The sequence below is a fragment of the Anolis sagrei genome, chromosome 4 (assembly GCF_037176765.1).
Source record: "Anolis sagrei isolate rAnoSag1 chromosome 4, rAnoSag1.mat, whole genome shotgun sequence".
In the NCBI taxonomy this organism is placed as follows: domain Eukaryota; kingdom Metazoa; phylum Chordata; class Lepidosauria; order Squamata; family Dactyloidae; genus Anolis; species Anolis sagrei.
Genome location: NC_090024.1, coordinates 222,304,074 through 222,376,162, shown reverse-complemented (window position 1 = coordinate 222,376,162; position 72,089 = coordinate 222,304,074). Strand labels below are relative to the sequence as shown.

Sequence of the window (72,089 nt, the reverse complement as noted above, 5' to 3'; positions counted from 1 at the left end):
CATCTAGCATGCCCACTAATGCACCCTCCTCCAAAGTCTTAAATTGGATATTTGCATTGCCACATATGCCATATAGATTCCTTCATGGGAGGTTTTTAATTGACAGAGAGTTGGACTTGATGACACTTAGGATCCCTTCCAGCCCTTCAATTCTAATTAAAAAGCTATTAGTATAATTTCAGTTGCCAATAATGTATCTCTGCTGTAGTGATAAAGACTAGGTGGCTCTGTTTCTGCTCCACCGGGTGTAGACTACGAGGACTACCCTCTGCAAAGTAGGCTGCCCTTCCTCATTGGTTCAGAGAGCCTGGGGAAAGTGGCTGCACAGTAATAAAGTGCTTAGTATTTTAAGAATATCCCTGAAGGAATGTGGCCTGTAGTTTCTCAAGCACTTTGAAGCATTACTGTAAGGGTAGGAAACCTAGTGGGTTGTGATGAAGGGATGGAGATGTGTGCTTATCTGCAACCTACTGGATGATGCTTACTTCAGTTCTTAACTAATGTCAACATCTCCAGAGATCAAAGACAATGGGAATGGTGCTCTGATAACAGGAGGAAGTCTACCAATTGGTTATGCCTAGTACATTCTGTTTTAGTGAAATTGGTGGTGGTGGGAGGGATTATCTCGAGGACTTGGGAAGCACTGACTGCTCACCTCTGATGTAAAGAAGATATGAGTTCTGGCTCACAGACAGAAAATAACAGAAATGTGCGTCAAGTGGCTAATGACACTGCTGTTCAAACTTTGACTCTGTGTGATGTTTGAAAAGGCTGCTGTGGTCAGAGGGGAAGACAGCTGACCATGAGAGGTGATAAGCAGTGTAAACAAAGTCCCTTTGCCTTGGGAACATCATATATTGCATGTTACTTTAACAGTTTTGAGATATGCAGCAATGATTTGGACAAATCCTGGGGATTATTTTCCCATCTGTAAAACAGTCGAAGCAGCAAATGAGTGAACCCTTACTGCACATCATGACTTGGAAAAGTTAGATTATTTGTACAAAACCTGGGGTCCCCCAATCATTATGGGTACTAAATGTTCTGGAAGTTGTAACACATAATTCCACTCCTCAAGTTTTACTTCAAATGTTACCATCTTTTTTTTTTGGGGGGGGGGATTATACTGGAACAGGAATCCTAGAAATCTGTAGAAATATATTGAATTAATTTTGTTTAGAAACCTGTCTTAACCTTAGTCCATATGGATTTTTTAAAAAATGTACTGAGTGATTTCCGAGATATTGTGTGACCAAATAAGAATTCCAGTGTATTTCAGAGGATAAAAATGCCCCACATTGTTGGAAGTATTTATGGGTATTATGGGGGTATTCCACAGAACTCAAATGTCTAGAGTCAGAAAATACATGCTCACAAGGGACAGAACATTCATTCTAAGTAACTGACAGACCTCCTTTACTTGGAAAAAATATATAGAACCAATATAATTTTGGTGTCCAAAAAGCACTGTTGCTTCCAATCGAAAACAGGCATGTATCTCAGACAAGCTTTGGGTAGTAACCTTGTTTTGTAATCTAATTTTTATTGAACACTATTCCAAATATAAGAAAAATTACAAATGATGAAACAAGAAATGGAAACAAGAGAAAAGAACAAGGAGAAGAAAGAAAATGCAGATATATCCCCAAAAATGGTTTCAGAGTTTTTCTTCAGCAGTTATAAGTAATGTAAAGGTTTCCCCTTGACATTAAGTGTAGTCATGTCCAATTCTGGGGTTGGTGCTCATCTCCATTTCTAAGCTAAAGAGCAGTGTTGTCTGTAGAAGCCCCCAAGGTCATATGGTCAGCATAACTGCATGGAGTGCCATTACCTTCCTGCCAGAAGAGTATCTATTGATATACTCACATTTGCATGTTTTTGAACTGCTAGGTTGGCAGAAGTTGGGGCTAACAGTGGGAGCTCATTCCGCTCCTCAGATCCGCACTGCCAACTCTCTAAAACTACATCATTCACTTTGTCCTATAATTAAGTCTTACTCATTTTTTTGCAAAGTCTATAAAGGGTTACCAACTTTTCTGAAATAACACTACTGATGTTTTTCCCCAATCTGCCAATTTTTAATAAATCAATTTCAACAACCATTCTTTCCTAATAGGTGATGTTGAATACTTCCATTTTTCTGCATACAATAGTCTTGCTACTATGGTCATACCACAATCTTCATTGTCTCTTTTCCAACTGTGGTGTTTTAATCTTGTTCAGTTTTGTTCACTGACGTTCTTTGTTCATCAGCAGGAGAGAAGGCTAGGAAGGTAGAGTTACAGTGACCATCAGGATACCTTATTTTGGTCCAGATATTCTATCCCATAGTTTCAGGGTTTGAATGTGTGTATCTGAAGGAGGATAGCCAAGATAGATCAGATTAATATATCAGTAACCCTGCATATCAACATGGTATCAACATGAAATTCTGTTTCATATATTCATATATTGCACTTTGGTGGAGCACTAGGGCTGTTTAGCTGGGTATCCTATATGACCATCCCTAAACTTCAAATCCCAGGATTCCATAGGATGTTGGCAAAGTAGCTAAAGTGCAATTATAGTAATATAATTAGATGGTTTTAAAGGACTCTTAGTGGTAATTCTGATGTTTTGCATGCAAAAGATCTCAGGTTGGAACCTTGTGATCTCCTGGTAGGGTAATAATGCTTTCTGCCTGAAGGAGTATAAAGATGCTGCCAGTCTGTAAAGGAGTGCTGAGGTAGATGGACATGTACTTTGGTTCACTATAAGGCAGATTCCTATGTTTCCAGGGTTGCTTCCTCTTTGATGGTACAATGGGACATTTGTGCTTGACGTACCAGTTTTAGGCATAGGGTGGGATCCAAAAAAATAAATAAGTCAGGTGCCTTGCAACCTGAGACCAATGACTGTTTGGGATCGACTCCAAGTTTGTATACCACATTAAATTACTCTCTTGCACAGGAATATGCTGTACATTCAATTCTTTAGATTTTCACATGAAATGCTTAAGGCTCCCCTTTTATCTCAGGGCACTTTGCAGGTGTGTGGTCTTCATCTTGCAAGGAAAAGAAGTTGCCAGAGGAAAGGAAGATTTGGAGGATAGAAAGCCAATATTTAGAATTGGAAACAGCAAGAAGCCTTCCTTTGAGTATAGCAGATGTGAAAGAACAATAGGTGAAAGGCAGTTTTAATAGTATACTAATCCAATTATTCATTCTTCACCATGGAGGATTAATAATCTGTAATATTTTCCCTGTGTTCATGCATTACCAGCAGAAATTGTCCTATCAACAAAAATGTGCTTAAAATTAGACACAAGCCCTGCCATTGTTAGCTAAATATATATAAAAACATAGTTGAAAGGTATAGACAAGAATTGCAGGAGAAAGAGAGAGAGATTAAGCTTTGTCCATGCAAGTTGGTGTTATTAGAAACTTTATTCCTGGTGCAAATAGCATCTGGGAAAGTGATTTTTATTGTACCAAGACAAAGCAAATAAGGATTAAACCCTTCCTTTCCACCTCCTGTGGCCCTGATTCATGCTCAAACCCTTTTGCTATTTACATAATTTGTATGTAACTTCCATTCATTCGGCTAATATTTGGTATAAATTGGCCCCAATATAATTTAATTAATTTTATAATGTTACAACCTCTATCCTGATTGGTAAATGCTGGAAATTTCAGAGTATACACATGTAGTAATATGTATGCTGTCCTACTGCTAAAGAGCTGTTCTTAAATCAAAGGCAAAGCTCTGTGAAAACGGAAACAGGATTCTTACTGTATTTGAGAAGAAGACAGGATGCCTCGTCCTTCCATAGTCTGCCCATAATAATCCTAAAGTAATGCTTACTAGAATTTCTTCACCATTATATCCAAAGATATGGCAAGTTGCTTCTTCCAAGCCAGGCTAGTGCTGACTGGGAGTTGGAAGGAGATTTAAAATGGACTCTAGAAAGTTCAACATGTTTTGTTTATTTATACAAGACTTATATGAAGTGATTACTTCATTTCACATGTGCATACGGTTAGTTCTGAATAAAAAGTTTGTTGTTCATTATGTTTGCTGAGGTGGTGTTGGAGGAAAGTTCTGAGAGTGCCTTGGACTGCCAGAAGATCCAACCAGTCCATACTTCAGGAAATAAAGCCCGACTGCTCATTGGAGAGAAGGATAGTAGAGGCAAAGATGAAGTACTTTGGCCACATCATGAGAAGAAAGGAAAGCTTAGAGAAGACAATGATGTGGGGAAAATGGGAGGAAAAAGAAAGTGGGGCCGACCAAGGACAAGATGGATGGATGGCATCCTTGAAGTGATTGGATTGATCTTGAAGGAGCTGGGGGTGGTGATTGTTGACAGGGAGCTCTGGCGTGGACTGGTCCAGGAGGTCACGAAGAGTTGGAAACGACTGAACGAATGAACAACAATGTTTGCTGAAACATTCTGAACCACACTTTTTATGATATGGGACCCAATCCTTATTTTTCCCATCTTATTTGTACTCCTTGCACAAAATTTTCTGCTAAAAAGTAATGCCTACATTAATTATTGCATTCCTGTATGGAAACCCAAAGATGAAGTTTAACTGAAACACCAGACCTTGTGTGATGTTCAAATCAAGTTTATATTTATCATATAGAGATAGAGTGATATGGTGGCTAGATAAATGTTTCTCCAAATTCTCACTGCCATATAAAATCCAGATTATTTGCTTTTTCCCAAGATCTTTGGAAGGCGTCAAGTTAGAGAGTGCCGTTTTCTTCAAATTTTATTTATTTGAACTGGATTATATGGCAGTGTAGATTTATATAATCCAGTTCAAAGCAGATAGTGTGGATTAACTGCTTTGATAATCCAGATTATATGGCAGTGCAGAAGGGGTCTCAGTCATTATCTTTGGTCTTGTTTACCTTATAAGGTTTTTGGGAGGCTCAAGAGAGTATGAATGAAAGATGTGTTGTGTAAGGCAGTATGGTTCTCATATCCATGGAGCGATATGTTTCTGGACTGCATAGACATCAAGAAGGGGGTGTAACTTGTACAGGAGGCCCTACACAAATAAGTAAAATGTTTAGGACTTGAAAGGTCAGAACCAGCACCTTGGGCTTGGAAACAAATTGGCAACTAGTGCAGGTGATGTAGCAGAGGGGTTGTCCATTCTCTGGGTCCAGCATCTGTAAGTAACCTGGCTGCAGCTCTTTGGGCTAATTGAAGTTTCTGGGCACTCTTCAGGGGCAGTCTCACATACAGCCCATTACAGTAATCTAAGTGGGATGTAACCAAGGCGTGGACCACCATGGCCAAGTCTGTCTTCTCGAGGTATGGGTGCAATTGGTCACCGCTGCCACCTGGGCTCCAGGCTTAGCGATGAGTCCAGAAGGACCCCTAAACTGTGGACTTGAGTCTTCAGGGTGTGTGTAATCCTGTCCTACATGAATAAGTGAAACCATGGATAAGTGAAACCACATACATATGGTTCTGAAGATATGGGGGGTCATGCTGTGCCTATATGATGTCCTGAATAACTTGGACTGAGAAAAGAGACAAAATACATAAGTAGTAATTAAAATTTGGGAAACTTTTAATGACTACTATCTCAAATCCTTTGGAAGGGGGATATAAATGGAAGAGATAAGAAAAATAAAAAATAGCTACATGGAAACTATTGCTACATCCTTGTTTTAAGAGTACAGGAAAATTAGCAAGGTTTCTGTCATTTGTGTTTTAGTCTCATTCAAGCAAAGCTGATTTAAAGTTCCACTGCAAGCTCCACAAAAGATATTTGGCAACCTTGCTGAGGAAATGGGTCAGGCTGCAGCTGAACTTAGAGACAGAATTTCCATATGTTGAAAGATTCTCCGTTTGAGGAATAATTTATGGTTGCATGGAGGAAATGGCAATTAAACGACCGTGCAATGCCCGGACAGGAACATCTCTTCCACAGTTCATAATTATGCATGTGAGAGGGGAAGCAATGTTTCTGAATCAAATCAAAGATGTCCTCTTATCTGAACATTTCCATTTGGGAGTATGGAGAAAGAATCCAAGTTCTCATTCCACGTTATCTTTTTCACCTCATGAATTTAGCAGGAAGACAACACAGTTTTGGAACAAGTTAAGTCATACATTGAATTTTTATTTTTAGAAAAGCTTATCTTGCACATGTATGATAAATGAATTGCTCTATTAGTTAATTCCATCATTGACCTATGCTCACTAATCCCAATACCACACTTGAAGGCTCTTTCAGTAGAGAAGTTATATTAATTTCATACTGCTTTGTTATAGCTCCATTCAAAGGAGTCCCAAGCATCCTTGGATTTTTTCTTCTTCACACAAAACTACTAATCCATGGCAGTTATGTAATCATCCATAAATACTTTCATGGACTTTGTGTGGACATGGAAAACCAGAGATTAAGGACCTTTAGCCCCAAAATACTATATAGCTACATTGGAGGAGCTAGAAAATGTCTAGGGAGGCTAAATGAACTCATGGATACCATTCCTTGATTTGGGGGTTGTATTGTATTGCCAAAACCATCCCTTTTAAAAGGAAAAGAAAATAAGGTGCAGATGGTATGATTTTTATATAGTCTGATTTATATATAGGTATAAATTCAGAAATAATTGCTTCTATTTCTTTTCAAATATGTATGTGGATTATCTGCTCAGCCTGCAGTTCAGGTGCTACCACTTGAAGCAACCTCAAGACACTCTACACTCTCTTCTTATGATATTCACCATTAAACTGGATTTTGACTGAAACATTCTTCAAGTAAACGGTGGCTTCAAACGATTTTTAATTAGCCCTCAATTGTGTCCAATTCAAGAGAGATATTGACAAGCTGGAATGTGTCCAGAGGAGGGCGACTAAAATGATCAAGGGTCTGGAGAACAAGCCCTATGAGGAGCGGCTTAGGGAACTGGGCATGTTTAGCCTGAAGAAGAGAAGGCTGAGAGGAGATATGATAGCCATGTATAAATATGTGAGAGGAAGCCACAGGGAGGAGGGAGCAAGCTTGTTTTCTGCTTCCTTGGAGACTAGGACGCGGAACAATGGCTTCAAACTACAAGAGAGGAGATTCCACCTGAACATTAGGAAGAACTTCCTGACTGTGAGAGCCGTTCAGCAGTGGAACTCTCTGCCCCGGAGTGTGGTGGAGGCTCCTTCTTTGGAAGCTTTTAAGCAGAGGCTGGATGGCCATCTGTCGGGGGTGATTTGAATGCAATATTCCTGCTTCTTGGCAGGGGGTTGGACTGGATGGCCCATGAGGTCTCCTCCAACTCTTTGATTCTATGATTCTATGATTCAATGCCTTAGAGCAGGGGTCCTCAAACTTTTTAAACAGAAGGCTAGGTTACAGTTCCTCAAACTGCTGGAGGGCCGGATTATAATTTGAGGGGGAAAAACATGAATAAATTCCTATGCACACTGCACATATCTTATTTGTAGTGCAAGAAACACTTAAAAACAATACAATAATTAAAATAAAGGCCAATTTAACAAATATAAACTTCTTAATATTTCAATGGGAAGTGTGGACCTGCTTTTGAGATAGGATTGTTGTTGTTGCTGTGTGCTTTCAAATCATTTCAGACTTAGGTTGACCCTGAGTGAGGGCTGGGTAAATGACCTTGGAGGGCCATATCTGGGCCCTGGGCCTTAGCTTGAGGACCCCTGCCTTAGAGTATCATATTCTGCTAGAATATGGTGTGTAGTGAACTACTGTTGTGACATCATGGTGATAATTCCTTCCTCTTTCTACTTCTAGCAAGCTTCCAGGGGTTTACTGGAACTGGACTCATCAGTGAGGACCTCCGTGTCAATGCCACAGGATCTCACTGATGTTCTTTCAACCTCACTCTCCAGCTTGCATTAGATTTCAAATGTCATAGTAATCCCCCTTTTTAAAAAAAGGCCAAATGTAGTAAAATAGATGAAGGGAAGTAGAGAAACTAGTTCTCAAAAGTTCTCATTAAATTCTTTTTTAATTTATTTTATTTATTTATCATATCAGGAGTGAACCAAAAAGTTGTATTATATTTTGAAAAAGAAACAGAAAAAATCCCTCAAAGTTTGAAAACTTGGCATTCTATTAAATGTCATTTGACCAGTAGCTGCTGGTGTTGTTTTGGGAAGGTCCTTCATTGTGAATATGGCAGGGCTCAGGCTGCATCGCAATAGGTGGTTTGCTCTTCTCCACACTTGCATGTCATGGACTCTGCTTTGTGGACTCATTTCTTAAGGTTGCTTCTGCATCTCGTCGTGCCAGAGCACAGTCTGTTCAGCACCTTCCAAGTTACCCAGTTTCCCATGTGCCCATTGAATCCTTTAAAAATACTGGAATTTGGGCTCCATGACCGAGTTTTTAAAAATTGTAATTGAGGAACACTTTTCTGCAAAGAATTGATATTGAGATATAAATGGAGGTACTAGAGAACTGTACTATATGGTTATGTTGTCCATCAATACCCTTCCTTATAAGCATAATATGGACTCACAATTAAATTTTTCTTCCACAGAAGTCATTGTTATGCTAAAATTCAAGTCTGCACTAGTTAAATTCAGCATATTTATTGCTTCCTGTTAAATGTGGCTGGGTGCCCCAATCAACACGGAGCAATAAAATGAGCTGACATTGCAAAGAGGAGAAGTGACTATTTAAACAAGCTTTTGAGAATGCCTAGTCTGTAATTGTTCTGCGTAACAGTCATGCAGCCTGCACTTTATCCCATGCTCTCTCTCCATTGTTACAGCTCGGCACTTATCCCATTCTCTTGTCCTATTGTATACAGCCTGGGCACATTTACAACAGCTTACCGCCATTGGTTGATGAGGGCAGTTTTATTGAGTTTTGGTTAGTGTTTTATATGCGTATGTGTTTCATTTATTGTATTTTATACTGCATTTATTTTATGTTCTGTTTTTAGGTACCTTATACTGTGTGTAAGCCGCCCTGAGTCCCTTCAGGGGGATATAAGAATAAAGTTATTATTATTATTATTATTATTATTATTATTATTATATTAATTGAAATGTGCAGGGCGTCTGGAAAGCCTGCAAACAGTGCCTTGTAAAGGTATACATTGCAAATGCATTTGTCTCTTGTGCACACAAAAATCACTATAAATCTGATATGTAAAAAAGACTCTGGGGAGTAATCAGAAAACACTATAGTAGAATGTGTAACAGTGATTTGATGTGGGTGCCAAATGGATATTTATTAATTACTTTTTGTACTCTGCCTTTCACCGAAAAACAGTGAAGCTAACAACATTCAGTAAACTAACTTCAGCATGTTACATCCTCCACCACTATCACAAAAACAATTCATCAAAACAGTTTAAAAGATCAGTTTGAAATCTTTGCATCTTTTCTAAAATGAGCAACAATGGCTATTGATTACAACTTTGAGAAGTGAGAATAATGGAGGAAAGAGCCCTATATTGTGATTCCATCTATCATTTTGAAAATGTATTCAGTTCAAGAAAATTATTAGAATTGCATAAACAAAACACCAAAAATGATATGGAATATAGTAATGATAAATAATGCAAATAATGTTGACAGCCAATGTAAATAACTAATGAACATGAATACAAAAATGGAGAACTAAATGGAATACAACTTACAATCCTACTATTAATTAATTTTTTTTCATGTCAGGAGCGACTTGAGAAACTGCAAATCACTTCTGGTGTGAGAGAATTGGCCATCTGCAAGGGCGTTGTCCAGGAGATGCCTGGATGTTTTACCATCCTGTTGGAGGCTTCTCTCATGTCCCTGCATGGGAAGCTGGGCCTGACAGATGGGAGCTAACCCTGCTCCCCGGATTCAAACCAATTACTTTTTGGTCAGCAGTCCTGCCGGCACAAGTGTTTAATCCATTGCAGCACCAGGAGCGCCAATTAATTAATTAATTAATTAAATGAGGTATCGAACAATTTGCAGAGATATAAAGATTTTCTTGTTTCTTCTTAAAATCCTTTTGATGTGGTGGCATTTAAATTGTTTTGTAAGTGTTGTTGATTTTTAAAGCTGGTTTAATTGATTAGGAACCACTTTAGATCCCATTAGGAGAAGGCAGCATACAAATAAAAGATATAAAATAAAATCAAGTAAAGTTCTCTTAGATTAAGAACCTAATCTTTCACGAGGAGTGAAAAAAACCTGAACCTGAGTATCCATGGTTTGCAGGTTTAAGAACAACAACATGCTTTTTTGTTGAAGAAGGGAATATTTGTTTTTCCTTTTGAAAATCATCTTGGTGAAGAAAAAGCCGATCCTCCAACTTAATTTAAAAAATCACATTTTATTATTAATGACAAATTTATTACAATAGCTGTCTTGCATATAATATTGTATTCTCCTGTGACCTATGTGACTGATCAGAAGGAGATAGAAAATACCTTCTTTTATGCAGCTGCCAAATATCATTAATTTATAGTCTTTTAGGAAGGAAAAAAAAAACCAGAAGGGACAAAATTACTTGTTACTAACTGAATTTTTCCACTACAAAAACATATGCTTTGGGGTGTTTGCTCAGAAAAGAAACAGGACAATAAATCTTCTCTTCCAAAGAGTCTTCTATGCACGTCACACATTTACTTTACAGGAATGACGCCTTTAGATGAGTTCAGAACACTAGTAAAAGTAAGATGAGTAGTTCTTGAATCCAATTAATGTTCAGGTGAGTGCTACAAAACTATTTATTTACTCTATTTATACCCCACCTTTGTCTACCCCAAAGGGGACACAAGGCGGCTTACATAGAGGCAATTATTCAATGCCTTAAAACACATACAATTAAAAAAATAGATTAAAATTACAAACATATTAAACATTTAAAATTATTACATTCCATATTAAAATCATGCCATCCATAGTCGTTAAACCACAGGACAGTTTGGAATTAACACATTCTGGCTATTTTGTGTTCTTTCCTTTTCCAAAGTTCTCTTTGATATAGATTAAGTTAAGATTCTCTTGATTTTATATTTTTAGTCCAGTGGCTGGATTTCTAGTGCTATCTTGACAGATTTTGGAAATGTGAAGTGAATTCATTCTCCTTTTGTTTGTGGGTTGATGTGATTTGAAAATTTGCATTTATCTTTACACGGTGCCAAAATGAACTTGGAAGGAAGGTATAGGGAAGCAGGGATAAAAGCTTTCCGATGGTCTCTGATTTCCAAACCAAGAATGATTTTTGTCACTTTATTGCTTTTTTCAAGCTCTTGAAATGGAAATGCTGGCATCTTCAAGTTGTTATGACGTTGAGATGAAGGAAATGTATATGGCAAAGAACAAGGTGAAAATGCTTAAAGCTTTCTTTCCCAGAGCAGTTACATCTGTTTGAATTCCAAGGCAACAAGCAACATCTTGATCAAACTGTAAGACAAATGGAGTACTGTGTCCAAGAAAAACATCTGGATTCAAGTGTTGGTGCCAGCATGCAGTTCCTTATAAACTCACTATTTGAGTACATGGAGTTATAGGAACACAATGGGTCAAAAGGTACATAGAGCCTTTGCTCCAAAGCTCAATCCTTCATCCATACACAATAATAATAATAATTTGTTTATAAGCTTTCCTTTCTTCCCAAAGGGACTCAGGGCAGTTTACAGACAAAGGAAGCAAAATGGCCCAAATGAACAAACAACAACAAATCAACTGGTGTGGCCTGGAGGATGAAAATGGTGAGGTCCTCCTGGGCCTGTTGGTGCCATGGCGGCCTGAAAGAAGGCAATGGCGAGATTCTCCTGAGTCTGTTGGTGTCGTGGCGGCCTAGAGGAGGGTGATGGTGAGGCCCTTTTGGGTCTGTTAGTGCCACGGTGACCTGGAGGAGGGCAATGGTGAGGCCCTCCTGCATCCATTGGTGATGTTGTGGCCTGGAGGAGGGCGATGACGGAGCCTTCCTTGGCCTGTTGGTACTGCAGTTGCCTGGATGAGGGCAATGGTGAGGCCATTCAATGACGATGGCAAGGCCAACATTATAGAGCTTGAAAAAGTTACTCTTTTTACTATAGCTCCCAGAAACCCTTAGCTAGCATGGTCAACACTCATGCTAGCTAGGGGATTCTTGGAGCTCTCATTCAAAAAGTAACTTTTCCAAGCTTTTGTGCTGTACTGCCCAAAAACCCCCAGTTAAAACAAAAAATGTGTCTTAAAAATGCTGAACTTTGTTACTATAATTTCAGTACAGAATTAGTATATGATTGTTTCATCTACTTTGATGTGATTGCTTAATTTTCATTTGAGAAAACAGGTTAGGGGAAATCAAGTGCTCGGCCATTCCTAGTTAGTCTATTGCTTCTGCATTTGTAGCAGATATTGTACACAGACAATTAATACTATCTGTGCCCTGTCTTTCTGGGAATTGGAAAGAACAAGAGGACTATCTCTTATTATGATAAATGGAAGGCAAGATTATCTGGCAGCGAAGGTGGAGGAGGAGGTGACTAAGTGCAAAGTTATGGTTTCAGCAGAATACTTTTTTGGAAGTGGACAACATTGTGTAAGGCTCCAACATTCTACGAATGTTCTTGTAGGCACACTCATTCATGTGCAAACATACTAAACTTGTGAAAACATTAGTAATTGGGAATACTTTTTTCACGATTCATAATGATTTTATTATGGCTGCAAAAGCAACCCAATGCTGGGAACACAAAACAGGCTCTTGTGATTTTGTTTATTTGGCCTAATTAATTATCAGAAATTGAAGAACATAACAACAACAACAACAACAACAACCACCCTATCTCCCTCAGGGGACTCAGGACAGATTCCAACATAACAATGGCAAACATTCAATGCCTACATAAAACACATGATATTTATTTACCGTATCAGGAGTGAACCAAGGGTACAGTTGTAATATATTTTAAAAACACGAAGTTGAAAACTTTAAATTATTTTATTAAATGTCCTTTGACCCGTAGCTGGCCACTTGGAATGCCTCTGGTGTTGCTATAAGAATGTCCTCCGTTGTACATGTGGCGGGACTCAGATTGCATTGTAATAGGTGGTCTGTGGTTTGCTCTTCTCCGCACTTACATGCTGTGGACTCCACTTTGTGACTCCATTTCTTAAGGTTGGCTCTGCATTTTGTAGTGCCAGAGAGCAGTCTGTTCAGTACCTTTCAAGTCGCCCCATCTTCTGTGATAAACACACGATACTAACATAAATCCCAGAAAAACCCCCCACATATAAAAGTAACATTGAAACCTAACATCAAATTAAAAGACATTCGTTAGCTATGCACAGATCTCAGGATTTACCAGAATTTGCTTGAACAAAGCAGTATTCCACCTGTTTGTCCAGTGTTCTTCTACACAGAAAGGCTTCACTCAGATGCTCACAACAAGCTAGATGGGAAACTGATACCTGTTGCTTAGCCTTTGGCTTTCAGCATAATGAGAGCTCTGACTGTAGAGGTTTTATTTAACATAAAGATAGGAACTCTCTGGTCTTTAGATTGGTTCACTTGGGATACCCACAAAGCCTTACACCCAGGTTTTTGACCAACAATGTGGAGCTTGGGACAATGTCCACACTTTTACAGCACTATAATTTCAGCTCTATAATAAACTCTTTTTGGGGTGGGGGTGGGGGGCTTCCCCACCTTGAAATGGCCAACATGCCAGAAAGTTAGCTGGAAGTATTTAATAACTACTTCCAATCTCGCAGACAAAAGGGAGCCATCCAAAATCTATATTACAAGAATTGCTGAGCTGACCCTGCTGGTAAAGGTACATTTCTATGATCTGAGTTGAAGGAGTGAATCTACACTCCCTTGGTTCTCATGGGATGGCATAACCCAACATTATATATCTATCAATTTCCCATTATCATCAATAGTGTAGTTTGACCTTTGATGGCTTGTTCCCACATACAAGTTACCACTTGATGGTGCAAACATCAAACAGTAAACATATAGGTAGGAATCAGCATTTTTATACTTGCTTAGCTGGGAACATACCATATTGGCTGCACTTGTTGAAGATCACAAGCCCCGACGCTAAAATAGCAGAGCAAACTAATGAAGTGTTGACAGAACGTGCTGAGTCAGCATTGCCTGTTAGTAAGAGCTGTTACCATGAGATATGGTTCAGCAATATTGTATAAAGTCTCGTATAGAATAGAACCAAGCAATGACATCTAGAAATGTGTGCAACTGGCCTGAGACATTTTACTGCCTGGGCCAAGCAGCAAATGGAATTCCTTGCTCATCTAGGTCATAATGTATCCTACCCAAAGATAGCTAAGTTATTTTGGCAAATGTTTTGCCCACCCTTAACAATAATAAGATTGAAACAAATGTACAGGTATGTGTTCTTTTCCAGGACTCTGAAATCCAGAATATTCCAAAATTGTCCAATTTAATGATGGACTAAGATAGTGACAGTTCTGCTTTTTGATGACTCAACATACACAAGTGTTGTTTCATGATCAAAATTATTAAAAAATATTGTATAAAATTCAGGCTATGTGTACAATACACCCACACACACATGTGCGCGAAACCTAAATTAATTTTGTGTTTAGACTTGGCTCTCATCTCCAAGAAATCTCATTATAAGTTTATGCGATGGGGTATCAAATTAATTTGCAACAAACCAGGGAAAATTGAATTAATCCGATTTTACCAGGGGTGTTGTTTGGATGCCTCCAGTAAAACCAAGGCAGGTCCCAGGATATGGGCCTGTCTGGATGGCCCCTCAGCTTGTAGTGATTTTCAGCTCTTGTGTGACATTCTTGATCTGCTGTATGATGGACTTGCCTCATTCTTTCTAATGAGGAGTCCATGGTTGAAGCAAGTATGGGAATCCCTGGCACAAGTCACCTGTTGGAGAAAGCTTCTATAATGGGAAACATTCCATCCAGCAGGCAGCATGGACATTGTAGACTCTGAATGCTGCCTAAGCAAGCACAACACTAATCACCTTTGAGTTCTTCTGTTAATGCCCTGTTTTAGAAGGGATCAGGACTAATTGCATTGTGTGATGCAGGGTGAAACAGAAGGACTAATACTTTTAAACAAAGGGTGTGTGGCATATTTTGCCTGAAGCACTGCTCTCATGTATACAAGATTATAGTTTTTCTTGTTTTGCGACATTTTTTGTTCAGAAAGGTTACTTTCAGATATTAAGAAATGAAGGCTCTGATCATCCCATCAATCCTGGCAATAGCCAGCCACACATTTCCCTCTGGTGAACTCTTCAGTGTGAGGAGGTGCTTCACATTTCAAACCCTTCACCCTGTTTTTAGTCACACGACCATGACTGCTCTACTTCTTCCCATGAATGCAATTTTTTCTGCTGTTCTCACCAGGGCTCAAAAGAACTTTTGCCATCTTATTCAGGTGTGCATGGGCTGCTACTGATATGCACATGTGCACGTTATTAGAAAGAAAAACGTTGAACACACAGGCAGATTTAACATTAACATTCAATCAGGGAAACATTAGGTGATCCTACATGGCAGATGGCCCTAGTGGTTTTCTACAACTCTGTGATCCTATGATTCTATGAGCCACTTCCTGAGAGCCACTTCCAGATTAAGTTACTGTCCAGCCTAGATAATCTCCCACCAACTTGTTCCACTCACTAACTCCTCCATGAAACTCATCAAGAATGCTGGCCACATGCTAAAAGATCCAGATTTCTAAGAAAATGGCAGGTTAAAAGAAAAGTTTTGCTTTTGAACTAGATTAAAGTCCTCGGCTATCACAAAGAATTGGTTTCCAAATCAGTCATCAAGATCGTAAGTGTTTGGATTGCATCAACTACAAGTATGGTTCTTTTCCATCAGTGTAGATAGTCCCTACTTTCTCAGATGCTTCAAGCTATATTCTTATCATTGAATTTGTGTTTGCTGAATGTCCATATTGCAAGGATCCTTGTCCTCCAAAGGATACTCAGGAGATCTAGGAGAATGCCTCATTACTGCATTCAGCTATACGAGCATAGCTGGCGTCCCTTCTACTGATGCTTATCCTGTTCACCACCATCCAGAAATAGACAGGTTGCCATAGGTAAAGAATGAGTTTTGAGAGGTCAATCAAAGATATATGATGCTATTCTGCCTAAGAGAACTTTATGTTATCTCACCCTGATCCAGGAGCTTGTCTACTATGTGTACCTTCTTATCCAATATAAGTGCAAAGCAAATATTTTGACTGCTGAAATTCAAAAGGTAAAACTATTCCTGATACAGAAAGGAACCTACTATATCTGTCAAGGAACTGCAATTCATTAAACCTGAGTGACTAAATAAAGGACTTTATTGCACCAAGCTAGCACACTGGTGTTGCAGCTGGACTACCACCTTTGCTAACGGTCACTATTGCATGATGTATCCCAGCACTAGTTGGCCTCCTCCCCATGATTATCCCATCCCTAGATATTAACAGAAAAAGCCATCAATAGCTCACAGTCTTGTAACATACCCACCAGTTACATTGGTTGGGATGGGTTGATTCTGCTTCTGTGCCAGCATGACAGCAATAATATGAAGCTACGGGGTCAGATTCTATCCCTTCCCCACTCCCACTCCCTATTCCCAAACTGGTTGTTATGCTTTCCTTTTATACATATCTTTGCCTTGTTTGTTTTAATGCTGATTTTTAAACAAATATAATAAAATTGGGAATTACAGGAGGGTAGTGTTACAAGGTTGTGCAGTAATATGATTGTGGAACCACAGAATGGGGAATTGGCAGAAGTAAGCTACCAAAAAGAGAAGCAATATTGAAAAAGTCCTAAATGGATTCCACTTCAGGTAAGAGACCATTCAAAGCTCTCTTCCAAAATGCACTCAGGTGTGACATTTTCCAGGATTAGTTTTGAAACTGTGGTTATTTGCTTCTGGCAGCTGTGTCCTGAGGTTTTTTTTTGGAAAGATCTACTCTGAGAAGGTTTGCCATTAACTTCCTTGAAGGTTGAGAGAGTATGGCATGTCCCAATGTAACCAGGGTTTCTATGGCTGAGTGGAGATTGGAACTCTGCACCCGTATAGTCCATGATACTGTCCATATCCTTCAACATTTCCAAGATATAATCTGGGAAATTTATGCTCAAGCAACGTTAGAGGGCGGTTCAACATAGACCCAAATTGGTTCAGATTTCCATCCCTACTCCCACCAAAAAACCCAGTTTTTCTAGAGTGTGTGTGGCTACATGCCATGCCATTTACAATCAGTATAGCATGCAGCCATCCAAAGCCCCCCAAATTTCCCTATAAAAAGTAAATAAACCTTACCTGGCCACCATAACATTCCTCCTTGTGTCTTCCTGCCATGAGAAAATGATGCGCCAGGAGACCGGGGGGGGGGGGGGATTCCTCCTTGCCCCTCCCTTCCTGGTGTGTCATTTCCTCATTCCAGGAGGGCATGAGGGGGAATGTTATGGTGGCCAGGTAAGTTTTATTCACTTTTCCCAGGAAAATTTGGGGTTTGGAAGAGAGAGGGTGCCCTTTTAGTTTTTCAGGCCCCTGGAGCCCAAAAATTCGAGATGGCTGTGTGGATTGGGCCCAGGAATCACATGACATGGTCCCCAGGTCCAATCCACCAGGGGACTTGGTGGTAAGACCTGGATTTTACCATAAGATCTAGATATTACCAGGTGTTTAATTAATTTGGAAACTTTCGTTTGTTCCAGATTAATTCGGCTTTACTAGAGGAGCAGTTTGGACACCTCTGGTAAAATTGAGATAGGTCCTGGTTTTGGGGCCTGTTTGGATGGGCCCAGAGTATGGTCAAAATGCAATATTCTTAATGAAGAAGAATACACAAACTAGGAGAGCCTGCAGCTGTTTGCCTTTATTCAAGTCAACTCGGAAGAGCAAGATGCTGCCTCCTCTTCTACACTCCTAAGAACAGAATTAATATTGAACTCTTTTTGCAGCAATTGAAACACAATGAGGACAAATGGGGGGAAATGCAACTAGGACACTTTATAAGATGTTGAAAAAGGGGGATGACAGGATAAATCAGGACATTTGAAGGGTTTGACTAAAGGGACAAGATCCTGTCTGATGTTAAAAGATAAGCAAGGTTAGCTCTGGTTATTACTTGGTTGGGAAATTGAATATCTGGCGTTGTAGGTGATATTTCAGAGGAAGAAGCTGTATTCTGTAATTCTGGATAAGGGATACTCAGATCGCATTATCATAGTTACTGGAAGCAAAAGCATTCATAGTACTGAGATTGCTGCTTGTATAATAGATAAAATATACTGCTGTATAATTAACCCTGGTACATTGGAAATGTATTGATGTAGGGCTTTCTAAAAGTTCTCTGCTAGTGTTCACTTTACATGGTGTTTCTTTCGAAAGGATTACCAAGAATATGATGGCTGGCTTAATGAAGTAAGCTGTCAGAATGGACTGAAGGTGAAAGAGGTAGTCAGATGCTCCTGACATAGTCAAATAAAATCTGAGACAAATGTGACAATCTGAGCATGGAAAGAATTAAGCTCCTGAAAAGCCCAGGAAGGACCACGGCTGTAGTTTTGGCTTTGTCTTTATATGTGCTGCTTTGGAAGTCACCTCATTTGCCTTTTCTTTAAAAGGAGAAAGATGGGGAAATAACAACAAAAGAAAATACTTGGCACTGTTTCATATTCCTAGCTGTGGTTCCTCCCCCTCCTCCTCTGTACTCTTTGGCTCTTTACTCCTGGTACTGTGGGACAAGCTAAGTATGCCAAGCAATCAGCTCAGAGAACTGCCTGCCCTCCCACCCCACTCCTCACAGCGTGGTGCCCATTTTCTGCTGAGTTGCACGCTGGTGAACTATGGCGCAGACCCAAGCTCTCATAGCTGGAATTTTTTCCTTGCTGACTGGAGGCCAGTGATCTGCAGGGAAGAACTTCGTCTACTGTTGCAAGAATGTTGGATGCTGGCCATTCATAAAAATGGGATGCTGGATAAGATGTGTTAAGATTCATTAAGCAAGGATGATGGACTTCCTGTCGTGCTGACAATTCCAGTGTATGAGTGTCCGAGAGAGGTTGGAGGAAAGGAAGCATGTTTTGGGTTCCTTGGAAATTATTTTCTTTTGTCGGAATCCTGGAAGTCCATAACCAAGTTGGAAAAACTATCCATTTTATATTTCTAGGAAAAATCCATGAGACATTTTAAGTTGTGCTAAACAAGAGTGGTGTCTTAAATTAAATCTGAATACCCCCAAGTGTTTGTTTCTTCTTTCTGCTTTCTTTAGAGGCAAAACCTATGCTGGGGAATGTTGGTTCCCAACCTTTGGTCCTCCAGTTGTTTTGGACTCCAATTCCTAGAAATCCCAGTCATCTTACCAGCTACTGGAATTGTGGGAGCTGAAGTCCAAAACACCTGGAGGACCAAAGATTGGGAGCCATTGCTAGAGCAAGTGTTACCTGGGAAAGGATGAACTGACTGTTGAATACAAACTTTAATGGCATATAAGCAAAAGATGATATAACTAAATGATGGAGAAAAGTGTGCTTGATGAACAGAGAAGTTCCTGAGTCAAAGCTCAAGCCACTAGATGATATTAAGCAAGTTTGTTCCTTTCAGAATCCTGCCCTAAAAGTATTTTGAGTAATGTTGCTTGGTATCCATATAAATCAGTGGTTTTTAACCTGTGGGCCGTGGACCACCAGTGGGCCATGAGGATGAAAATCTGGTCCATGAGCCTGCTTCCTCTTTATTTTATTTATTTATTTTATTAATTAATTTCCACTCCTTTCACACCAGCTGCCACTCTTTCCCTGTTGCTGACCAGTCCCACCCCCTTGGATAGACCATATCAGCTCTAGATTATTAAATGTAGTTTTCTATGGGCAAGCAGATGGCGACTACTGGATGGCATATGTTATGTATCAGAAACTAGAGTTGATGTGGTCTATCCAATACAATTTTCTGAATCAGCATCCCAAATAACCAAACCAAATCTAAAATTGACCAAAAACTGATTCATAACCCTTTTGGTACTAATGTTGGAGAATTGCCCCTGGTCAAAGTGGTCCCTGATCAAGTGGTCCCTGATCAAGTCGTCCCTGGTCAAAGTGGTCCTTGGTCAAGTGGTCCCTGGTCAAAAAAAGGCTGAGAACCACTGCTTAAATGAAAGCCCAGAAAGCCCCAGACTCTTGAACAGAGTGCCAAACTAAGAGCTGTGGTGAACATTTTTCACCATATTATTCAGGGGGGTGGGGAGTGTTGGCTTTTTTCTCAAAAATCTTTTTTAGTCTCTATGTGTGCAAAAATGTGAAGGAAGTGTCTTCATGACCCCTAGAGAGGACAGGTTGGAGAATGCAGGGGCTTGTGGTCTAACTAATAATAACAATATCACGACCAACAACAATAATAACATTTTCAAATTCTATATATGAAGTGTGGAAATATCTTGAATATCGAGGGAGTCAAAATACTGAAAAATGTTGAAAGATGTACATCGGAAGAGTGGGTGTTAACATGAAGATCAACAGGGAAATAAGTGTAAAAGAGAAGCAATCAGGCTGATCAGCTGTTTCTTATTTCAAAGGTTCCAGAACTTCCTACCAAGAGAAGCAGGTCAGATCCTGATTTATTTGCTGCCAATTGCTCAGTATTTTTTATACAGTCTGACTTTTTACTAAGTGACCAATTGCTGAGGACAGGGATACTGTAATTTTACTGTTGTTTTGTGTCTAAACTTTGCTGTATTAATTTTGGGCTTGGCCTCATGTTAGCCGCCCCGAGTCCTCTTTCGGGAGATGGTGGCGGGGTATGACTAAAGTTATTATTATTATTATTATTATTATTATTATTATTATTGTACTTCCTCTTCATAGACATTCTTCCAGTCTCTTGAGTCTCTGATGTTCAAGGCACTGTACAAACTAAAATGATTGCAATATACCTAAATACATAAAAACTCCAATTTTAAAATAGGATCAAACTATTTCCCATATTGAAACAATTTACATCATGCACTTACAAAGAATAAACCACAATTAAAACAGTACATCATAAAACAATGCAGCACTGTCTTAAAAGCCATTTCCTTAAAAACCTTCAAATCCAAGAGGCCACCAGAATGAACAAGTATTTGCATGCACACACTCCAATTGTCTCATTTGTCTACTTGCCAGGTTGGCTGGGGAAGAGGTTGGATTTGGAAGTGTAGTCCCCTGAAAATGAAGTTTAGGAGCAGATGCAGACATTGATATTTGCCAATCCATACGGTTACTTCATACCATTGTGGAACATCACTTTCCTGACCTGTTTGAAGTGAAAGTAAAATAAAAGCTATGTTGCTAGATCAGACACAGTGCCGTGCATTTATCCCTCTGTCTTCCAGTCATAGCCAGTTATACTCTGGAAAGCCCCACAACCATGATTTGAAGGGAGTAGCATTTCTCTGGAATGTGTCCAGAGGAGGGTGACTAAAATGATCAAAGGCCTGGAAGCCAAGTCCTCTGAGGAGTGGCTTAGGGAGCTGGGTATTTTTAGCTTGGAGAAAAGAAAGCTGAGAGGGAACATGATAACTATGTTTAAATATTTGAAAGTATGGTGGGCTTATTTTCTGGTGCTCTAGAGACTAGGAAATAGAGCAATGGATTCAAATTGAAGGAAAATTTATTCCAGCTAAACATCAGGAAGAACTTCCTGAGTTGTTAGGCATGTTCAAAGTCCAGCCCAGGGGCCAATTGCAGCCCCTGTTCAAATTTCCACTGGCCCTCTCTCTCCAGGCCCTCTCCCTTGCTTCTGTCCTCCCTCCCTCCCCTCCTTCCCTTGTCTTCCTTCCTCTCTTTGTTTGTTTGTTTGTTCCTTCTTGGGAATCAGGGCCTGGGAAAAGGCGGGCTCCTCGGGAGGAAAGAAAGAGAGATGGTGGCCTCTTGCATCCCTTCACCCTGACTAAGCATCACATTCTCCTTGGATAGCTCTGGCATCATGCATCCCGTTCCAGTGGCCCCTTCTCTCTCTCTCTCTCTTCCTCCATCCCACACAACCTTTTCTTTATTTCTTTGCAAAGGAAGACTGCCCAATTGCCCTGCTTGATCCAGGCATTTGCTGCTGTTGCTGCATGCATAGCTGGGAAGGATGGACTCTGGAGGCCGAGTGCTTGCTTGGCTTTCCTCTCCCTCTCCCTTGCCTGGCTTGCCTCCCTTCTCTGGCTTGCCTTTGTCCCACATCGCTGCCCCATGTTTTCAAAAAAAAAATAAAAAAAATAAAAGGCTGCCTTTTGCTGCTCCTCCCTTGGGAAGAAAAGGGAAGAGCCAGGTGGCAACTATAAGCCCCCCCTACCACAATCAAAGCCTTCCTGACAGATGGCTATGTTGTCTCTGCTAAAAACCTCCAGAGAAGGAGATTCCACCAGACTTTGAGGCAGCATGTGCCATTGTCCGAAGCAGTTTGAAAGCACACAACAACAATAATCCTAATTAACTCAGCCTGAGGGCTGAGAAGGGCAGTATACAAATGCAGTAAGTAAGTAAGTAAGTAAGTAAATAAATAAATAAATAAACTTGACTCTCTCATCAGCCAAAAGCAGGCCCACACTTCCCATTGCAAAGACAATTTCTGCTGTTCTAGAAATGTCAACCACTGGGCTCAAATTATAAAAAAGGAGATTTTGACTAAATACTAGAAAGAAATGTTTATGATGTCAACCACTGGGCTCAAATTATAAAAAAGGAGATTTTGACTAAATACTAGAAAGCAATTTCACTGTGCAGCATTGGGACAGACTGCATTGCAAGATAAACTTTTCTCCTCTGCAATTTTGCATGGCCATCTGGCTGGGACACTGAAGTGTGGATATCCTGTACTGACATGGAGATTGATCTACACCAGTGGTTCCCAACCTTTCAAGTGTTTGGGACTTGAAACTCCAAGAAACACCTGCCAGCATGTCTAATTGTCAGGAATTCTGGGAGTTGGTTCAAATGACCTTCGGGAGCCCATACAATCCATACAGTTCTTCCATCAAAAGACCCTGATCATGCCATGATATTTTAACATTTCTAGTAGTAGTAATACATAGTAGTAGTAGTAGTAGTAGTAGTAGCAGCAGCAGCAGCAGCAGTAATAATAACGTAGCACAGCGGGAGGATGGAATTACGCTGCTTTCCTAGAAGTGCAGCATAACACAGCCGAGAAGCTGCAATTGCACGATGCCAGCAATTATTAAATGTCTCCCATCATCATGATGGGAAATAGCTGCTATCCTACATAACTGGAATGTCATGGAGTAGTAGTAACAAGCATGTGCAAAATTTAGTTACAGATTATCTGGGGTCACAGCTGACTACTTGTTTTCTAAATGATGGTGAGTTAATCTGTGTATATGCCCAGTCGTTCTGTTTTTCAAGAGGCACACATTTCATATGTACAAGAAGCACACATGTATGTATGTACAGCCATGAGCATCTACCCTTCACATTCATTCCTTTCAAATGACTGTGGCCCATCACACAGAACAATACGTCCTCCCAGGCAGCTCTGGCCAAGACGTCTCTCTCTATTCCTAAAGAGAAGAGAGCGTAAGAATGTTTCAGAATCACTTCTGATAAGGTATGGAATGACGTGTTCTCTGTGATGCAGGCTTGTTGGTTTAGCATGAATCATTAACTGTGGACAAAGCATGAAAATTTGAGAGGCCTGGCTTATAGCCAAATCAAAGAAGCAGTAAATGTCAGGTTCAAAAGAACAGAATGGCTTAAGTTTGCAAAGGCAACTGGCCATTGGCATTTCGTGGAGGCCAGTGATCCAGAGATTAACCTCTCAGGGTTGTTGTAGGTTTTTCGGGCAGTATGGCCATGTTCTAGAAGCATTCTCTTCTGACGTTTCACCTGCATCTGTGGCAGGCATCCTCAGAGGTTGGAAACAGACCTCACAACCTCTGAGGATGCCTGCCACAGATGCAGGCAAAATGTTAGGAGAGAATGCTTCTAGAACATGGCTATACAGCCTGAAAAACCTACAACAACCCAGTGATTCTGGCCATGAAAGCCTTCGACAATACATTATCCTCTCTCTGCACACTTTCTCTGCTGTGAATGGCCTGCTTTCAAATCTCGAAGATGGGTGAAGGAAGGGATGGAAAATTAAATAGGATTCTGCCCAATACCCATCATATGCCACCCTCAACCAGATAGTCCCTGTTGGCTTCTTTAGAGTGCTGTCATTTTAGGAAACTTTGAATTTTATCATCCATCTTTACCTTCACATTTGGCCTCTGTATATGAGAAAGGACTGGGGGAGAGGTAACTTCTCTGCCATTTGCTGATGAGGTCATCCTAGTTTGCTGGCCAAATGCTGCACTCAGCAGTCATAAGACTTCCACTGATTAAAGCTAAAAATGCAATATGGACAAGTCACTGACCTTCCAGTAGCAGACCTGGTTTTTTGCTCTCTCTTGCTCTTTCTCTGTCACTTTTTTTGTCTCTCTCAGGCTGCATCTACACTGCCATATAAAATCCAGATTATCTGCTTTGATGATCCTCGTGGTGTCGGAGATCTGCTTGTCCCAACTAAAGGCAAAGTGACATACAGACCTATAGCTTTAGAAGGTACAACAGTGTTAATGTTGAAAGAAACAAAAATTCAAGAGAAACTGAAAGTTCCTTCCCAGTTTCCTGACCTCATCTCCCTCTCAGATACATCGTTTTAATTTGTCTTCTGCATGCCACAGTTTGGAAACATTATTCCTTAGAATACAACTATAGAATCTTCCAGCCAACATAGTTATTATTCTTTTGCAATACAATAAGACCCTCATATCTGTGGAACCGATACAAGCAGTTTCACTTACCTGTGCTGGAGAGGGGAGAGGGTGGTGGTCTCCCTAGAAAATTGCTAAATTCTCCAGGCAATTCAATGCTATACTTTCCCCAGAAATTACTTTGGTGGGCCCTGTAAATTCCCAGAGAAGATATCTCTCTAGAAATCTCTAGGATCTCTATGAAATGCTGAGACTGAAAAAGAGGTGATTCAATGCCATTTAGTTGTATCCATGATTTTACACACTTGCAGTCCCACCTGGAACATGCCCTCCATACAGGCCCATAGCCAGGATTTTGTTTCCGGGGGGGGGGGGGGGGGGGGGGGGGGGCTGAATGTTTTTCAGGTTTTTTTGGGGGGGGCTGAGTTTTGGGGGGGGGGGCTGAGTCTGAGTGAAAGAGGGTCTAGGCTAGCAAACCTTTTGTATCGTTACCCCAATACCCCCATGCATATGGGATATATTGAGTATGGTGATCAGATCATGATATGAATAAACATAACAGTTTAAATAATGCACCAGTAAGGCCTTTTCGCGAACCACCATGAGAATTTCGGGGGGGGGGGGCTCAAGCCCCCCCCCCCCCAGCTACATGCCTGCCTCCATAGATACAGGGGTGTCATTGTACCTTATATGTTTTAGGTGCTTTCAAAAATAAATGGATGTACCTACCATTTCATAGGTGGGAAATAAGCATAAATATCTTTGCTGGTCACATTTTTTGTCCCAGGGATCTCTGTGCCAACTTTCTGAGCCGTTTCAATTATATATAAACTAACAAGGCAGACAATCTCTCATTTTCTCCATAAAGCATATACCAGTATTTTCCAAGTTGTTCTGTCCATACACACATTGCTAAACTGGGGTAGCCCTGCTTGAGTGTACAGAAATATTGTGCCAGTTTATTTTCAAAGGCTTTCATGGCCAGAATCACTGGGTTGTTGTAGGTTTTTCAGGCTGTATGGCCATGTTCTAGAAGCATTCTCTTCTGACATTTTGCCTACATCTGTGGAAAGCATCCTCAGAGGTGGAACCCCTGGTGGCGCAGTGGGTTAAACCCCTGTGCCGACAGGACTGAAAACCGACAGGTCACAGGTTCGAATCCAGGGAGAGGCAGATGAGCTCCCTCTATCAGCTCCAGCTCCTCATGTGGGGACATGAGAGAAGCCTCCCAGAAGGATGATAAAACATTTATTTATTTATTTATTTACTTTATTTGTATACCGCTCTTCTCAGCCCTTAGGCGATTCAGAGCGGTCAAATCATCAAATCATCTGGGCATGCCCTGAGTAATGTCCTTGCAGATAGCCAATTCTCTCACACCAGAAGCGACTTGCAGTTTCTCAAGTCGCTCCTGACATGAAAAAAGAAAAAAAAATCCTCAGAGGTTGTGAGAATGGCCATACGGCCCGAAAAACCTACAACTCATTGTGCCAGTTGTTTGTGGGGACAGAATTCTCAGGTAGGAAAAGTCTTCAGGTTGCCCTATAAGGCTAGTTCTTAATACCCATATACTGCAGTATACTAATAATCTGTTTGCATTAGGTTGAAAGCTACATTTACACCACTGTTGTTCAAACAAACACTGTTTTCAACCCAAGTGGATTTCTCCCCACATATTTCATGGATTGTCCAGCTATTAGAGTCCCTGAACAGAAGCTACAAGTAGAAAGGAGCAACAGAAGAAAGTGGAACAAGGCAACAAAAAGCAACATAAAGGCCAAGAAGGAGAACAGAAACAATAAAAATGCAAATACAGTCAAAGTTGACTAGATATATTCCCATCCATCTGGGGCAGTGAATCAACCACAATTATCATACTTTTTCCTCTTCTGTATCAATAAATTCCACTTGAAAATATTTTTTAAAAATATATAAAAAGCAAACCTACATTTTGCTATTTTACATACAAGAGAAACCTTGTACTATGCTATTGTGTATGACAGGATGTTAACATCCATAGATTTTCATATCCATGTGAGGTTCTGGAACCAAAACCCAGAAGATACCAAGTTCCCACTGCAAGCTCAAACAGCTTCTTGCAGGCTGCTCATGAGAAGGATTTTTTTTTTTTACAATAATAATTTACTAAATGCAGAATACATGCTATAAACTGGACAGGTTGTGCTTCCACTTTCTAATATTGATTCTACTTATTGGGTTTGGGCTTGTCTCTTAAAGAACAACCCAGAAAGTCAAACTGAAAGTATCAACAGGAGGGTTCTTATGAGAATTGAACTATGTGCTACATTAAATATGTACTATGCAGCTGAGTCGTTTCCCCCCGCTTCAAAATAAGTATACATGAGCCCATTGGAACTACAGCTCACAAGTTGTAAATCATATGCAAATAAGGCTGAAGTGCTCATCCCTGCCAGGTTTATGCTTTCTTATTTTAATTTCTGCCTTTTGCATGGGGTATAAAAAGTTGCTATGCTGAGTACTTTCTAAATATTTTCCTAGTAGGCACATTTTCAATTTCAAAGCATTCATGTACTTCTAAGGGCTAATCTTCTCTCTTAATTTTTAAATGGTCGCATTTCACAATAACCCAAGGCATGTCATGAATAGCTCAGAAATGCAATTTCCCTGTCATGTGCTGTTGCTTAATTATTTTTATTACTAATTGTAGGTAGGGGTATTTTAATATAATCTCTTGAGAACTGATGAGGAAGAAGCACCTTATGCTTAAGCTAAAAAGAAAACATGCTGAATTCAGTGGCGGGGCCGGGGAGAAATACAGTTTATACACTTTATACATACTCTGGAATTTGATCAAGATAGACAGGTTCCAATCTAAAAAAGGTGTAACCTTGGTTGTTCTGCCACTAGGGAGCTGTCTAATGCAACTGAACTCAAATATTAGTGCATCGTTACATCACACACACCAAGCAAACAGTAGCTGTGTTAGTCTCTTGCAGCATATAAAGAGGTAAGGAACGGGGAGTGGGGAAAGGGAAAGAAATGTGGCAGCACCTAACCCACCTTTTATTTTTTTACATAAGCTTTTGTGGACATGAAAGCACATTTTTCATGCAATGGGTAAAACCCTTGTGCCAGCAGGTCAGTGGTTCGAATCTGGGAAGTGGGCTGAGCTCCCATCTATCAACTCTAGCTTCCCATGAGAGAGGCCTCCCACAGGAGGTTGAACATCAAACATCCACGCATCCCCTGGGCAATGTCCTTGCAGACAACCAATTCTCTCACACCAAAAGCAACTTGCAGTTTCTCAAGTTGCTCTTGACACACACATACAAACAAACAAACAAAAATAAAAAACAAAACCAAACTGAGTTTTATAATCTGTGCACATTAGTCCCAATGTAGAATGGGCCTGTGGGCAGAGGTGGCCCTAGGTAATTTTCAACTGTAAGCAAACAGTATTTTGGCGCCCCCCCCCCCAATCATTGATATATATTTTTTCTGTTCATCCTGGGAGTTCTGTGTGCCATATTTCATTCAATCCCATCACTGGTGGAGTTCAGAATGCTCTTTGATTTTAGGTGAACTACATGTCCCAGAAACTACAACTCGCATATGTCAAGGTCTATTTTCCCCCAAGAGTGCTTCAAGAGTGCTCCTGGGCAAAATCAACTATACTGTGAATGCTTACTTTGTGTAATGGGTTGAGCCACCCCTGCCTGTGGGTATTTAATTTCAAGAAAAAATAAGACTCAATGTCATCTGTACTCAAAGAAGTGGGTTTATATCCATGCAAGTTCATGTAAAAATAAGTCAGTCTGAAAGGTGCTGGCATGTTTCTTTATCCCTCCTTTTAATTACCAACCTGTGATCTGCCAGGGCTGCACAGTTTCCGAGAACTGCACAATAAAAGCCTTTCTTTGAAAAATAGCAGAAGAGCCTTGCCTTCACTTTTTCATATAAACACAATACCCAGAACATTAAAAAACCTATAGTCCTTCTGGTTATGTAAAAAATGAAAATTAAGGTGCTCATCATTATAGTTTCAATAGTCATGTCCACATAGAAAGTCCAAAACACCAGGTGGCTGTGTTGCTCCATATCAATAATCCCGATTTAGCAAATCTGAACTCTACCAAAAGCAGGTCTCTTGCAAAAATAATGCATCCCAATTTCCCATTTGTGTACAAGTCACTTCCAAACATTTGGCTTTACAACAGTCTCTGTCTCAACCACAATTTATTCCTGCTAATTGAAAAAGTCCCAGTACTTGGATCCCATTGAGTCTTTCGTCCACTGCAAAAGACAATATTCAGGGCATCATTTTGAATGTGTCATTTATGTCTTCATCATTCTGCTTATCAAGGAAGGATCCTATTGTCTGGAGTGTCATCAGGCTCTCTGCTGTAGGATTGCAATCATTCCACATTTTACAGGTTGTTGGATTCAAGTCTCAGCAACCCTGGCCAGTTTAAGCATGGTGAGGAATGCTGAGAGTCACAATCCAACAATATCTGAAGGGCTATAAGACTCAATCCCCTGCTCTGTTTGGTGGGCATTTTACCTTTGATAACAACATTGCTCTGCTACAGGCACCTTCTTCTTCTTTTAAGTGACAGTATAAAAAGTATGCTTGTTTCCGACAACTGTAGTCCTGAGGGGAGGCATCATGGTTTGGTGGCTAGGGTACTGGACTACAACTCTGGAGGCCAGAGTGCAAATCCCCACTTAAACATGGAAAGCCAATGGGTAATCTTAGGCAATTCACACTTACAGAGGAAGGCAAAAGTAAACCTCTGAGCAAATCTTGTCAAGAAAAACTCATGATAGGTTTGTCTTAGGATCACCATAATTTGGAAATGCATTGAAAAACACAACAACAAAATCCGTAAGTGTCCTGCTTTGAAACCTAGCTGCTTGGATCTCCAAAAATGAATAGGAGTCCTTCTGCTTAATTCATGCAATCTGGATTTTATGTGCCCATTGGATATCTAGAGGTATTTGCAGTTTTAGGCAAACAATCTTAAAACCATAATATAGGGACAAGATCACTTGTCCAGATAAGTTTTGTGCAACGATCCCAGAATCATATTACTGCAGGAAACAATTGCACAATAGTAACTGGTTAGTTTTTTGTGTGTGTTTTTTTTAAAAAAATACTGCGGAAAACCCACAAACATTGCAGAAACGACTAGTCACTTAATTTGGCACAACACTCTGTTTTTTTATTGTAAACATAGGAACATGGCCATAGGTATATTTATCAGAAGTAAATGCCCAGGAGATTCGGACACAGAACAATGACTTAAAACTACAGGAAAGGAGATTCCACCTGAACATTAGGAAGAAGTTCCTAATGGTGAGAGCTGTTTAGCAGTGGAACTCTCTGCCCCAGAGTATGGTGGAGGCTCCTTCTCTGGAGGCTTTTAAGCAGAGGCTGGATGGCCATCTGTTAAGGGTGCTTTGAATGTGATTTTCCTGCATCTTGGCAGCAGTTTGGACTAGATGGTCCATGAGGTCTCTTCCAACTCTATGATTTTATGATTCTAAGTAAAAAAAATAAATAGAAGGCTCATTTATGTTTCAGTGAAGATCAGTGGGAAATGAGGTGGTCTCAGTTTTTATTGTTAATTGCATTGTTAATAATTATATTTGTAATTCTATTGCAGCACACGACGGATGTGTTGAATGATAAAACAATATTATTATATTATTAAATATAAGAATTATTGACATTAATGCTTAAAATAAATGATAATATAAATTATAGTTAAGAATTTGTAAATACCTAAGCAGAGAACACACACACACACAGATTTTTGTACATGAATAAATGAATCAATGTAGATTGTTGTACATGAAGAGATAAGACATCCCCTGAAAATAAGCCCTAATGCATCCTTTGAAACCAGAATTCATATAAGGCCCAGTCTTATTTGGGGGAGGTATTGGAGATGAATACCTTTACCTGTTTAGTTTTTGTTTACTAGGATTGTTAATTGGGCAGTATACAAATTATGTAAATTAATAAATAAGAAATGTATAAGAAATCGAATTCTTTGTTCCATCTAGTAAACTGAATGAATAAATGGAACTTACATAAACATGGGTCATTATTTAGCATATCTACTCTTAATATTAACAGCTGGGTTTATGTCTACCATTTTATGATAGTAAAAAGAGAAAAGTGACCTTGTGACTCTGAAGAAGAATTTTGGATTGCTGAGATAGGGCAAATGTAGTTGGTGGGACTGCATCCATTGAAAGGAGCCAAAAAGCAAAGCAGATAGGCTCTTTCACAAATCCAGCAATATCAAAACTAGACTTGTTTAATCATTAGCAGTAACTCAAACAATCAATGAGACTTGGGTTCAAGTACTTAGCTGTTTTTCCAGGCAATTCCCAACAGTTACCATCAAGATCTGTACAGGGAGGGAATTGGTATAAAATGAGTTAGAATATATACAATAGAAGAAATACCAAGGACATTGCAGGGAAATAAGAAAAACAACAATGAGGAAGAGGAACAGGGAAAAGCCCAAATACCATCCCGCAAGCCACCTGAAGAACTTGTCTCGCAAGCCTTGAGTATTTGTTATTTCCATCAAGTCCACCTTTGGCACACATTAAAAAAAAACCTTGTTGCTAATAACAAGAAGAATGGAACGTTATGGGAGTGTTGAGAACATGTCTTTATAGCGAGGCTCCATTGAAATTGTGTGTGGCCATATATCATATCATATAGAGACAGATAACCAAGCAGAACACACACAGAGTGAGGAAGGGTATGAGCTCCAGAAGAGTGAGGGATACATTTTTAGTATTCATGTAGATACATGAAACCACAGATGATAGCTAATCCTATTATCTTCAATGGGACAAACAATGGTGGTACTGAGAAGAAAGTGAAACTGTGGGTAAGTGAAACCTCCCATATCAATTCTGTTCATATAGGGTCATACTGTACACACACACACACAGTACTGGTATATTAATGTATACATAACAAATGACTCCTGTATCCATGGGGAATACATGACATACCTTCAAATATTTAAACACGGCCATCATATCACTCATTCTTCTCTTTTCCAAGCAAAACATACCAGATCCCTAAGTTGTTCCTCGTGGGCTTGTTATCCAAGCTTTTCCCCATCCTTGTTGCCCTCCCTTGAACATGCTTCAGCTTGTCAATATCCTTTTTGAACTGTCATACTGTCATTGGTACCATTCTTTTGTTTCATTGTTTTCTTTTTCTTGTTGATTTCTTACCTAATGGGAGGAAAATTGTGTATGCCATCTGCAAGACAGTATTACCCTCCCACCCCATGTTGTGGCATGTCTAGAAACAAGCAGAGTTGAGATGCTATGGATCTAAAGCCTCACATGATTCCCCTTCAATAATCCCCCTTTTTATTTAGCTATGTCAGAGCCCTAGAATTAGAGGTAAGGACCGCACATATTATGGGGTCTGGGAGAGCATCTGAAATAATATCTTCCATTCTTTTCCTTCAGAAATGGAAATCTGTGCTGTTCTATAATTTCTAGGCACTTAGGAACCCTCTAATAGTAGACTAAAAGTGTCCATCATTAATTTTGCCTAATATTATATTTAATACAGCTCCTTATGAACATTATAGAAGCTAGTCACACTCTTAGTAGGCTTTCCCTGTTTCATTTCATATATCTTTTCTGCTAAGATAATGTTTGCTACACAATCATATATAATCTAAAACATATCTATTACAGCAGAAAGGTTGTATATGCAACATTACAGAAAATTAATTCACAGAATAATTGATTTGAAGGATTACTTGGTAAAAGCTGAAATACTGTACTCAATTCCTTGAAAGTAAGCCCCACTCAATTCAGTTGAGGTTTCAAGTCTCTGTGTGACAAGTTTTCATGCAGAAACTCCCATTAATTATACCAAGCCTCCAAACACTATGCGCCCACCAAGTCTAGGAGCTCAATTCTACACATATTTACTCATAAAAAATATTGTTTTACTCAAAGGTGGTTATTCAAACTTGGAGGAGGAAAAATCAAACCTAAAAGCCAAATAGTTGACATTCTGTATGTATAAGGAGCCTCCACAATAGTTAACCATCTGGGAATGAACAGGTGACATAGAAGAGCTGTATGACTGTAGGACAAAGATGGCTGAGACTTCTGCCCACTTCATTTTTTGCAGAGTTTTCCAGCATTTGCACATTTCTTTTTTTTATTGTAATTTTTATTAATTTTCACAAAATGTTACAGCACAACATATAAACTGTATAAACCAAATGGAAGGACATTTTAAAATTGATTATAGTGTTAAAATGCAAAAGTTATGTCTATTTTAATTCTGCAACTGCTAAAAATATGGGGTGCGCAATATTCTCTTTTACAACTTGCCACCCTCGCTCAGTAGAGCTGATAAATATTATCTTGCTTTAGTTTTCTGGGCTGTTGTGTATTTAGCATAATAAGAGACAGTATAATGCCTGATGAGTACCTTCAATTAAAGTTGTCTGTAGGTAGCAAACAAGTTGCATGAACATAATGTTGACAGGAATGACAACCAGAAGATATAAGGTAGCTCCCTCTTGTCATAGATTCTGGGTGGTGCTAATAAAGGCTAGTAAGTGACAAAGTTCTTTAATTTGATAAGGGCTTTGTCTTGTTTTTCAAACAAAAGTACTAGAACCTCCTTTGGATTTTGCACTTTGCACAGTAGCATTTATTTGGCTGACTCTGAGCAGGTGAAAATAAATGAAGAAATAAATTAAAAGTACAGGAACATCAAAAGGAGCAGAAGGACAAGAAACAATAGTTGTGATTATCAATCGATAATGCATTGTCGAAGGCCTTTATTGTTAGAATCACTGGGTTGTTCTGAGTTTTCCGGGCTGTATTCTCTCCTGACATTTCGCTGCAGCTATGGCAGGCATCCTCAAAGGTTGTGAGGTCTCACAACCTCTGAGGATGCCTGGCATAGATGCAGGAGAACTGTCAGGAGAGAATGCTTCTGGAACATGACCATACAGCCCGGAAAACTCAGAATAACCTATCAATGGATAGTTCTGAGTCAGTGTTCAAGATTGGGGCTAACTGGACTTAAGAGTGCTAAAAAATCCCAACTCTCAGAATCCTCCAGCCAGCAATAGCTATGCCCATAGACATGACAGTTGTGTGGTCCTGGAAGTTGTGATCTAAACATGTAACGTTTCTACGTTTGACAGCTAGTCTGACAGACCTTTGAAGAAACAGGAATATGACGAATAGTGTATTGCTTTCCAGATCTCAACAATCTCTGGGCCTAGGTTTTGTTTGATTGTGGGTTTTATGTTCTAGAGAACTAAAGTTGCCACTTGAGTTCCACTTTCTTTCTCTTGCAGGGTAGCAGCCCCGGTGGTGCAGTGGGTTAAACCCTTGTGCTGGCAGGACTGAAGACCGACAGGTTGCAGGTTCGAATCTGGGGAGAGCGCAGATTAGTTCTCTCTGTCAGCTCCAGCTACCCATGTGAGGACATGAGAGAAGCAACCCACAAGGATGGTAAAACATCAAAACATGTCCTTGCAGATGGCCAATTATTTCACACAAGAAGTGACTTGCAGTTTCTCAAATTGCTCCTGACATGAAAAAAGTCACTATCCCTCTGAACAGCTGTTGTTCTAATGGCACACTTCATTGATAAAATCCATAAAATATCCATAAAGCCTTCCCTCATCATTTGATGCCTTGCTTTCTGACAATTTGTTCTTTCAATGCTTAAAGGGAACATCTGTTATTTTGATAAAGGGTCCACTCCTTCATCGGTTTTCCTTGCCTTCAAAGCTCACTTTGGACTGCTTGCATGCACATGCACAGTCACGGAGGGAAGGGAAGGGAGGAGTGGTCTCCTCCTTGAATCATTTTTGAATGCATTCAAAAACTCTTTTAATTTTATCACACAGTGCGTTATTTATATTTTTTCAGTTGCCAAAATATATTGCAAGTTAACATTATTTGGGTTCCAGATTTCAACTGATTCTGCTTTCTGACAGCACTCCGGTGCCTTACCCATTATATAAGGAGGGCTTCCTGTGTTTTTTTTCCCCAGTCTACTAAAAAACAATCCCCTTGTTTGACTAGCTTTTTTATGATCAATCAAGTTTCAGGAGAGTGATGTTTTTGATGGGTAATGGTGATTCTTCTGGGATTTCCCTATGCTTGTCAATTTAGAATGGCAGTGAATACATGCAACTAACATAAAACAATAGAATCTCTCTGCTCTATTCAACAGTAATACACTGTCTCGAAGTGTGGTGGAATCTCTTTCTCTGGAGGTTTTAAAAAAGATGCTGGATAGCCTCCATTCAGGAGTATTTTGCATGTTCCTACATGCAGGGTTTTTGGCAGCATGGTCCTTGTGGTCCCTTCCAACTCTATAATTCTAAGTCAGTATTGGGTGACTTTTGTGGATTCTTGGCATGCTCAACTAGTTTGGTGAACTCATCACATTCTGAAAAAAAGATTCAAATCATGATTATATGATTTCATGGATATGCACAAATGACTTTTGTTTAAATTGGATTGGTGTCTGGAGGTAACAAACAATTCTTTTTTTTTCTTGGAGAGAAACAAAAGTAACCCAAATCCTTCTGTGAGGAAATCATAATACTGTAAATAAGACTAAAGGCAGTTGGGACAGTAATAGTAGTAGTAGAACTGACATTTGCCATATCTTCCAACTGTCCTTTGTTTTCAGTTTACTACAAATGATGTAAATTGAGTTCAAACTGGAATAGGGGAAAGAGGAAAGGAGAGTGAAATCTTTTCCTTTCCAGCAGGCTCAATCAAAAGCAAACTGCTGCAGGCTCTCCTAACTTAAGAGAACTTTTGCTCTCTTGGCCACACTCTGATGTTGCTTGACCACCCATCTGTTAAATTCCTTTGGTAGGGGGTACACATTTGCACTTGGTATTTTCAGCCAATTGTCACCATTTCCGATCCCCCCTCCCCCGCCAAGAACCCCCTATTAACTTTCCATTCCCTTGGATTGTTATACCACTGGGCAACTGTTTCTAGTTGCCATTTTAATTTTTCACAGAGCATTGAATTAATAGCAGCTCTATTCATTTAATTGACACTACAGTGCTTGCTGCTGTAAGGATGTGAGACCTTACTAAGTCTGTGGGGAATCACAAACACACGCCATCCCCAAACGTAGAACCAGTCTTTGGTAGAAGCAGAAGTGCTACTTTTCATTCATATTGCTCCATCCCAAATTGCCATTAATTACTTGAGATGGAAGCCTAATGGAAAATATCGATTCAACTTTTATTGTCTAGTGAAGTCATTACAAAATGTCTTGCACTGTAATGGGGGAGAAAAGTGACTTAAGTAGATCAAATTGGCAGGGACAGTCTCAATATTATTTTGTCCCACCTTTCAACTACTTTGAAATGTCCTGATCTTTCTCTCTTCGTTCCACGTTCCCCCCTTGCTCTCGGTTTACTTCAACTACTTCACATGAGTTCACTATGCGAAAAGAGTCAGCTCAGCCAGGTGAAAAGAGATCATAAGGTGGTGGAACATTGCTCTTCCCAGTAGGCTTAGGCAAAAACTGCAGCCTCTCCTAGCTTGTAAATTTATTCACATTAATAACATTTGCCATTTTGAACAGACTGATGTTGCTTGGCTTCACATGTCCAGGTTTTCACCTGTGAAATATTGGAGAGTATGAGAGCTGTGCAGATAACTCTGCCATCACCTACTGAAAGATCCCCTACCCGAGAATATGTAATAAGTAACTTTTTCTCTCTGCAAGACAATGAAAGTGGGTGTTACTGAGAAAGTCAAAGATGTTCTCCGATTGAGGGGCTCAGGGAGAAGCTTGCAAGATGCAGATTCTGTGGGTGCATCCAGGAATATAAATTTTCATAAGTAGGAGTGCTGTGATGCTCTAAGGAAATTTCCCTCCTCACCTTCCTCCACCTCCACTCCTCCTCTTTCCTGGAAGAGCACACAATGAAGTACCCTATAAATCAGATCTGCAGGAGGCACTGAAACAACACATCTCTTGGCACTGGAACTTGGATCAACTTTATGTTTACCATGAACATAAGAATAGTTGTTAACTGCCATCAAGTTCGACTTACGATGACCTAATAAACGAGAGAGCAAGCCATGTATAAATATGTGAGGGGAAGTTATAGGGAGGAGGGAGCAAGCTTGTTTTCCACTGCCCAGTGGGTACTAGTATGCGGAACAATGGCTGCAAATTACAGAAAAGGAGATTCCACCTGAACATTAGAAATAACTGCCTAACTGTGAAAGCTGTTCAGCTGTGGAACTCTCTGCCCTGGAGTGTGGTGGAGGCTCCTTCTTTGGAGGCTTTTAAACAGAGGCTGGATAGCCATCTGTCAGGGGTGCTTTGAATGTGATTTCCCTGCTTCTTAGCAGGGGGTTAGACTGGATGGCCCACGAGGTCTCTTCCAACTCAATGTTTCTATGATTGTATGATTCATCCTGTCATCAACGGCCCTGCTCAGGTCTTGCAGATTAATGGACGTGGCTTCTTTTCCTATTGTCTCCTATATACCAAGCATGATTGTATATTATAGTGAATTATGGTTTCTGCTGATATGGCAGCCTGTTTCTCAGCCCAAAACAGCTCACAGAATGATTGGAATCCAGAGATGCTCACAGAATGATTGAAAAAAATGCACAAACCTCAATACAACTAAGAACACAGCGAGCTATAATAATAAAAAAAGAAAATGATCATATTAAATTAAGAACAAAATAAAACATAACTTGAAAGTAAACATTGGACAATTAAAAAGAAAAAGAAAAATATAGCATTATCCCTTTAAAGTGTCTTTCTTAGAAGACTTTTCTATTCTAAAACTCCTGCCTGAATAGAGTATTTTTTGCTGTATGTGGAAGGACAACTGGAAGCAAGAGGGGAGAGCCCAAGCTGCTTTTACACAACCACCAAGAAATCCATCTCACTGTTGAAAATTCTTTCATTGTATATTCTTATCTGTATATTCCCGCATGGCAGGGGGTTGGACTAGGTGGTCCTTGGGGGGGGGGGGGGTGGTCTCTTTCAACTGTATGATTTTATGATTCATGCCCTCACAAAATGTACTTCCTGTGAAAGTAAAAGAAAGGCCTTCCCTTAATATCTCAAAGTTGAGGCAAGCTTCAAACAGATTGGACCCTACCAGTATAATAATAATAATAATAATAATAATAATAATAATATAATAATAATAATAATAAAAAAATATAATAATTCCACCATAATTTGCAAATAAAATCATTTAAAATCAGACAATGTGATTTTCTGGATATGTTTTCTCATGTTGTCTCTCATAGTTGAGGTCTACCTATGATGTCAATTACAGGCCTCTCTCATCGTTTTAAGTGGGAGAACTTGTACAATTGGTATCTAACTAAATACCTCCCCCCCCCCCCACTGTAAATTAACTTTTGGGGAAAAACAAAATGTATCACACTAGGCATCTAATAATAATAATAATAATAATAATAATAATACCCACCTCTCCTTGCAGCTCAAGGTGGGGTACAATGTGATTAAAACAGATATAAAACACAACACTATTAGAATACACATACCAAGATGCACACAGGTAAAAAACAGGTAAAAATCCACAAGTTAAAATTGCCTGGATAGGCCTGCCAGAAGAGATAGGTCTTCAGTTGTGTCTTAAATTCTGACGGCTGATTTATTACCTTATCACATTGGGATAGAATCTTTTATATCAGTATGCATCCCGTTTTTTAGGACTGGATGCATACTGTATTGTGATGAGATGCATTATCTCCTCATCACACACGATTATTACGATTCTTATGATTTGAAAATATTGTGCTATGACTCATCACACTGTGGAAGGCTGACCCCTCCCAATCCATTCAAAACACCCCCTACACCACTCTATGACCTATGGGAGACACTACCTTCAGCCTGTGGCATTTCCTAAACAGATATTCCTACAGAAAAGTGCTGCTGACTGTCCCGCGATACATAATCTCTACTGTAGAATTAATGCAGTTTGACACCACCTTAACTGTAATAGCTCAATGCTATGGATACTATAGAGTATATTTGCACTGTTTATAGTTCATTCTTAATGTGGAAAGTAGAAACAGTTGAATGTTTCCCATGAGAATTTAAATAATATTTGTAAAATAAGAATTTAATGAAACAGAAATTTAGTTTTTGGTTACATTTTTTCTTCTTAAATCACATGGAAAAAACTTGAGATTCTAATGTGGAAAAAAAAGAAACAGATTTGATCAGACCTGTTTAGAAGTGAAAGGAGTGCACTATATTTCACTGCAGTGACAAAAGACAGTTTACTTAAAAATGATTTTTGGTTTCCTCTTCAATACATTACTCAAAACAAACAAATAAAGAATATAACTAACAACACAGAATGCAACAAAGTAATTCAGTGGAAGAAGAACTGTTATGACCCTTCCATCTACCTTAATAATGGCTCTGCTGCCCAAAATGAATATGTTGGAGGTGGTCTCTGACCCTCAGGGGAGAAAATGTATTGAAAACTGTTTCCAGCAGCACCATTGGTCTCTTCAGAGCCTAATTTTGTAAAATAGATATTCAACATTTTCTCATTCTGATGAAAGCATTCTAGAAATGTTTTGCTCTCAAAGGAAAAAAAAACCTTAAATGATTCTTTGTTGCACACCAAACTAATGTATGTTATGCTCTCCAAGATTAAAAAGTGGCCTATCAGAAATATAGTTAAACATGTACCTCTTTATTCTTACAATAAAGCTCATGTGTTCATAACTAGTCTTTATTGCCATTTTTATTATTAAGCGTCAGACCACAGTACATAAAAAAATGTATCTGGTTTGGACTTGTCTCTGTATGTGAATGATGACAGAGTCAAACTTCTGTTGAGAAAGGTAAAGGTTTTCCTCTGACATTAAGTCTAGTCGTGTCCGACTCTGGGGGTTAGTGCTCATCTCCATTTCTAAGCTGAAGAGCCAGCATTGTCCATAGACACCTCAAAGATCATGTGGCCAGCATGACTACATGGAGCACCCTTACCTTCCCGCCGAAGCGGTACCTATTGTTCTACTTACATTTGCATGTTTTCCAACTGCTAGGTTGGCAGATATCAGAATGGTAAATACTTTCAACAATAATTAAATATTATAAAAATTAAGGTCTATAATTGTGTTCTTAATGTGTTTAAATTAATATCTAGGCTGTAGTCTTCCAAGGAGGTGTAATTTTCATCCTTGGACCTAATCCAATGCGTGGGGGGGGGGGGGGGGGTTCATCTTATTATCCTAACATTCCGTTCTGTTCTGTTTACAAGGAAAACGGATAATATATTCACCTCATCACAAATGATGTACTTTTGTTCATTCCTACTGTAATCCTCCACATTTTGAGCTATCACATAGTCAAGTGTCGTCTTCACCCATTCCGCAGTCTTCTTTTTCATAAAAGGGAAATTTCACAATTGTGAAAGTCCAAAATATAGGTCTAATAAAGCGGGGAGGAGGGGGGAGATATATAGCCACAGTGAAGTGTTGATATATCAAAATTGCACAATTACTGAAAAACAAATTACTTTTTAAAAATTACCATAAAAGTTTATGTAAGAGGATTACTGGTGAGAAAAGGAGCATCGAGTAATGTTAAAGAGTGGAATAGTGGTGTAATTTTCACCCATGCATTTAAATCATTTGTTGTGTAGTTATCACTACAGCATTTCTTCTCTCCCTTTCATTTCACATATGAGGAAATCTGGATAGAAGGACTAATGGATACACACTTCTTAAAGGCAGTGACAATTTCATTTCCCAACTATGGGCCATTACTGCTATATCTTTTTGTTTCTCTCTTCCACCTCTTCTTTCAATCTGTGACTTCAAGTGTCATATGAGCTAAGGCTAAGGCACAAAATGAGCTCAGGCTTGCAAGAGAGATTAAAACAAATAAAAATGGGTTCTTTGGTTATGTCAGTAGAAAAAGGAAGAAAAAGGAAAGAAAAAGGAAGAAAGCCTTCGACAATACAAAGAAAAATGAAATGGTAAGGCCTCTGTGAGGAGAAAGTGGTGAAATGCTAACAGGGGATAGGGAAAAGGCAGAGCTGCTCAACACCTTCTTTGCCTCAGTCTTCTCCCAAAAGGAGATTGGGGTTCAATCTGAGCCATACAGAGCAGCCGAGCCTATATGGGAAACGCAACCCAAAATAAGTAAAGAAGTAGTCCAGGAAAACCTGTCTATTCTAAATGAATTCAAGTCTCCAGGGCAAGATGAACTACATCCAGGATTATTGAAGGAACTAGCAGAAGTCATTTCAGAACCATTCGCAGTAATCTTTGAAAATTCTTGGAAATCAGGAGAAGTCCCAGCAGACTGGAGGAGGGCAAATGCCACTGTCTTCAAGAAGGGGAAAAAAGAGGACCCAAACAATTACTTTCCAGTAGCCTGGCATCAACCAGGAAAGATTCTGGAGCAGATCATTAAGGAGACAGTCTGCAATCACTTAGAAAAGAATGCTGTGATTACTAAAAGTCAGCATGGATTTCTCAAAAATAAGTAATGCCAGACTAATCTTATCTCTTTTTTTGCTAGGGTTACAAGCTTGGTAGATGCAGGGAATGCTGTGGACGTAGCATATCTTGATTTCAGTAAGGCCTTTGACAAAGTCCTCGATGACCTTTTTGCAAGCAAACTAGTCAAAGGGTGCTCACCAATGGATACTACACTTAGGCAGAAAAAAATGAAATGCAAAGATACAGAATAGGTGATGCCTGGCTTGACGACAATCCATGTGAGAAAATCTTGAAGCCCTCATGGACAACAAGTTGAACATGAGCCAACAGTGTGATGCAGCATTGAGATTTTGAACTGCATCCGAAGGAGTATAGTGTCTAGATCAAGGGAAGTCATGGTGTCTCTCTATTCTGCTTTGGGTAGACCTCAGGTGTAATACTGGGTCCAATTCTGGGCACCACAGTGCAAAAGAGATATTGACAAGCTAGAAGATGTCCAAAGGAGACCATGTCCTAGGAGGATTGCCTTAAAGAGCTGGGTATGTTTAGCCTGCAGAAGTGAAGGCTGAGAGGAGACATGATCGCCATGTATAAATATGTGAAAGGATGTCATAAGGAAGAGGGAGCAGGTTTGTTTTCTGCTGCCATTGAAACTAAGACTTGGAGCAACGGGTTCAAATTATAGCAAAGGGGATCCCACCTGAACATTAGGAAGAACTTCCTGACCATACGAGTTGTTCAACAGTGGAACTCTCTGCGTCTGAATGTTGTTTCCTTGGAAACTTTTAAACAGAAGCCTGATGGACATCCATCAGGGATACTTTGTGCTTTTCCTGCATGGCAGGGGGTTGGACTTGATGGCCCTTCCAACTCTATTATTCTATGATTCTATGGGGCGGACCTACACACCAGAATTAATGCATTTTGACATGACGTTAACTGCCAAAGTTGAATTCTGTGGAATCTTGGGTTTTGCAGTTTGGCAGCGAAGGCTAAAGGTATTTTAAAACTATAACTTCCATGTTTCCATTGTACTGAGCCATAGTACTACTTAGAGTTGTATTAACCTGCATTAATGCTACAATGTAGCTGCACCCACAGAGATACTTTTCATGATCTTCATGCCTGTTGGAATAAATCCCCCCGTGGACAGTCCATGTTTTACAGGAGGGATAAGGGAACATGCTCTGCAGATGCTGTTGGTTTTTAGTTTCCTTTCTTTCTCACTAATCATTGTACTGGCTGAGGTTGATAGGAGATGCAATCCAATAATAAGTGGAGGGCCATACCTTACCTTGTAATCCTGAATTATTATTAATTTTGTGGCAGGTGGGTTTTAAGATGGAAAATATTCCAGCTGTAATCTCCTCATTTGGAGCTGACAATGGAACATAACCTTAAAATCAGCACTATTATCTGGCAAAATATCAGCTTTCTTGAGTATAGAATTAACCACTTAGCAAATACACCTGCCCACTTAAAAATTAAGTACTACACCCCTTAGTAGCTAAAGACAAATGTGACACAGCTAGACGCTGATGTTACTAAAGTGCATTGTGGGTGGGTGGTGTTGTAATGCACAGAAATGACATTAGGAAAGAATGAGATGAGAAACTAAAGTTGGTTCTTCCCCCTTGTTTTAACCTCTCTGGGTTTAAACAGAATGAGTCAGATTTCCCAGAAAAGTAGCCCAACCAGCGATGATGCAGTCCGCAAAGAGAGGCAAAGGAAGGGTTAAGGAAAGCATGAACTGAAGTGCATACACAAACCTTGACAGATTAATTGCTATGTTGACAGAGCTCACTGTTTTGCAGCTCATGGTATTTTCCTCTTCAGAGTTTTGTGCTGCCTTGCAGAAGGGGCCCAGGTTTGGGGGACACTCCCTCTGAATCCACCTGCTGGCAAGGAGGACGTGTGGAGGTGGGTGGCTCAGTTGGGAACAAAAGGGTAGCAGGTTGAAGAAGAACTGGGCAGATGAGTCAACAGTTTTGCAACTCAGGAAAGAGAAGAGTTGGGGAAAAGGTCACCCTTTGGACTACAAGCAACCAGAATCCCCCAGCGATCATTGAGAGTGGTGGTCCAAAAATTTAGAACTAGGAGCATACAGAATGCTATCAGTAATAGAACAATAACATTTAAAGGGAAAGAAAGCATAGTACAGTAGACTCTCAGTTAACTGGCATCCATTGGGTTTGGTAGATGCTGAATTAATGTAGTTTCTAGTTGCTTGAGAGTTACTACTAAAAGTAGACCTAATACTATACCTCATACTTACCATATCATAAACTCTGAATTGGTTTGATACTAATGTTGAAATACAGTAGTGAAAAACAAGACAAATAAAGACTTATATTACTAAAATTTTTATATTACATAAAGACTATGTGCAATTGACATTGGAATGGTCCGGTCTACGCACTTGGATCATGTAATTTTAATGTTTTTGTTAGGTGTTTTTAATTCTTATATTTCATGTTTTAAATGTCCTTTTTCTCATTTATAGTGATTTGTCCTATTGTTTTTATGCTCAGTTACATGGTGTTGACTTGTGATTTGGTTTACATTTGTAAGGCATTGAATTTTGCCATTATTTCTGTGTAAACCGCTTTGAGTCCCCCCATGGGTGAGAAAAGCGGTATATAAATACTGTAAATAAAATAGAATAAAATAAATAGATTTTCTTTTCTTTTTTATTTAAAGTATTATTTCTTTAGGTTTTTTTATTATTGGTTGCTTATGAGTTCTGGTTCCTTGAGTTCCAAATAACTGGGACTGAATCTACACTGCCATATAATCCAGATTGTTAGAGCAGATAATCCACATTATCAGTGTTGAACTGGATTATATGAGTCTACACTGCCATATAATCCAGTTCAAAACAGATAATCTGGATTTTATATGCCATTTTAGATTCAGTCCGAGAGCCTACTGTATATGTGCTTCCAGATAGGGGAAGCTCCTTGTACTAACAGTTAAAGAGTGTTGTGAAATTATTTCTTTTTTCTTCTTAACAGAACATTTTTGTAAGAAAAAAAAATCAAGGAAGTGGTAGGAAAACAGAGAATGTGCAAAGTTCTTAAGAAACTTTTAATGATCTATGAACATAGCAGGGCAATTTCATAATAAAAGTGTCACCTAGAATTATTGTGTATTGTTTTTAAAATTCTTCCTCACAACAAATGCAAACAAAACCAAGGGCTATGAAGATAGTTTCTATTACAATTCCAGCTGGAATTTTAAAAAGGCATATTCCAGTGCTGGAAGTTGGACAAATGATGCCCTTGCTATTTAAGTTATGAAGCCCCTTATGGGCCCCGAAGGACATAGGCCCAGTAGGACTACACTGCCTGCTTTGTGGCACACTCCCAACTCTCATTATGTCTGGAATTGCTCCATAACAGTACATCTTCAAATTTAGAATTGTACCACATAAACAAGATCCATTATTAAAAATGGCAGGAAGATGCCCCCCCCCCCCCGACCAACAGGGCTCTGTGCTTAAGAACACCCAAGCACAATAGTAAATTTGGCACTCGGTAAAACATGACATAGGTTTGTACACACAAAAGCAGGACTTGGCTATTTGTTTGAATTCTTCTTTGGTGATTTCTCCCTTTTTCTACTTCTTGTTCATGTCTCTTTTGTGTCTTAGCACAGTTAGAAGTTCTTTGGCTTCTTTGCACTTGTCCTATTTTTTCTCTTTGTTGGCACTGTTTGTAATTGCACCTTGAGTATTTCACTCTTGAGAAACTCCCATCCATCCGTAACTCCCTTGTCTTTTAGGATCTATGTCCACGGAATGCTGCTCAGCATTTCCTTCATTTTTCGGAAATCAGCTCTCCTAAAGTCCAAAATGTGGGTTTGACTTGTCTTAGTTTCGGCCTTCCTTTGTACCTCAAATTGCAGGAGCACATGGTCACTTGCCCCTAAGGATCTGACCATTTCAACCGCATCAATCAGGTCCTCCGCATTTGTTAGGATGAGATCAAGAGTAGCCTACCCCCTTGTTGCCTCTTCTACCTTCTGGACCATGAAACTGTCTGCAAGGCAAGCGAGGAATTTGTTGGACTTTGTACTCTTGGCCGAGTTTGTTTTGCAGAAAATATCAGGATAGTTGAAATTGCCCATGACTACTACATCGCTTCTCTGTGCCTGTTTGGTCAACTGTTGGCAGAAGACTTCATCAAGTTCTTCCTCCTGGCTTCAAGGTCTGTAGTAGACGCCTACAACAACATCTTTTTGAGTCCCAGTTCCCTTGATTCTTATCCAGATGCTTTCAAGCTGGTTTCCCGGTTTGCTGTCTTGCATCTCTTCTGCAGCATAACAGTTTTTGACATATAAGGCTACTCCGCCTCCTTTCCCCTTTGTTCGGTTTCTGTCCAAGCAAGGGACTTGAAGAAAATACACACAAGCAGTCTTGCTTCATGAAATAAATATTAATCCATGTTTAGGGACCCACAGTAAAGGCTGTAACATTTCTTCTAGGAAACATCGGCGATTAGATCCTAGATGTGGGTTTTTGCTTTTTTTTGTATAATGCTGTCCAATATGCCATTTAAATGCCAAGCACAGCTCTATATGGCATGTGTCCAGGGTGTTTGAAGGACCATATCTCCCTTTATGAGACCATTAGAACTTTAAGATCTTCTGAAGAAAACTGCTTAATGATGCACTGCTCTGTTTTATGGTTCGCATAGTCTTTTAATTAATTTTTGAAGTATTTAGCCTTTAATGTTTTAACTTTGTGGATTGTTTAATTTCTTTTAAAATTAACTTTTATACTTCTACTTGTATTGATGTTTTGTGCAGTTTGTAATTCGTATTGTTTTAAAATATGTTCTTAGCTCTCTTGAGTCCCATTATTGGGAGAAAGACAGGATATAAACAAATAACAACAGTTAGCAAAGTCCCTTTATACAAAATATTTTTATGTCTATGCTATCCTTTCCATTTTAGTAAAATAGTTGACCTTAAAAATGGCTTGATGTATTCATGCGTCAATGTAAAGATTGTACCTTGACTCTTATTTTTAAAAAGAGTAGAATAGCTAGACCTGCCCACAATAAAAGATACACTGAAAAATGCTGAACTGGTGCCCCCCTCCACCTCCACCTCCACCACCTCTACTACTACTACTACTACTACTATTACTACCACTTCTACTTCCTCCTCCTCCTCTTTCTCTATGGTGCAAGAGACTGTCTCTATGCATTCCATGTTTTTTTTTCTGCTTGTGGTACTAAGTGCTCTGTTCAAGAATAATGTCCAGGAACGTATCTACGTCTTTAACGCATTTATGGCTGTCTTATAATAACCCATCTAGAAAACCATATAGGGTTTTAAAAATGCTGCCTGCTCAGTTCCCCCTTCTGGCCAAAAGATGCATCTCGCTGTGGTTTTTTAGACTGGCAATGTGCCAAGGTGTTACCACCAGATTTGTTTCTGAAGTGCTACCATAAATATATGGATGACATGAGTGGAATACCACAGCATACATTCTTACCACCTCACCACTGAATAACGAGTGAATAATAGGATGATAGGAAACCACAGAGTGAGCATGATCCAATAATGACATTTAACAAAGGACAGGGGAAAACTAATTAAAATGTGGGATAGCTGGTTAGCCTGTGAATTAGTGAAGGCGAGCGTTTCTAGGAGCCTCTTTCCATTCTCATTTTCTGTCTAGGTAGCTTGCTGAACACCCACTAACCTTGTTACCATCATGCATTAGCTGATATACTTTTCTTCTCCCTGGATCTTTCAAACAAAGCTGTAGGATTTTTTACAAAGGAGAAAATGCATTCCGGATATCAGCACAGCCCAGTTGTGGTGTAGAGAATTAAATTTAATGAGCCTCACATTAAGATGTTGGTGAAAACACAGTTCTTTCTTCAAGAAGTGAATGCTTTTGTGTGTTTGTCAAAAGCAAGCGTGCTTTGGAAATTATTGTTTCCCATTTGCTCAATTTATCTTGGAGGGAGTGAAATCTGCAAGGCATTTTATACACTTCAGGGATGTTAACAACTAAGCTTTCCAGATGGACACTTGTCTACAGGCCCAGCTCCATGAACCAAATTGTTTAGACCCAGATTTAGAAGGGTAGAAACAGATTTTCCTACTCCTTCCATCTCATACCTTTTTTACTGAAAGTTCTTCCTAGAAGTTCAGGAGACCTTTCTAAATGGGGTGAGCTATAAGGTGGCATGGAGTGAGTATTCCATGCAGTGTTCCACTACCAGACAGTAGATCTTGACTTCAACACACTGGGCTACTTTTTGTGGCACTTTAACATGTATGGTCCACAGTTAATATATTACTTTCTGTACTGAGCTTTGCGTGATAGAGGAAAGGGAACATTCCTTCTCTAATTTATGATCTAATGTACCACTTCATGTATTAAATGTGCACTCCCCACTTCTGCTCATTTACAGACAGTCCTAATTAATGCCAGAGCATGGAATATTCCTTTGGAAGAAGAATGAATACATAATGAGACCCAGAGTATCATCATGCCACTTCTTGGTTTTGAATGAGTTATTTTTATTCTTCTGAAAGACAGTCCACTAATGCAATGTCTCCTCCACTGCTTTGATGGAAGAACTCTGTTCACTGGATCTCCCTCAAAGAGTTGGAATCATAGAGATGGAAGAAACCACAAGGGCTATCCAGTACAACCCCCTGCCATGTAGGAACAAACCATCAAAGCATTCCTGATACATGGCCATCCGTTTCAAAACATCAGGAGAAGGCAGCTCCTCCAAACCCCATGGCAGCATATTCCACTGTTGAACAGCTTTTACTCCTATGTTTACAGTCAACTACACAATGTCTGGACCTATTGCCATGAGCAGGGGAACATTGAAGGAAGCAATGAATGAAGTCCACCAATGAATCTTGTATTGATATTATGGACTCCATTGTTTGGAACTTTCATGGTCTTCTCCAGTTAGAAAGCTGGCCTGATACAGATGTGTAGGAGAGAGAGGTAGAGAAATGGACTACACTACTCCAGGCTACATATGAGGAATCACTCTGAAATGAAGTTGTTGGTTTTGCTTCTCACAAATCAAAATGATTAAATATGGGGTTACCGTATGTTTACCTTTTCATGGGCATATTCTCTTTTTCAGAGCTAAAATGTGTGTTTTGGATGATTTCTCAAGTCATTTGTATTATTAAATTTTCCAGCATGTTGTAGTGACTTGAATGATATACTGGGAAACCAAGTTTAGAATTTCCACTAAACCATGAAAATCCACTGGGTGATCTTGTTGCATTCTCTCAACCTCAAAGGGAGGCAGTGGTAAACCCTCTCTGAACAAATCTTGCTAATAAAACCCAATGACAGTGCCACCTAATGGCTCCCATAAGTCAGAAAAGATTTGAAGGCACACAACAACAAAATAATCAATAAACTTATTATTTAAATAAGATGAAGGTTAGCATTTTAGCATTCTTTCCATATGAGCTGTGGGATTCTGTGAGTCGCTGTGAGTAACTTTCCAACCACTAATCTATTCCATCTAATATTCCTTGTTTGAGTTTTAATTTGTATTCTAAATCTCTGCCCTTTAATCTTAGTTTATGGTGTTGTTAGTTTCATTCCTGGAGCCTTGCTAGAAGGCATTTTAGAAAGATGTGCACATGCACACAATGTGCAGATATACCTAGTTTACATATTGCTGATTTCACATGTCTATAGGGACTCAATGATTATATTATTGTAAGAAAAACAATACCAATACAATAAGATGACAAACATATTATGAGTACGCAGTCAAAGATTTTAAGGAAAGTGAAGTGATGTGATGCACAGTACATCATTTGTACACCACATCATTTCAGTTCATGCTGAATGAACTGAAATGAATGAACATTGGAAGATTATAGTGGGAATTTACGTTGTGCATGTGCACGACTGTGGACTATCCCTACCTGTAGCTATTCTACTTGCAACACTTCCTGGTATTTTTCCATTGTTATGTTTTGGGCAATGTGTGTGCATAACACATTTAGTCATCACTTGCAAACAAACCAGGAATCAGAACAACTATATATAATTGGAAAAATTATATTAGCAATGTGAGCCATTTGTATAAGAAAAAATTCCTAGAGGAAGCAGAAGAGTATTTGACGTGCTAATTTACTTTTCGTAGATTATCATTCCATGCTATCTCAACAGGTAAAGAAACAGCCTCCACAAGTCAACATTTGTGGGGAAAACACAGAAGCATGGAAGGGGTTGAGCATACCTCCCTCTGCTGTGTGGCACATACCTCCTACCATACACACGTTGACATAAATAGCCCATTGAGGCATTGAGCTGTGAATTCCCAGAATCTTCCTTTGACTATGGAAGCAACCCAGGCCCTCAAATCCTCCTTTTTAACGTACCATCCTTATTTGGATTGAGTACTACACAATGGCATCACTCCACTTAATCCATTTCCAAAAGAATGGTAGGAAGCTCTGAATGGAGATAGTCAAATCAGAGCCAGCACAGCTGGAGGTTACAGAGAGACCTTGGGTGCATCTATATCCATATAATTTGTTTAGAATTGTTGCAAATGCATGCTGAGATGAGATCAATTTCTGTAACCATAAAAGCCTGGTTTCCCAACAAGACCATCCTCATTTGCAGAACTATCTGCAACAAAAGAAGTGAACTCCTCTTTTGACCCAAGAACATAACCAGACAAAGAAAGACCACAACAGTTCCAGGACAGGAAGAACAGGAAGACTGCATACATTTCATCAGAAACTCACATATATTATTTACGTAAATGCAAGTTAATATGGGCCATTAATATCAGTCTTAGCATATCGGCCACCAGGAGTCCGAAGACAGAATGACCTCAATTGCATAGGAAGGAAATTAATTACCTATTCACAATCCTTACTTTTTATTTCTACATTCCATTAAAATTTACGTAGTACTTTATCACAGTGAAATAGAATGCGCAACTGTATAAATGCTTATGTCAACCCTCTCATCCAAGCTATTTTGCTTCCTTTATCTATGCAGGGAAATGTAGGCAAACGCCATCTTGTGTTTGACTCAGAAGTAATTGGTTATCAGTGGTTAAGTGAGTGAACATCCTACAAAAATCCAAAAGTACTTCCCTCTCCAAAAGTACTTCCCTCTCCAAGAGTGCAGTCCACAGGCCTCATGGGGTCCTCTTAGAACCACTAGAATGTCTACTCAAGTCCCGAACTCTACCTATCTTTTTTTCCCTATATACTTTTCCTCCCACAGTCATGTTCCTCCATCTCCTCAAGGTGCAACTGAACAGCCAAAAGCTATTGTCCTCTTATTTAGGCCTTTCTATAACTCAATGGTCATTTTATGCTCTCTGATAGCCATTCAAATATAGACTTGTTTTCAGTTAAGTAAGTTACATCAGGACTTCCAGTTGGACATGGTATTGCATGGTTTTCCCCTTAAGTGATAGTGTCAATGTAACAGATGCCACATGTGGAGATCACTGGTTCAGAGATGTTAGGTTAGATTGTCTCCCTGGTACATTACTTATAAAAAGCTGAGAAGAGATACAGATGAAGAGAGTCCTATTCAGGCTGGGAAGGACAAAAAGTGGCTTTGGTAATTTTACAAGTTACTCATTGTGTATGTGTGTGTCCAAGAATGTGCATATCTAAACTATAAATTCTCACAAGGCATTAAAATTGTGTGGTTCCTTAGCTGGGGAATGGTGGAAGTTACAGTCCAACAGTATCTGGGTCTTTGCAGAACTTTCCAAGGCTCTGATCTTTAGTCTTTATGGAGATTTTGGAATGAGACTGGAAGCAGGGAGATGAACATTCCAAATGTTATTGCTGGACCTGTATTGGCACCCTTATTAAATTGAGAGAAACCAGTAGGTCCAATTGTGTTAGGGACAATTTGTTATAAAAGAGATGGTACTATCTCTTTGTCACAAAGTAAGATCCTTTGCACTCAAGGACAGCACTGTACAATGTAAAGATTTGAAGAGAAGGCGTACTAGGCCAGAAGTTTAGTTTCTCTGAGAAATAAATGGTGGTGAGGTTGGTTTCTGTTAAAACAACAACAAAATGCACCACTTATGAAACTGTGTAAATGCATGTTATGAATGCATTCAGGCAACTACAGGCTTACTGCAATATCAGAAAAATGAAAAGTCTCATGCTATCTATCAATGCAATAAATGTGCACTGTAAGAAACATTTCCTGTGAGCTTTATTGCCCTGTTCCTTGAAGCCAAATGGACTTTGGGATGGACCATGACCCTGTTCTTAGGGTTCATAATTCTACCAGCCAAGGAGTAAGTAAATAGCTTGTTTAAGGCCAGTATAATAAAGCATAATTATGAATCGGTTCACCTTAATTTGCTGCCCTGCCAGTTGCAGCGTGTTATTGTGCCAAACCTTCAGGCTGCTTGACCTCATACTATAGCATGAAATGCTCATTGTACATACCCTGCCAACTTAATTGCAAACATAATTCTAAAAGGGACATGTAGAAAAGACAGAGTCATAAAGTCTTTGAAGGGCTTTGAATGCTGTTTAAAGACAAATTACATGCTTATTCCCATAGGGGTTTAAGCTGCGAAGCTAGTTCAAGTATGCAGCCAGGACAATCCAATATAACATTTTATCTGGCTTCACATTAAAGTATTCGCCCAGAGATATGTGATTATATTAAATTATACTAAAGTTTCACTTCTTCCAGGACACTGCTGGAATAAAATAAACAATAGCAATTAGAACACAAAAGTGGAAACGCTTAAAGTACTTTACAATGGCAATTATATGAACAGGTGTTTAAGAAGAATTATGTGTCAGCTTTCATTGATGCTGAAGGACATGTCAAAGAACAAGAAGAGAATATATAGATGGACTCCATGCTGTCAAACACACAGAAGTTGGAGTGTTTTCTCAAAAATACAAATATTTAGATTCCAGAAAGATAAGTTTGCTTAAATTTTGTTTAATTACTTTTTAATTTGTACAAAACTTTATATCCTGCTCTTCTGGTCCTTATACACCGCCCAATGTAACTAACAACAATTTCCATTGACTACAAAATGCAATTTAATCTAGCCTAACCTCAGTATGCCATAGAGGACAAGGTCATCAGATGATATTGAACTAGCACAGAATAACTTATCTGCTAAAACAGAAATGTGTTGATAAAAAGAAGCCAACTGAGCTTTCTAAGGCAATGATTTCCACAACGGAGGTGCAACCATAGAGAAAAGTCTTTTTGTGGTCCTCATAAACTAAGACACAGAGAAGACCCTTTCTATCCCATCTTAGGATGCAGGGAGAAAGAGATGGTTCTTAAGACATCCAGAACCTAATCCATTCAGAACTTGAAACTTCAGGAACACTTTGTATTGGCTATAGAAACCACTGGGTAATCCATGTGATATTGTATACAGTCATGTATAAGTCAACTTCATGTATAAGTCAAAGTCAGGATTGGGGGAAGATTATGAATTTTGATATGACGCATGGACAAACTGAAAGTCAGTCCATGGAGAGGGGAAAGCAGTAATGCTGACTCAGGCAACCACTACCATTTCCCCACCCAGGCATTCAAGAAGCCCACAAGTGGTGCCACAGCAGGGAGAGTAGAAGACATCAGTGCTTATGGATTTTCCTGGGACAGGAGAACCTTTCTTTAAAATAAGTGTTAAGGTACAGTATTCTTACCGATGCATGGATAAATTGACCAAGATTTTCTTAGTTGACTTTTTACTGAAATTTCTAGACTTATACTTAAGTATTTAGGATACTAGGCCAGTTACAATATCTAGTAGATGCTTTAAGGGTAGTCCCTATGTGTGTCTTTTATCTTGTGTGTCTCTATGTATTTGTACAATCAAGGCAGAGTATACCTGAATCATAGAATTACAGAGTCGGAAGAGACTGCAAGGGTGACCCAGTCCAACTCCCTGCCATGGAGCATTATACAAATTACTCCTGACAGATTACTCTACAGTCTTCAAAAACCTCCAGAGCAAGAGATTCCATCACACTTGCAAGTAGCATATTCCTAATAGCTTTTACCATCAGAAAGTCATTCCTAATCCTCATGTGGAATCTCAAATAGTATGAATGAGAAATCTCAGTGACTCCAGAACGCTTGCTGCTTGTTGGAGTGGGTGAGAGATGAAAACCATTGGGTGTGGGGAGGGAAGGCAGTATAGCCATGAGTAGCCAGTCTTAAGAAGTACGATAGCCCTCTGTTATGGTTGATGGCAGTGAAGCCCTACTTGAAATGTAGGGCTGGATTAAATATTAAGCAAAATAAGCATGCCCTTAAGACAAGGAAAGGGGGGGGGGCACCATAGACAGTCTCCATTGCCAGATTTATCATGGGTCATTTGTTCAAAGCTGGAATGGTACAGCTGAATCAGGTTTTATAAAAAGCGGCTCCCACAATAAAAGACTTTGCAACTAGAAAAAAGTCAGAAAAAACTTTTCAAATATAGTAAGTGGAAGAATACTAAAAAAAAAAAAAAACAGGTACATGAAAATCTTTGAAATGTTTAGAGTCTTTAAAGATCTTGATCCAGCCCTGTTGATATGGGAATTTGGTGTCGGCACATGAGTATCCTATGTCATGCACAACCAGCACAAGCAAATGAGCCAACCATTCTTACTCGCTCAGGGGTGCCAGGTGCAAAATGTATACTTTGGCATTAGCGTTCCTGGTGACAGGTAGTCTGACTCAATCGACACCTTTTGCTCCTGTAGGCCATACACACCTCCTGTTGATGTACTTCAGTGCTAAATTCCATGGCGGTCATGCTACCATCCTTCCTCTTCCTTCAGGGCTTTTGGAAAAGATATGATACTCGTGTCTGTTACAGAAACAAAACTAAGTTAGTTGGGCAGAAAGCATGTTTTGACTGCTTGTCATATATCTGAAAGAAAGCCTTTAATCCCGAAAGAATATTGTCTTTCAAAAAGAAGGAATATTATCTACAATAGAAAGGGCTGTTTATTAACAATAATAATAATAATAATAATAATAATAATAATTTTCATTTGTTTCTCCACAGTATGAAACTGAAGACTTTATTGGACAAAGCCATATCAATTGTACTATTAAAGATAGTGGGTACATATAGTAAGGAACACCTCTGATCATGGGTCATTTGATCAAACCTGCCAGTACATTACCGATGACAGGCACTGGTTCAGGACCAGAATGCCAAGGATGCTGTTCTGGTCCTGAACGGTGTCTGTCATCAGTAATGGACTGGATGAGGGTCAACAAGCTGGAACTAAATCCAGACAAGACAGAGATACTCCTGATCAGTTATAAGGCAGTCCAGGGTGTGGGATTACAGCCTGTGTTGGATGGCGTCGAACTCCCCCTGAAGACACAGGTCCACAGTCTGGAGGTGATCCTGGACTCATCACTAACCCTGGAACCCCAGGTGTCAGCGATAGCCAGGAGCACCTTTGCACAGTTAAAACTTGTGTGCCAGCTACGCCAATACCTTAAGACCCCCGACTTGGCCATGGTAGTCCACGCCTTAATCACATTCTGTTTGAACAACTGCAATGCTCTCTATGTGGAGCAGCCTTTGAATATAGTTCAGAAGCTTCAAATGGACCAGAGATTGGCAGCCAGGTTACTAACTGGAGTGCCATTCAGGGAGAGAGCCACTTCTATACTGCAGCAGCTCCACTGGCTGCCAGTCTGCTTCCGAGCTAAATACAAAGTACTGGTTCTTACCTTTAAAGCCCTAAATGGCTCAGGTCCAAACAATTTGACAAACCACATTTCCTACTATAGACCAACTCGGACACTACAGTCATCAGAGGAGGCCCTCCTCTCAGTCTTACCCCCGTCCAAAGCACAGCTGGTGGGAGCGAGAGAAATGGCCTTCTTCGTGGCTGCCCGCCACCTCTGGAACTCCCTTCCTAAGGAGTTAAAGATGGCCCTGTCCCTCCCCGCTTTCAAGAAACAGCTGAAGATGTACCTTTGCTCACTGGCTTATAAGGAAGAGGAGTAATTGGTAATACTACTATTATACCTCTGATTAATAGCTACCATCCATGTCCGTGCCCTGCTTGCCCCACCAGCTCAATAGATATCTTGAGTAATGATCTATCTATTTGCCCCAAGGAACTGGGAAATTGTTGCTTTTGTTTGATTTTTGTCTTATGTCAATTATAACAGGCTGCATTTTTATTTAATTTTAGATATTAAGTCATAATTTGTGTTTATATGTTGGGTTGTTAAATTTTGTTAGTATTAATGTATTGTTATTGTGTTCAGGCATTGAATGTTTATCTTTTATGTTTGGAATCTGCCCTGAGTTCCTCCGGGGATATAGAGTGAAATATAAATAAAGATTATTATTATTATTATTATTATTATTATTATTATCATTATCATTATTACATTGCACCTCTATTGTGCTATTACACAATAGCACTGATTTGCCAGTCTGTGTCCTGCAATCATACTTCTGTATACCCATGTAATCTCACCTTCCTGGACTTCTACTATTTTGCCATTTTTAATTTTTTTTTATTCTTTTCAAACATTTTTTTTTAGTTTGAGCACTGAATAACAAAAAAGGCAAACATAAGTGTACAATATTAAATAAACACAAAACTGCTTGGGGATAGTAAGGGGAAGAAAGAAGAAGGGAGAAGGATGCCAGTTTTTTGGTGGCACAGAGGTGTGATGAACCCATAGCATAAGGTAGATGACAGGAACATTGTGGGATTGTAAGCTATTTACAGGTTTTGCCTGTCACTGGAAACAAGTTCTGTGTGATGTGGATCATCACCAAAGGTGATGGTCCATCTTCAATATCAATTTACCTGCCTCATAAAATAAAGTCATAAGAATAAGCTTGGCATGGGTGAAGCAAGCCTAAAGGAAGTTTCACAGAGGATAATCAATAGGTGGGAATAGGTCAAGTACTTATCCACGAGTACATTAGTGTAACAAGGCAAAATATTTTTGCTTATAATTTGAAATAACATCTTTATGTAAAAGGGATCGGAAATGGTCCCTATATACCAAGAGGAAGAAAAATGCATCTGTAGAAGTAGTCAGTGTATTTAAGGTTGCTAAATGTTATCCTATATCCTGGCTTAGCTCTCCTTCTCAGAACAGCAGCCCGACATGCAGAATTTAGCCTTTGAAGCTTTATTTCCATGCCAGAGAAACCTATCTCCATGCCAGGAAAAGTTTCACCTCCTTAATTTTTGTGTGTCAAGCTGTTGTTAAAGGCAAAAGAACAAGGCCAGTAAAAGAGGTTTCGCCTTAATGTGCGTTTCTCAGAAACGACCTTTAGTTCTGTGATTATGAGCAATAATAAACCAACCTTTTCATACAACATGATTTTGATTATATACTTCAGCTGTGCAAAATTATCCATTTGTGAGCCATTTAGTTTGGCACTCGGTAGGATCTGCTCTGGGTTCTGTTCGGAGCTGTTATTCTATTCTATGGATTGCTTGGAAGATGAAAAGAAATGAATGATCTAATCTTGAATTTGAATGGGGGAGGGGAATGAAGACAAATTTAGAAGTAATTTGGATCTGGCTGGAGAAATTATGGCCAGTGATTTTTCTTTGTTGGTAACATCTTTTGTGGGATTCTTGAGAGCTGGACAAAGGCTGACTTGGGAGTCCTTTCTAACTTGCCTATATGACTGTTTGCATCCTATCTGCCCAACCTGTACATTGTTAAATGTCCCTGGAACCAACATCTAATGTGAAGACTGGGAATTCATTCATGGAACTAAACTGTGGGTTGTAAGCAGGACCTCTGATGTACAATCTCAAGCTATATACCCTTCAATGTTTTCCAGTCTTTGGTGCTGTGCTCCTGATTTTCTTGAGTGTAAACCATAATGCATGTCCTTTCCTTCTTTTGCAAAGGAGGAGTCACAGCTCAGTGGTACAGAAGACACTTTGCAGACCAAAAACTACTACTTCAATCAGCACCATTTTCAGATCCGGCCGAAAACAAGCAGATACAGACCCAACCCTCTGTGCTAGTCTTTGGGCAGTAATCTGACATAGATTAACCTGGCTTGGGTGGGCCCCTGTGCCATGTCCAAGGGTTGATATTCTGCTTATAGGATCCTCTGGAGCTGCATTAAAAATCATTGACTCCCAAAGTGTCCAGAAGTCTATTTCTGTGAAAATAATGGGGTTTATTTAATGTTAACATTGTCATTATGGAGTTGTAAGCTATTTAACAGGTATATTGTCATTCCTAGATAATTCCAGGAAAGGGAATTTACCATTTTGGGAGGCTAAAAAGAGGTCATTTGGAAAAGAGTTAAGTCTTGAAGGGTTAGGGCAGTGTTTCTCAACCTGGGGTCCCCAGATGTTTTTGGCCTACAACTCCCAGAAATCCCAGCCATTTTAGCAGCTGTTAGGATTTCTGGGAGTTGAAGGCCAAAAACATCTGAGGACCCCAGGTTGAGAACCACTGGGTTAAGGGTTATAAACATTCAGAATGGCTATGGTGTATGATTTCTGGATCATGGGATTTTAATATTTATACTAGGATGATTTTATGCTTTACCTGAATGTTGAAATTTTATGTATGTTTTATGTTTAATGGTTTTAATTGATTTTAAGTTCATAGTTATATGTAGTAATTAGTTATTACGATTTATTTGTGCATTGTATGTTAGCATTGAATTTTTGCCATTAGTACACCGCCTTAAGTCCCCCCAGGGGTGAGAAAGACGGTATATAAAAAGAGTAAATAAATAAATAAATAAATATCACCATAGAGGTCACCTACAGCTCCATAACCCCCTTGCCCACCCCTGGCCCAGATGAGCCAATAGTCTGTCTGACCATCTCCAGTGTGCCTTCCCAGAATAAGGAAACTCCTAGCATTATGTCCCAATGCATATCTGCATGCACATCCCCCTTTATTTATTTATTTTATTTATTTACTTCGCTTATATACCGCAATTCTCAGCCCTTTAGGGCGACCCCCTCCAAACACTCCACCTGGTCATGCCCAGCACTTTTAATTTTAATTATTACATTTGGCCCAGCCATTGATTTTAATTGCGTCATTGTGTGTTGTTAATGTCATTGCTTTGTTTTTTGAGTTATTTTGCTGTTTGTTGTTGCTGTTGTTTTTACTATTGTACTATTTTACTATTGGGCTCGGCCTCTTGTAAGCCACACTGAGTCCTTCAGGAGATGGTAGTGGGGTACAAATAAAGGTTTATTATTATATTATTATCTCCTATGTTTCTAATACTAAAGTAAGTAGGCCTAAGTTTCCAGGATGACAAAGAGAGGGGTGTGTGTAGGCAGGCACATGGTTTGATGTTATAGCCTGGCCTAGATTGCTTAGTTCTGCTGTGACATCAATGCTGGGAATGTGTCTGGATATTCCACATCTCCCGTAATTAGAGGAATCATGATCTGTCAGCCAGGTGAGAATGGCTTTTCAGGGAAATGCCACCACATCCTCTCACTCTAGTAAGCCAAGATTAAGTTTTAGAAGCTATTAACTAGCAGAGCTTCTGTTTTTAATTCTATAACCCAGATGTCTTTTCCCAGATGTGAATGGTTGCCGTGCAAATGCTGAACAAGGTTACAGTTTCAATTATTTCTGAGAAAACCAAACATCGTAGAAGTAGCTGGGCACCAATGCAATCCATTTATAGTGTAATCTACATATTCTGGCACTCTGTATAAAGGTAGCTCTACTACTTTGAAAACTCCCCATATTCAGCAATGGTTTGGCTACTTTGAAGAGGGAATGGATGGTGGTGGGGCAGTTTTTTTCTCATGCCATCATTGCAGCAACATCATGCAGCACTATTCTTTGGCACAGGAGAGTAGCTGATACTGCTTGGAGACTTAGTTTTAGCTTTGATATAATTGGGTGCATCTTCACTGTTGAATTAACGCAGCCTGGCAGCACTTTCACTATAATGCTATGGAATCATGGGAGTCGTGGATTTTACAAGATCTTTAGCCTTCAGTGCCAAAAAGTGATGGGGCCTCACCAAATGTACAATTCCCATTATTTCATAGCATTGACCCATGGCAGCTAAAGTGTTGTCAAACTGCATTAATTATACAGTGTCAATGCACCCTACATGGATTATCTCTAGAACTGGAGTGTTCTGTGGTTACATCAATGCATGAACATTCACTTCACTGAGCAATCACTACCTCTCAGCATGATCTGTTCCTAATAGGGGAGAGTGATCAAAGTGTAAAATGGGGATGGCTCATGTACACTGGGCAGAAGAGGAACTTTCAGTGGTGCTTTTTGCCTTCTTGCATAACAAGCAATACCTTCTGAATTTTTTCTTGGTACTTAATCACTTAAGAGCCACCCCATATTGCTGATGCTCACCAAACTACTCTTCCTGTGATTCCATAGCATATGAAGCCACCCACAGATTTCATTCTGGTAAGCTAAACAGCAGTATTATGATGGGATTTTTTTTCATGTCAGGAGCGACTTGAGAAGCTGCAAGTCACTTCAAGTGGCTTCTGATGTGAGAGAATTGTCTGTCTGCAAGGATATTGCCCAGGGAACACCCAGATGTTTGGATGTTTTACTCACCTTGTGGGAGGCTTCTCTCATGTCTCCGCATGGGGAGCTGGAGTTAATAAAGGGAGCTCATCCGCACTCTCTCCAGATTCAAACCTCTGACCTGTCGGCCTTCAGTCCTGCCGGCACATGGGTTTAAACCATTGCACCACTGGGGGCTCTGATGGAAGAAATGCTTAACAAGCACACATAATTTAACATGGGAGCCACAGACTAGGGGTATTAAGTACAACAACTAGTAAATATTGGGAAATCTTTGACTCTCCTGATATTTTGAACTGTGGCTTTCCTGTGACATACACTCCAGCTGTTCCAATTTGTCAAGAACAGTTGAGATTAATTCTCTGCCTCAGTTGAATATAGAATATTGTATATTCAATTGAAAAGTTTCCCTCTTCATATTCAGCTTAAATTAATTTCTGCAAACTGAGTTCAAAGTATATAGGTAATGTGCACTCATTTAACTGAGCAGAGCGGGAGAGGAGAGATCTGTCATCCTACTTTTCAGTTGAATGTAGAATAATATATATTCAATTAAAAAGTTTCCCCCTTCGCCTTAAATTAATTTCTACAAACTGAGTTCAAAGTGCACTCATTTAACTGAGCGGCGGGAGAGAGAAGAAGAGACAGAAGACTCAGGCAAAAACAAACTGCTGCAGCTTCTCCTTGCTTGTGTGTTCTCCCTTTTAATAGATTTTGAATATTGATCATATTCCAATGTCCCAGTCTTCATATGTGAAATGCTGGAGGGCACGTGGTAGGGTAAAATATCTAAACTGGCACGTAGCTTGAAGAGAGCCCCACAGTGCAGGCTGTTGGCTGGATTGTTCCTTAACAACACTTTTGCGTGAAAATTGTACCTGCCCCTCCTTTTTCCTGGTGAGGTATAATTGGGCTCTGTTTACAGATGAATCAAGAGCTCCATTGTAAAAAAGATGACGGGGTCTAACTGGGAAGAAAACTCTGGCAAGTATTATTTGTCAGTTCTTTAGTGTGATGTTTCCTGTCATGTTTTCACCTCAAGGAACTGGAGAGGGTCCAACCAGGACTCGTTCCTGCTGCTGTGCCCCCTTTTTATGAAGAGGTTCTTGTTCCCAGACGAAATGTAAATGGGAGGGGAAGAAAATAGCGACACTGCAGCCCGCACTTTCAAATAATAACTCCATTTAAGTAATATGAAGAGGCTGACACCAACAAAGCCTCACCGGGAAATGCAGAACAAGGCTGGGAAAGCAGATGGCCTGGCACACCCATGTGTAACTTTACTGCCATTGTATGCAATTTGACCAAACCAATAATTGCCGCGTTACCACTCAGGCACACAATGAAGTCTGTGTGGTCAAGTGCTCATAATGGTCCTCTTTTGCAGGTTTTTTTTTTTGTCGTGTCAGGAGCGACTTGAGAAACTGCAAGTCGCTTCTGGTGTGAGAGAATTGGCCGTCTGCAAGGACGTTGCCCAGGGGACAAGGTGGACAAAGAACATTACACTGCATGCAAGTGTGAATCGCAGAGTGTGTACATGACAAGGAACATTACACTGCATACAAGTGTGAATCGCAGAGTGTGTACATGACAATGACAAAAGTTTCACCTTGGATTGGTTAAAGCTATCTTCTCTCTTCTCCTATAGTTCTGTAGCTACCGAGTCTAATAGTGTTATACTATTCCAGTTACACTTTTAACCCATAATGAATGGGCTATGCTAATTGTGAGGTGTGTTGGCATATATGGTAGGGACAGAATGCCATAATGAGAACACCAGTTAACCAAGTTTCATTATTGTGTATGTCTGGAAAGGTTGAACAGCCAACATTGTGCAGTGGTTTGAGTCTTATGGGAGCATCTACCTTGTCGAATTAATGAACCCCATTGCTCCTGTATCATTTCTGGAGGAGGAAGAAGTATAAAAATGGAGACCCTTTCCCATGAAAAAAGCAAGTTTTTGGTGCTAAGTTCATTTTTATCTCCACTTCTAGGTCTGATTGTGGGAAAGTTCAATTCCATATTGAGTAACATGTGTCTCAGTGATGTTCCATGTGGCGTCTTACAGATCTTTGGTCACATCCTTAGGATTAGGATCGACTGACTGGGAAGGGTTCAGTGGAGTAATTATTTTGCTACACCTTGCCATTTTACTTGCTAGGAGGAGCAGCAGTGGAACATTCCAGGCAGAGGAGAGGCAATGCTGGTTCAACCTGCATTCCCCTTTGTTTGAGCTTGTTTGCCATAGTTAAGGATGGGTAAACTCTCCACCCATAAATAAACCATGCCTATAGGATGGTTTTGCTTAATATCAACTGGGCCATTCAGAAATAACTAAGCAGTTTTGGTGTAATTTTTCGATAGAAGCCTGCTAGCCTGGTCCTAAGTGTGTCGGCATGTTACAAGTTCTAGATCCCGTCTCCAACATGGCTGATGGATATGATGGTTGAGAAACAATGGGAAATATAATCCAAAAATATAACTTTCCCTTGCATTCTTGATATCTAATGACTGTCATTGGCATGCTAGGTTTTAGCTTGGGTCAAATAAGTCATCCAAGAAGCATTTAAACTGTCTCTATTTCCAGGCATCTAAAATAGATTTCTGCTGGATCAACTTCTCCTATCATCAACTTCTCCCATCTTGAAAAATTCAGATTACAGAAGCACTGCTGACTTCAAGTCTCCTGAGAACTATGTGATTGCCCAGGACCACACAAGTGGTTTCTTGGTGTTCATTTATTATTTCTATCCATCATATAACCTCCCAAGATCACTCCTGTTCTTAATCCAAGTTCGGTTTAATTGGCTTGATCTTGTGACTTGACCATGAAGCTGTCTTTTGTCTTACTGTCTTGAGACTTCAATGTCATAACATGATCTGCCTTCTCAAGAGATTTTCCTTCTTGCCTTGTATGTCACACCACACCTTTAGGGCTGCGGCACCCATTTATTAATTCTTAATCAACTGTCTGGGAAGCTTGCTCATAGCTGATCAATGTAAGGCACTCCTTTCTTCCCTGGGGCTGAACATGTTTCCTTCACAGCACACAGCTCCAAACTCAAGGAACAAGAGGCAAGGGTGGGAACGAAACCCAAGTCTCCTGCATGACAATGCAAAGCATTATACCCCCAGGGCTTTGTGCAGACGTTCTTCTCCTTACCAGCCCCTGCTTCTTCCAGTGATCAGAAGACAATAATGGAAATGTCAGCTTGTTCTTCCCAGGATTTTAAATTCATATTCATAGGATAAGGATTGCTTCTTGTGTTTTCAGATAGGCAATAAAAAACAGACTAATTTTCATGCTTTCTACATAATGTTGCTGCGTCAATACATAATCCTTGCTCTTTTCTAGAATGTTTGAGCAATTTTAGTATGTGGTGTTATAGATTTGTCACAAAACTTTGAAAAAACTATTTTTGATGACATCAAAAATTCTCCATTCCAGTTCAGACATTCTGGGAGTCGTAATCCAAAATAATAATAATAATAATAATAATAATAATAATAATAATAATTGTGAGATTCTGCATCAGAGGGTATGTGCCTTAAGGTTATGATAATGTGTTACCTGTCTGATATGCTATGCAACTCTACTAGAATTGTGATAATGCATATTGGGCGTCCTGTGTAGTGTCTCCTTGTCTAATGGGACCCATAGCACAATGATGCCTTGAGGAATGGTGTAACTTCATACAATACCAGCCTGCAACTGTTCGTATTTCCTAACAATCCATCTATTTGTCATGACTGCTTTGAATAGGAAAATCAGAATATCCCAGCAGGAACAGACTGGTCATCAAGTTTATCATCCCAGCTACTCCTATTTCTGCTGAGACACTATTGCAGAGCATCTCCTACCTACCCCCCCCCCCCCCCCGCCGCCCCCGTACATAGAGGAACAAATAAGAACTACAACAAAACATTGTGCTCCATGCTCTGGTGATAATATAGAACTTCAATTCTGAGTTTCAGCTAACCAATAATACTTTGCTCCAGTTGGCATTTCCAAAACTTTCCCCAGGTTCCCATTACTTTCTTTTCCAAATTGAAAGAATATCATGATTGGGCTGTTTGAGATTATCTCCTTGGTCTGTTCAAGCTTTTTTTCTGTACTTCTTGAAATCTCATGCAACAAGACCTGTTTCTGTTTGATGCTCTCCCAGGGCTCTGTAGCCATCCAACAGTGGTAACGGTGACAGGCAAAGTAAGGTTGACAGCCTAGCAAGCAATTGGTTTCAGCCCAGTTGGACCATGTAGACTGGTTGTGGATGGAGAGATTGAACACCTCTGTGGCCTCCAGTGCCATTCTGAAGCATTTTTGCTCTGGACTGGACTCAGAATATTTGGCAGGTTTAGATGAGCCCCTAGTGTCTTCTCAGTGATTGAATCTGACTGACTATCCAAATGACTAAGGTTCTTAACTTGTGATTCTTGGACTCTTACTGACTTTGGGAGTGTGGTAGAATGGATTGAAAATATTTTCCTTGAAAATTATCTCTGTGGTGGGAAAAGGCCACAAGCGAGCTGAAATGTGTATCCATCTAGCCAAACCAGATCAGATCTTTTGGCAGATCTGCTAACTACAATATTTAATTCCATTAAAAGTGTCTGTGACTCTCTCCTTGGCTAGTACTGTATATATGTAAATATCATAAAAGCAAGGTAATGCATTTTTCAATTGCATTTTAAATTCTAGTTGATATAAATGTTTAAAAAGCCAACACCTAATTGTCACACTAATATTTAGTCCATGACTGTGAAACATTGGTTCCTTTGTGGCCCTCCTTTTTATTGGATTAATTTTGTTTGCCTACATCTGCCACCAAATCCCTAAAAAAAAAAAAAAAAAAGGTTCAAGCCAAGCATCACCTTACGCCAAGTTTCTGGATTGAATAACAGGCTAAATATGAAGTAAACAAACTAGAATGAAACATTGTTTATTTATCATTCTTAGAGGTTCCAGAAACCCATATTACCTAGATTCGTTGCATCAGAGTAAGAGTAAGGAATCAGGGATACAATCCAATATGCCCTCTATGATTTATGGGGAAACAGAAAACACTATGCTGATTTTCTTTTTTATTCTTATTTTTCAAACTCTGTATATAGGAAGGCACCAGCTGGGTATTTGAAAGGTCATCTGACTCTATTTGAATATTAAGATTGTCCTTGGAGGATCTCTTCTGGGTGTGGTCATCATCATCTAAAGAAAGTTGGGTGCTCATAAGAGAGAGAGAGCCTTCTTGGTGGTGGTACCCAGGGTTTTCTTGTTGATAAACAAACAAGAGATGTAAAGGTTTGCTTATTTGATCCCCGTACATAAGAATAAATGTTTTCAGGTATGTTAATCCATGTCATCTGAACAGAGACATTTCTGCACATTTTTGAGCACTATATTTGTATGTTGGGATTTTGTTGGGAATAATTCATTTGTACATTTTTTCACATGGTTCTGCTGATAAGAAAATGTGTTTTCGGAGCAGAAAATGCGTATTTTGAACAAGATTCAGCTTCTCTGCCTCCAATATATTTTCTGCTCAAAAATCATGTCCATTTTTGTGTGAATGAATTTTCTTCAATAAATTCCCAAATCTGAAGTGCTTTGTCAATAGTCTCTTTTTTCCTTAGAGATATAAAGAGAACGCTAATATTAAAAAGAATTCTTCATATCACTGTTGCAGATTGACTTGACAGAGCTGGCTGAAATTGTACCACCTCCATTCCAAATAGATGAAAACTCAAAGTCCATACTGCCAAGGTTGGTCTCATCATCGGGCAGGGTAAGGAAGCTGTCTCCGGTGTACCACCTCCATTCCATGTTGGGAGGAAGGGAGCAGTAGCAACTTGTTGGAGAATATAGCTTAAGTCCTACCTTTCCAGCAGTGAGTTAACCTGTGATCCTTAGGATGAGTGGAGGATGCTGAACCGTTAACAATGAATCAAGATTCAATTGTCGATCTGTCCAGTCTTTGTCCATGGAACAGGGGGAAGGTACTACCTTAGATAAAACTCCAATTGAATACATTTTCCATTCAGCTCCACAAAATAACCTTGTTTTTAGGCTAGGTGCACCCCCAATGAGTATTCAATGCCCAGCCTTAAAACAAGTTGATGTCCTGGATGAGAAAGTCATGGCAGATAAAGGTCCTGAATTACTCTATCTGTGCACATTCAGAAGAAGACCTACAAGCCACTCTAAACACCTTTGCAGAAGCATACAAGAAGCTCGGCCTGTTACTGAACATTTAGAAAACCAAAGTGCTCTTCCAGCAGGCACCAGCCATCTGCAATGCCAGAAATACAGCTTAATGGTATTATGGCTTAATGGTACAGCTTAATGGTATTAGAAAATGTTGACCATTTCTGCTACCTTGGCAGCCACTTCTCCACAAAAGTCTACATTGACACTGAAATACAACACCACCTGAGCTCTGCGAGTACAGCATTTTTCCAAATGAAACTCAGAGTGTTTGAGGACTAGAACATCCATAGGGATAACAAGGTACTTGTTTATAAAGCTATTGTCCTCCCAACCCTGCTAGATGCCTGCAAAATGTGGACTATCTGCAGACGTCACATGCAACTCCTGGAACAATTCCATCAGTGTTGTCTCTGAAAAATCCTGCAAATTTCTTGGGAAGACAGGTGGACAAATGTCAGCATGCTGGAAGAAGCAAAGACCACCAGTGATGGTTCTCCGTCATCAATTCCCCTGGACCAGCCATGTTGTCTGAATACCCAATCACTGTTTCCCAAAGCAGTTACTCTACTCCAAACTCAAGAATGGAAAACGGAATGTGGGAGGACAGGAAAAGAGGTTTAAAGATGGGTTCAAAGCCAACCTTAAAAACTGTGGCATAGAAGCCCTGGCCCTTGAGTGCTCTAGCTGGAGGTCACTGTGACCATCAGTGCTGTAGAATTTGAAGAGGCATGACTGGAGGGTGAAAGAGAGAAACGTACTAAGAGGAAAGCGCATCAAGCCAACCCTGACTGGGACTGCCTTCCACCTGGAAACCAATGCCCTCACTGCGGGAGAACATGTGGGTCAAGAATAGGGAAACTGCTTTGGGAAACGGTCACTTAGGTATCCACCGCCAGGACACCGCACTTGGAAGACCATCATCCTCGAACAATGAGGGATCACCTAAGGTGAAGGTGATAGTGAAAATCACAGTAAAAATAACAGTGAGACATATCCCCTTGGCAATGCTTCTAATTACCAAAAGGCTGGCATTCCTCTCAGGGTTGACGGAGATCAAGTATTCCTCTTAATGGGTTGCCATGCCGTGGGACATAACCTATGGGGAATATGAAGGTGTTTGTTTTTTTTTTACTGTACATTTCCAAAGCATGTAACCTCTCTTGAGTTCATTTGATTCAGGTGTCACTTTGACCTGTCCAAATATGAGGCAAGGACAACAAGAATTTATTGGAACTTTTCTAGGCCAAGGGGAACACAGTTTTATATGCATTCTTTTGCACTGGCCTCGTCTTTCTTATCAGCCCGTGTCACAGGAGCAGAGCTCCTTTTTGTCTGGTTATGGTTGCTTGCTCTCCCTCTTTAGTTGACAGATAGTAAAGGTTTGCTGTACAGAAGATGCAATGAACTTATTTTAAAGGGGTTTAGGAGCCCCCGGTAGCACAGTGGGTTAAACCCCTGTGCCGGCAGGACTGAAGACCAACAGGTCGCAGCTTCAAATCCAGGGAGAGGCGGATGAGCTCCCTCTATCAGCTCCAGCTCCTCATGCGGGGACATGAGAGAAGCCTCCCACAAGGATGATTAAAAACATCAAATCATCTGGGCGTCTCCTGGGCAACGTCCTTGCAGACGGCCAATTCTCTCACACCAGAAGCAACTTGCAGTTTCTCAAGTTGCTCCTGACATGACAAAAAAAGGGTGTGGGTTTAGTCCTTTATTTTTTAAAAAGCAAGGCACCAAGCTATCCTTCTCTGTATTCTGGCAGAAGCATGGCCAGTTTTTTCTCCTTAGGCACCTTACTTACAGGGAGAAGGAGCTTCTAGCCTGACAATTGCTGACCTATGAAAACACTCCTTCTGTAATGACTGGAGAGCTCAGTCATTCACTCAGCTCATGTGACCCGAAGGTCTAAAAGATACCTGCCTGATTGTATTTAAGTGTTCTTCTAGGCATGATTTCTTAGTCTGAGAATGCTGACAAGCTGGTATAAATGTAATGCAGATACACCCAAGGTACTACAATCTTTCTTTTAAAAAAAGAGCACATCAGTATTGATGCTAAACTTGTCTCTAAGGACCTCCTCACACGGGTTGCTGAAATCATCATGCATCGTGATGAATCCAGCAGTGCTCAGGGGGGGGGGGGGGTATGGGGAACCTATCTCCCCAGGCCCCACATCTCCCAACTCGACAGTCTCCACATTCCATGGGGGAAAGTATCGGCCACCCAGCTTCACCCCATTGTCTCAAAGGCAACATGGGAAGCCTCCTGCATTGCTACCATTGCGGCATGCGCAAAACCTTCTATAGTTTTATGACAGAACCCTGCTGGAAGTAGTTAAACGTCATCTGATGGGAGCTGGCGGGCTCTGTCATAAAACAATAGAAGATTCGGTGCAGGTAGCCAAAACTAAGCCCATCTGATGAGGTCGTATGTCTTCTGACCCCATTTTCTTGTTCCTCAGCCTTCTCACATTGAACTAACAGGTCTGATGAAGTTCTCTTGTCTTATCAGGAGCCCCCGGTGGCGCAGTGGGTTAAACCCTTGTGCCGGCAGGACAGAAGACCGACAGGTCGCAGGTTCAAATCTGGGGAGAGCGGAGATGGGCTCTCTCTATCAGCTCCAGCTCCTCATGCGGGGACATGAGAGAAGCCTCTCACAAGGATGATAAAACATCAAAACATCCGGGCGTCCCCTGGGCAACGTCCTTGCAGACGGCCAATTCTTTCACATCAGAAGCGACTTGCAGTTTCTCAAGTTGCTCCTGAAACAACAACAAAAAATTCAGTGTAAACATAGCTCAATGTTTTTCAACAGCAGAATCAGAAGTGACTTGCAGTTTCTCAAGTTGCTCCTGAAACAACAAAAGTGCATGAGAAAGACCAACAAGCAGAGTACATCTGTTGCATCAAGAAGATCATAGATTCAGTTTTAATGGAGTTCCTGGGAGACAGGTCCCTGGCCAAACCCCTGTAGCTGTTAGAGTAAACATATAGACCTAAGTTAGAGGTGGGCATTTAAAACTGTCTAACTGCCTACTAATCCATTTAACTCAATTAGTACTTTGCAGCAACATGGAGACAGGAAATTTTCAGTTCTGACTGTCAGGATTTGAACATGAAACCATTTATATGGATGTGAGGTCTACCACTGAGGTATACCACTGGTAATAAACAGTTCTGGGTTGTTGTAGGTTTTTTCGGGCTATATGGCCATGTTCTAGAGGCATTCTCTCCAGTTCTGGTAATCAATAGTGGCCCTTATGGAGTCTTACAACTCTATGACCCTTGAAGTAGAAAGGAAAAGATTTGAAAGACTCTATGAAAATTGTTCCGAGCTGGCTATTGATTCAACCTGTCTGTACATTGTGTCTTAATAAGAGAAGCAGATAGGGAACTGAGGAAAGGTTAGGAAAGGGCAATGAGGGTATTTTGGAAACATTAGAAATACCAAGCACAATACAAACAATATTCCCAAATAGCAAAATGTTCAAAGGTTACCAGTAATATCAACACTTGACACTACTAAATAGTGTAGGCCAAAACCAGTTGATTGACAGGAAATAGTTTACTAATATGTACAGAAGGATTTGACAGTGCTTACTGGACACTACCAATACTGGAAATGAGATGCCAACATTTTGACGGCCTGCTCTGAATCAAATCCAAATGATCCTGCCCCTTTGGCAGTAAATTTTATCGACTTGCTGGCCAATCAACACCACCACACCCCACTTTTCCTAGCTATGTACTGCTAGGTAATGGTGCCAAGATTTTGTACCGGTCTAACCACTTCACAAATTTCATTGCAGCAGCTCAAATGCCAAGAAAAACAAGCATGGCTTCATGGTTGACATGGAATCTTTGCTGTCTCTTTCCCTATTTTATGGTAACCTGTGGACACAAAACATTGCAGCATGAGATTGTGTGTGTATGTGTGTGTTTATTGGGGGGGGGTTAGTGGTGGAGGGAGGGGTAGAGAAATGTGCAAATATCAAATGCACTCTCCAAACTTCACCAACAGGCTGTGAAAAGTCCTATAGCCTATCCTCATTTATTGTTCTTTTTACTTTGGTCTTTTATATCCATATCCTACAACTCCTGATATACCCTCAAAAACCCACATTAAAAGCTAAAGGGACGTGCTACATCCTGCTTGCCAGCACCATAGGACACTTCACTGGCTTTTAAGGAGGGTTTCAGGGGCACCTGTCATGATTGCTAATGTGAGTCTGAAGTAATACAAAGTCATATGTCTGGCTTACAACATCGTAACTGATGAACACAATGCCAACCTCCCTTGGTGTGCTTCTATAGCTCACTTTTAAACACATACTTTTCCCAAGGTTGCTTACTCAATAAAACAACAAAATAATGAAATCATAGTCATAATTAAATTAAACAATAAAATAAAATATATGAAGCAGTATAAAATTGCTCATTAAAAATCTGGCAGCGTAAAGATGCGTAAGAAGCTAGAGGCGGCCTCAGAGCTACCTGAGTCATCGACTCTCAACAGGTCCCTGCAAATACTTCTCAAATACTTCCATTTGAATTTTGCATGGTGACACCAAAAGAGACTTATTATAGTGCCCAGTTGTGTGTATTTATTTTTCTTTACCAATTTTAAAAAGAAATGTAGGGATGTTACTTAATCCTCTGAATGCTCAGTAATGGATGGATAAATTAATTCACTATAGGTTCCAGTTTGTGTGTGTGTGTGTGTGTGTGTGTGGAAAAGATGGGATAAAAGAGATAAAAGAAGGGATATAAAACAGATACATGAACAACAGAGAAATAATCACAGGTTCCTTCTAGTTTTTAAAAAATCTAGTACAAATTGTATTAAATTGAACACTAAACAAGAAATATGTTTTCTACTCATTGGTAGAAATTCAGTGTTACTTAAAATTTCATTTTACTAGCCTCTCCCTCCTTTTCTGAATATTGGCCAAGAAAATTTGGGAGAAAACAGGGGAATCCATGAGGTTTGCTTGCTCTTGCCTCACCTTTGATAAGAGCTTCCATGGGACATTTTGTCCTTTCCAAAGTCCTGTTTTTGTTACATTGGTTCAAAGAGCAGGGGAGGAAGGCCAAGCAGGTTTGTTTAATCTCTGCTGTGACTAATGATGATGTCCTGAGCCATAATTCCACTTGCATTTGGATGCTAACAGTAATCCTTTGGGAAACTTCAGAGGTGCAACATGCGAGCCTTTTCCTGGTAGATGTCAAGAAGTTCAGCCCAATGGAGTTGCTGGTGAATCAGCGGTTGCCACCTGCATTGCAGAAATGATACAGAATGGATCCTTTAAAAGAACTGGTTTTTCCCTTCCTGCCATCTCCCCCTTTAGTGATAAGTAGACTATCCTAGGAAAGAATTGTGTATTTCTTATTGTTCATTCATTCCCAGACCAAAAAATTGAGTTCTTGTCACAAAAACAGAAGAACAGACCATTCTTGCATAATTTTCTCCAAATATTCCAACATCCCAAAGGGTTCCAGAGGATTTATTCTGTACAAGAAACCATATTTTGTGTGCAGAAAAATGTGTCTATGCTTTTTTAAAAAACTACTGACTCCACAAAAAACCCCCACTACTATGTTTTCTTTTATTGCAGGTATCATTCGCTATTCCACAGCAGTTGCACAATCCCCAATACTGGATCCCTCCTTAATTTTTATTGTTACTATGGTATTTTTTTAACAATTTTGGTAGTTCAAGTGGTCATTTTTTAAAAATTTCTGGACCACTTCACCTCTCCCCCTCTACAGTGCTAATTTTGGAAAAACTTCTTTTGCACCTTGAACTCATTTTGTTGCAACTGTACTTACTTGAGGACAAAGTGGGTGGGGATAGAGGAGATAAACTGTGACATTTTAATGCAGTTGGGAAAGTCAGGCAATAGAGGATTAATTAGATCAGTTGGAAGGCATGGCATTTATTTAAAGGTGGGGCTGTTTGTAAAGCTGTTGTGGCACCACTGATGTGAATGGGGCACCACTACTTGAACAAAAGGATCTAAGCCAGGTGCCTTCATATGTTGCTGAATAGGGATTGCCAGCAGCCCTAACCAGCAAAGTCAATTGTGAGGAATGGCTAGAAGTTGCAATCCAGCAAGACTTTGAAACTGAGCAGAATT

The 72,089-nt window shown here is 39.8% G+C and overlaps 2 long non-coding RNA genes across 3 annotated transcripts; one reads left to right on the top strand and one right to left on the bottom strand.

The window, feature by feature from the left end:
• Positions 1-13,062: 13,062 nt before the first annotated feature.
• On the bottom strand, positions 13,063-59,899 carry LOC137096837 (uncharacterized). 2 transcript variants are annotated; one of them, XR_010909765.1, is made up of 3 exons: positions 59,779-59,899; positions 53,951-54,046; positions 13,063-13,150 (listed from the first exon to the last, which is right to left on the bottom strand). It is a non-coding gene; the product is annotated as an uncharacterized lncRNA (long non-coding RNA). The 2 variants fall into 2 exon arrangements; XR_010909766.1 differs by lacking the exon at positions 13,063-13,150 and adding an exon at positions 22,178-22,206.
• Positions 43,007-48,293, top strand: LOC137096836 (uncharacterized). The gene is made up of 2 exons (XR_010909764.1): positions 43,007-43,115; positions 47,630-48,293. It is a non-coding gene; the product is annotated as an uncharacterized lncRNA (long non-coding RNA).
• Positions 59,900-72,089: the final 12,190 nt, after the last annotated feature.